Raw genomic sequence first — 72,089 nt, forward strand, 5'->3', positions numbered from 1 at the left:
TTAGTCAAATCTATAATGCATTAAGAAATAACCTAAAAAACAAAATTGTGAATAAAGGCATATTTAATAAATTAGGGAACATCTGAACTACTAATAGACTGGGAGAGAATCTGAACTTTCATATGTACATAAAGGCTGTTAAAACAAATGAAGAAAACAAATCACTACACATTGTTGCAGCACAGAAAAGATTGGGTGTATTTTATTAACAATTACATCCTCTTTCCTGTAGCTTGGCACAGGAACAATTTCAGTATCTGATGTGAGTCTCCAACAGCAAGCAGATACTGCAATATGTCACTAAGCAACTTACTGTGATTTCACATCATTTGTGGCAGTAAGAAATTTTTTAAAATTAAAAGGCACACGTAAACTGATTTCAAATATTTTAAGTCCAGGCTACTCTTAGATACAATGATTAAACACTTGTATAGCAAAACAATTTTTAAATAAACATTTCCCAAAACTTGAATACACAACCTAGGAACAATGGATCTGTACTAACAAAAAAAAAAACAACAAAAAAAAAAACTGTTAGAAATCATGAAATAATTAGAGCTAACCTATATTTAGAAGTTAAAAAGTAACTTGTAAGCAACCTATATTCTTTAGGTAAAGTGAATGTTTTAGAATAATAAGTATCATGTTTATTAAGTCAGTTCTCACTCCAGTTCATGCCTATTTAAAATTCTATCTTTAAAGATGTGTAAAAACTGATTTTATTGTTCCTTACCACAATTAAGACTTACTGAAGAGCTCAAACTAAAGCAACAGCATTTTTCTTAGCATGCACACACAAAGAATCTACTATTTAGTCATTTCATTAACTTATGTTTTCACTTTTAAAGACTGATCAAACTGTCTCAAAAATATTGGAGAACATTTCTTCTACTTTGATGACATGTTTATGCATCTCAGGTAACATTTTTATATTCATATCCTTTTCTTTAATAAATGTTTTAATACCAGTACACTTAAAAGAACATATGTAAAGATAAATGAGGCAGATTTTACTTTGAAGAGTCATCCATATCACATGCAAAAACAAAACAAAATCTTGTTAAGTTTAAATGTGTTTGTCCCCAAAATAAACGTGCAAGTACCCTACATTGATTTGACTATGTTAGCCTTTTGTGAAAGTACAAAGCTAAGTTCTTTCTGATGGCCCACTTTGAAAATAATCTAAGATTGTATATATTTTAGAAGCATTTTTCTATAGTCTTTACTAAGTATAATTTATTGTGATAATATTTATATCCTAAAACAGAGGTACAGGATTGGGAATTTAAATCTTTTTCTGGGTGCTTAGTCTTTCTTAAAAGTAATACTGATATCATAATTGCTGTATCAGCATAAATGAGATATTTGTAAAAAGCCATTAAACACTAATTCACAAGTATATTTAATACACATATAAATTCTATGTTAAAAGTATAAATGAGAGGAAATATAGCATAGTTCTAAGATTTCTAAATTGCTGACCATCAAAAAGTAAACCACCCTCTTTAAGACTTAGCAGAACTTTAAAAAAAATTGCTTCAACATATGAATTTAAGACTTTACTTTATTCAGCAAAATCATTTATTTACACAATGGGGAATGCTGGTTTGATTTTGTCAATGAAATAAAAACAAATTGAACAGAGACAATACTGAACTGTATATATTTTGTATTAGAGCTGACCAACTGTTTCCTTACCTGTATCAGGAACATCAAGAGCAACAGTATCATGAGGACACTGGTTTAACAATATACCACACAGGTCCAATAACATCCTGGGAGCTTCCAATTCAATTACCAACTTTTTCTTTTTTTATAAATATATAAAAAAACAAAAAGTCAGCAAAACCAGTCTTATGATGTCCAAAGTCTGTGGGTCAGTAAAAACCTTATCAGACCATCCATAGTTTATAAGGTGATCTGCTCTTCTTCAGACCACTAACAGAATCCAAACAGGTGAAAAATATATCACTTTTTAGAAGACAACAATGATCTGATAAGGATTTGACTTAATAGAAGTTAAGGGGGAAGAAAAGGAATTGCAGAGCATAGCCCCTATTAGTACAAGCTAACTTTCCAGATTTTCCAATTTAAAAAAACAAAAACAAAACAAAAAAACCACTTCAACATGAAGCTACAATACAAAGTTTTTCCATTTTTCTTTGTAAAAAGTTCAGAGTTTGCAATTTAATCCTGGGGTTTTAATGAGAAGGACAGTTTGGGCCTGGACTTCCCCTTGCCCAGAATAATTTTTTGTTCTTCTTTTTGTTGACGTTGTCGCTCTTGTTCTAGTTTCATCCTTTCCTCATGAATCTTTCTTTGTTCTTCAACAATTCTCAACTGTTCTTCAGCCTAGAAGTTAGAATTAAAAATTAGAAATTTCTATGAATGCCATGGCTTTCAATAGTAGTAGTTGCAAAATTAGGTGAGAATTTATAATCAACAGGAGCATACAATAGCATGTTTAATAAAACTTGACCTAAGGTTACACAAAAAGTGAGAAGAAACATCGATAAATTAGAAAAGGACTTCTCATTAATTACTCCACATTTTTCGACTGCAGAAAAGCACTTACACATTTTAAAAATGGAAAGAAATTTCTACAAATCATATCTTGAGATCAGCACACATTTAGTCCTGTTACATATTTTTATAGATACCTTCAGTACCACCGGATTAACAGATTGCCAATTAGAAACCAAGGCATGGATTCATTCAGAATATTTTATCTACCAATTACGATAGCTAGATTTATAAATAGCAAGGCATACTAAAGATGATAGGAAAATCCCCACTGGGACTTCATTATATTGTTAATATACAAACAAGAAATACTAAAGACTTTTGTCTTTGAAGAGAAAATTTAAAAACTTGTTTGACCTGGCTGACTATAAAATGCTATGAAATTTCAAATGAACATCTGTATAATTAACTCCTGCAGTGTGTTCAACTTTTTTAGTCTCAAGCAACCAACTTCCTATAGCATTCTCCATAGAAGAGCGCCCCCCCCAACCCCCAAGAAGAAAATGCAGGCCCATTCTCATGATCTTTCTTCCTCATCAATCTTTCCTTGCCTCCCAAAGATACCATGCCCACATTCCTTAATTCACAACCATGTGCAACTTGACTCCTCTCTCCCAAGGGACATTAGGCAAATGTATAGTGGTGATTTTGGTTGTTCCAACTGGGGGAATGGCTCCTGGCATCTAGCAGATAGAGGACAGGCATGCTGCTAGACATCCTACAATAATGCATGAGATAGCACCCCACAACAAAAAATTATCTAACCCCAAATGTTAATATTACAAAGTTGAGAAATCTATTCTAACCCTTGAATTTTTAATCTCAATTATCAATAAGTTGTCCTCTTTTTCCATATTTGATCTTGTATTTAAAACATTCACTGCATCCTTTGAATGCCTTCCTACTCACAAACACAAATATTAAAGTCATTACTTCTACCTCCATTAATTCTGAAATATTTTTCACATGGTCAAAGACTAGCAAGTTTAGTGACCTTTCTCTCTATTCACTTGAACTTGTCTCCTGTCTGTCTCCACTAATAGGTAATGGACTCAGTATGCAACATAAAATGTTGAAATTTTATCTTGTAGGTAGGAAAAAGCCCAACTTTTAAATACACAATTAACACAAAGAGGTTTACTTTACTTTTTGTTTTTAGACAGAATGATGTGGTGACAGAGTAAACTGTGAAAGATAAGGCAGTGGTGGGCAGTGGGGAGTGCAAATCCATTGTAACCAAGTAAGGTCAGAGATGAGAAAAATTAGAATTATAAATAGTGGGAATGTGGCAAGTAGGCAAAACGGGAAAGGAGTAAATTTTCATGTATTTCTAGGTTTTTTCTAGTTTCATAAGGTGAAAAATCCAGCACCTAGGAAAGCTCTGGGTACCTTCAAAATTTAACATGAACTTTCAAGATATTCTTCTAGCCTAACCCTAAAATGTATCAGTACCTTCTACTTTCCCTATTGCCATTCACATTCTATAGCTTTCTGTCTCCTTTTTCCCTGACACCACCAAATAGTCACCAAGTTTGTTCATTCTTCCATTATGTTCTTTCATCTAGAGTTTCTTTTCCATTTCCATTGCTACCATATCAGTTCAGGACACCTCTTACAAACCTAAAATGGTTTCCCTGTCTGCAGTCTCTGCCCTTTGATCCATCCTACACAATGCTGCAAGACTCACCCTTCTTAAGCAATGTTCCGTCCCGCCCTCAAACTTCCAATGATTTTTAATGTGAACAGAATATGGCTTAATTTCCTAAATTAGCATACAGTTTAGGACTTTATATAATCCAGCCCCAACTTTGTTTCTACTATTCTCTCTTAAATTATCCTTTCTATCTTGCCTCTTGTCTTCCTTTGCTCATGACATTTTTCCTCCTACTGAAATCCTACCTGTAAACTAAAATCCATTTCAAATCACCGCTATCTTGCTTAGATTTTCACTGATAATTACCAAAAAATTATCTGCTTCTGATTGTCTTTAGTAAAAACATATGTCAATGACTTTACCCAGTTTTAATAAATCACCACACATTTGATGTAAGAGCTGGCATGTGTACTGAATCAAAGTAAAGACTCTTAGTGTGTGTGCATGTGCTTGGGAAACCCTTACCACACTCACTTTTCCCCAAGGTTCTAATTCAGACCCTACGAAAGATCAGAACCCTTGGGGAGTGAACAGTTTGAACAGCACAACCTCAACCCACAAGAGAAATCTAATTACAAATAGCATTTTTACCTTATCATATTGCTAGAAATTGAAAGGTATAGTGCCAAATGCTAGTTTATGAAGAGTATATTGGCAGTATCTACTAAAATTCCATCCTCATAATACTTTTATCCAGCTATTTAATTTTCTGGAATTCATTTTATAAGTGAACTTGCACATGTGCAAAATTGTACAAGGTTCCTTACTGCAAACGTAGTTTGTAAAAGACTGAAAAACACAAATATTCACTGATATGGAACTATACCAATAAATTACAGATCTATAAAACAAAATACTGTGTAGCTATTAAAAAACAACAACAAAGTAATCCTCTATATACTAAAATAGAAAAAAATCAAGTTATACTATTAACAGAAAAGCAAAATACTAAATACTATGTATCATATGCCACTTTTGTGCAAAAAGGGGAAAATAAGTGTATTTGTATCTGTCTAAAAATGCATTGGAAACTGGAAAAACAAACAAAAACTAACTGAATATACTGAATATACCTTTTAAGAATGGAAATGGAAAGTGGGTGGACAGGGGAAATAGTAGAGAATTTCACTGCTTATTTTTCTAAAAAAATTTTGAATCACACAATCACATTACCTAATCAAAAAAACTAAACAAGACTTTTTAAAGTAAAGTAACTTCTTTTATAGACCAAAAATACTAATTCTACTACACTGAAATTACCTTTAGATTGGATAAAAAAAAGTTTGTTTCATTTCAGTTTAAAAATATAGGAGCTAAAAGGATGTTTGTAGTGGAGGAGCTGTAATTTCTCTAGAATTACAGGTAATAGTGGGTACCCCCAATGTTAAGCATATAGTATCTTATTAGAAGTACTTAATAATGAAATTAACTTTTATAAATAAAATGAAGAGGTGACTATCCTGTCTTTACATATAAATATTTGTATTTTGTTCTATTATAGCTTTAAATTAAGCATAAATGTTATTCAATTTATACCTTGGCAAAAACAAAAAAGAAAAAGAAAAAGTAGACTAGTCTAGTAAAAACCAAACCAATCTCTCATCTCACTATAGTGGCTCTAAAGTAATGAAAAACTGGTTTCCTGCCTATCCATCTGTATAGTCTGACCCTACCCTCCCTCTGCAGTAACTAGCCTGACTTGCTGTTTCCTTCCTGATGATTCCACTTGCTGGAGAAAATACCTTGTTCCTTCCCCTTCTTGTTTCATATTTATGCAAACGGCATTATTCTCAATACTAAGCTCTCCTATAAGGATTATGAGTTGGCATCACAGAGGCCAAAGAGAAAGCTAACACCCACAATAGAGTCGCTATACCCAGGACCCTGTTGTCTCACAAATGTGGTTTTCAATCCTGTACTGGACTCCAAAAATCGGTGAGATGAAATACACAAAAGCAAAACACACCACTATAAAAGTTCTTAATTACCCCTCCTAGTATCTTCTATCTCAACCTCCTTTATTTACCTAGAGGTCTTGCCTTAAATATATATATATATTCTAAGCATTCTTCTACCTACTTTTAGATCAAGGCAGTCCTTTGCAGCAGTCTCTTGAGCAAATAAGGATATTGAAATCTACTACTCTCTACTTGAAACATATATAAAATTTTACAAAAGAAAAATCCAGATAGAAATATCTGACATAAGAAATTATAATAGGAAAGAATAAAAGATATTGTAATTAGAAATCATGCCACTACTCAGAAATATGAAATTCTGCATTTTAACCTTCTGAACAACATCCTATTCCACTCTGCCAGTTGTAATTGTAATTTTATTTACCTTCCCCTCCATAACAAGTATAATGCATGGCACACTTTCAACAAATAAAAATATAATGAAATTTGATGTAATTAGCCTGACTCTTAGTAAACTATATATTGAAAAAATTCTAAAGTTATTCATGTACAAGGTTAAAAAAAAAACAAAAACAATCCCCCACCACCCAAGGACCTATGGAAATAAATTATTATTAGCTATTACCTAAGAGAAAACTTACCGGCACCTAACCAACTCCTTCTTAGCCCCTTTTCTTCTCATTTTAACCCCCCTTTTGTTACACCTTTATAATCTTTAACATATTTTTGAAGCTAAACATTAGATAACATTTCCTGAGATTCTATATTACTTAAGGTGGAAATTGCTTCAAGAAGGAACTAAACTGATGATGGCTGAGCTCAGTGTGGAATATTAGGCACAAAAATCACTGTCTCTCCAGAACTCTGGAGAGAAATCTGATACCTTCAGGATTTTTTCATGTGCTAAATGATACCTTCAGGATTTTTTCATGTGCTAAAATTTCACAAAAAACTGTACTCTCTAGACATGGATCTTCTGTACCCTAACTTCTCTCAGTTCTTTTGGGTCAGTTCTTTTGTCTTGGCCATCCATTACCCTTAGTGGAAGTTTTCCTTAAATATCTGGTGATCCTTGGCTGTTCGCTTAATTACCTCAGGAGGTCTTTTCTGGTTCCAACAACAGACTTACTTTCTTTTTCTTTTTCCTTCTCTTCTTCTCTCTGTATACCCTTATCACTCAACAAATTTATCTTTTCTCTACCATTTCTACTGCCACCTTACCAATTCAAGCCCCTATCTTTTCACTGGCCTCAGTGACTTTGTTTCCAGTCTCTGTCTCTCAAGCCACCCTACAAAATGTTAACACATTAATGCCCAGAAAAAGTTTTAAGTAATTGCCCAAAATACATTAATATAATCTTAAATCAGCCTTATATCCTAGCAACTGGGAATAAGCCTCTCAATGATTAAAAATCCTTACCTAACTTTCTCGCCATCTCATTTCAAATTAAAATATTTACCTAACATTTACATTTGGTGCCATACCACTAAAATGTGTAAATATTTTACTATTAGCTATCCTAAGTATTATGCTGTTTCAACTGATACACGTTCCCTCTGTTATAGATATCCCATTCTCTTTCTAACTATGTTAGTTTCCTGTAACTGCTTTAACAAATTACTACAAACTGGATAGCTTAAAAGAGCAAAAATTTATCATGGAGGCAAGAAATCTGAAATCAGTATCACTGGAACAAAATCAAGATGATTACGAAGCCACATTCCTTCTGAAGGCTCTAGGAGGGGATCTGTTCCTTGCCTCTTCCAGCTTCTGATGGCTGCCAGGGTTCCTTGGCTTGTAGAAACATCACTCAAACCTTCAAAGCCAGTATCTTCAAATCTCTCTGTTCTGGCTACACATCACCTTTCCTATGTAAGTGGGAGTCTTGACGGCCTTTCATCATTATGTCCCCTTTCTGTTCCTTTCAGTCCAAGTTGGCAGTGTTTCTACTGATATAACGAATTCAAAAACATAGTGGAACTATGTGCATCAAGCCATTAGACAATAGGCTCCTCCAGACCTTTTCTGGATAATCTCACCTAATCCTGGCTTTGGCTAAAATGGTTGAAGGAACCTATGAATCACATGCATAATCTCTTCAGCAGCCGCAAAATGCTGTCCTGCCACACCATCGGTCTTCTTTCCAGAGAAAGTTTTTTTAACATCGAATGTCCTAATTTAGCATCTTCTGTAATCTAGAGAGGCTGAAAATTTCCTCAAACATTAAGAGCTCATTCCTTGTTACTTACCAGTTCTTCCCTCAATTTATCCCTTATCAAATTTACTATAAATAGCAAGTACCAACCAGACTTCACCTTCAACACTTTAGAAATATCTTCAGCTAAATACGCAATTTCATCACTTATAAGTTCTTGCTTCTAGATTAACTGTAGGACACAATTCCACTTGGTTTTCTACCACTATATAACACGAACCTCCTTCCCTCCACTTTCCAGTAACATATTCTTCATCAGCTTCTGAGTCCTAACTAGAATAGGAGTGCCTTTGAAGTCCTTTCTTTTTTTTAACCAATGGGCCTTTTAAAGCAGTCTAGGCATTTTCTAGCATATGACTTAAAATTCTTCCAGATTCTATCAACTGTCCAATTCAAAACAACTTCCACATTTTTATGTAACAAATTATCACAAACCATGTAGCTCAAAACAGTACAAAACTATTCTGGAGGACAGAAGTCTGAAATCAGTTATCATTGAATCAAAATCAAAGTGTCAGCTCCCTCTGGAGGTTCTAGAGTCTGTTCCTTGCCCCTTCTGGTGGCTGCCAGGACTCCCTGACTTCTGACTATATCACTCTAATCTTCAAGGCCAGAATCTTCGAATCTCTCTGCTGTCTTCAGCTTTTCTTGTGTTGTATGGTAACATTTCCTTCTGCCTCCCTCTTATAAAGATACATGTAATGGCATTTAGGGCACAGTAGAAAATCCAAGGTAACCCCCATCTCAATATCCTTAATTTAATCACATATGCAAAGACCCTTTATGGGGGGGGGGGGCATAGAAGGTAACATTCACAGGTTCCAGGGATTAGGAGACAGGGTACTGAGGGATAGCACTTTTTAGCTTACTGCACAAACTCATTAAAAAAAATCCTTGCAGAAATTGGGACTTCACACAGAAAATAAATTAAAAAATCCTTGCTTACATTTTTCTAAGAACTCTTTTCAGAGGTATCTCCTTAACTGCAAAGTGTTACCTGGTTTACTTTAAACTCCCAATATATGGTACTACTTTTTTATCTCTCAAACTAGTGAGGTACAAAGTAAAGCACAACAAACAATAGTTAATCTCCCTATTTGGTAAGGGGAAAACTATTTAAATATTAGAAGGAGCAGTCTACAAATCTAGAACTTATAATTTGCATATATTTTAAAACTTAAAGAATGTCCCCCCAGTGATTTTTCCTTCTTATCAGCATGTTTACAATTCTATTAAAACTTGGCAGCCTGACTTACTATAGTTTAAGTGTTTACATGCGGAATAACTAACCAGGTTCCACTTTCCTGCCATCTTGACCAGGTGATAGTTTAATGGTTGTTTTTGCTACTGACATAACTTCCTGGAAGAACATTTTATTCCACATAAATATCTATTGCCCTTATTAGTTTTCTCCTTTTCTGAATAAAATAAAAATCCTACACATTTCAGAATATCTGGGCTTTTGCTAGGTATATCACAAACTGTAAAGAGAACTTAAAAATTTGAAGTACAATTTTTAATATTTTAAAGAAAATAAAAAATTCTCCATTATATTAAAAACAGCCATCTAGCCCTGTCCGGTTTTGCTCAGTGGTTAGAGCATCAGCCTCAAACGAAGAGTCATGGGTTCGATTCCAGTCAAAGCCATTTGCTTCGGTTGCAGTCTCCAGCCCTGGTCGGGGCCCTGTGGGAGGCAGCCAGTTGATGTCTCTCTCATGTCAATGTTTATTTATTTATTTCTCTCTCTCTCTCTTTCCCTCCTCCCTCCGACTCTGTCAGAAGATAAGTGGAAAAAATATCCTCAGGTGAGGATTTAAATAAACAAAAAAACAAACAGCCTTCTAAGATACTTGTGCATTGCCAGTACTGACCCAAGAAATAGGATGCAATCTACCAAAAAGCCAAGTCAAACCAAACCACATTTGGATTAATTTTTATTTGATTTTGTGTATCAAGTATATCTGTTAATAGTTTTTTGCTTCCTTATGGACAGGTAATCTCAAATATCTTGATAAACAATTTGGAATTGAAATGAGCACAACTGACCCTTAGCTTAGAGCATTTAACATGATTTTCATACAAGAAGAGAGCCCATGTGGCTAAGCTAATGCATTCCTTATTAGTCATGACTGGGACCAATCTTTGAATTTTTGTCACAAGAACCTACTAAAAAAGTTAGAGTGTGGCTTAAATTTACTTTCTTAACTAATTTATTTTTACTTAACAAAAATGTACAAACTAGAGAAAAGTACAAAGTTATATATAATTCTATCAATTAGAAATAATTATTCTCATAGCACTTTGGCATATATTCCTGTCTATAAAATGTGCAAATATATTTTTGGAATTAGGATAATACTGTACACTTAGCTATTTTTCTTCTGTTATTATCAAATATTTTTTGACTATAGAAAATCTACTGTATGTGGATGATGTAATTTATCCAAAAACTTGGGCAATTTTCAAAATTCTAAATAATATGTGGGAGAACATCTTTGTAAACTTATTTGTACCTGATTCAGTTTCCACAAGAAAAATTTTTGAAAGAATTAATTTAAGGTTCCTGATATTAACTGTCATTTTCTAAAATGGTCACATCCATTTAAACTATCAGGATCACCACATCCTTGCCAACACCTGGTACTAATTAAAAAAACAAAAAAACTTTTCTAATTTGGTATCTAGTAATAGAGGGAAAAAAAGGGGGAGGCATCTGTTTGCTTTTCTATTGAGATATATTTTCAGGAAATTATTATAGCTATTTTTCATTCTTACTTGTGTATACTTCTTTGACATCTCTCAGTCTCTCTCCCAACCCCGCCCCCCTTAGGGAGATGGTCGCTTTTTTAAGAAATCTCCTCCAGGGTATTTCTCTTTCCAACCTGTCTTTAGTCTCCTTTCAAAACCTCATCTCCTTTTACTTATCACACAAACTTCTTACTATACATAAAGTTGGTTTACTACTACAACTGCTAATACTTTTCCCACTAGCCTGAGAGATCCCACACACTCTTGCCTTTATTTTAATTCTACTTCCCTAAAGGCCCTTGACCTGCTTAATATTCTGACACTTTTGTCCCCACCTTAAATTCAATTTCTATCTATCAAGACCCAGCTCAGGTGTCTGGTTTCAGGACAATTATTTCAATTATCTCACATTGTCCATAGACTTACAAACTATTTCTATATCATTAGTTAACTGTTCTTGGAGTTGTCCTTGTTTCCACAATTTATACATTAAATGTTTTAAGAGAGCTTAATGCCTCATCTATGTGTATCTCCAAATTGTTTTCTAAACATGTTAGTTTCACAATATAGATTATGTGAACAGTTAAGGTTGGTCAATCTGTCTTCCTTTCTCACTTTCTAAAAGCTAAAAAACTCCCCATTCTTTTTGTTTTATATGGAACCAACAGCTCTACATTTCTAGCATATTTATTATGGCATGAAGCAAACACAAGTGTTGGTTCAACAAGATAAACTAGTACTACTGACATACCCAGGAAAGTCCCATGCTGCCCACACTATGATAATCCCCTTCCTTTCTTAAATATCTATGATTTTAATGGGACTTTCAACATGTTCCATGTAATATTCCTTAATAAACATGTAGTATAAAGATTACAAAGAACTGTGCTCAAAAACCTGACAAGAGTAAAGAAAAACAGAAATGTAGGAAACCTCAGTATGTGTCATCTTTATATAGTAACATTTTTTTGTCTCCTCCTACACAAAGGATACTCTACTTTCCTTGAAAGTATATAGAACCCAAAATTTTCAACATCAACAATAATTTCTTATGCTTACTTACAACTTTAGTGAACACACGAAGCAAAGTGGTTAATTATGTCCAAATTCTTAACAAAATTTTTCAAACTCAAACTTCTTTTTCCTAAAGGTATCTCCTCACCGAAATTTTATTGATAACATGAAGTTAGAATCGTGTCAACAGTCTATTAGGTCAAACTTATATGTTCTAGAAGCACTAGTGCTAGTCTAAAGGCCCATGGATCAGTGTCAGTCTGCAAACTAATAGATCCACAGGTATACAAGTGTTATAGAAGCATTTATAGCAATTACTTTTCTAATAATTCATCTTAATAGTATTTTGCAAAAGTAGAAGTCTGAGACAAATTGAAATAATAATACAAAACAAAAAACTGAACAATTACGACCTGTAAAGCACTGTTCTGTAATATACTTGCTGCTAATCTTTTCCCAGTAATAACACACAGAAAAAATTGTATTTTTATGGTTTATGAGAGTAAAGAAAAAGGCTACTAGAGGACTACAAAGAGGCCAAACTCTCCCTAGGCACCCAGACACTGACCCCAGGGTAGAAGGAATCAAAATCTTGGCAGGGCATACCAAGTTAAGAAGCTTTGCTCTAGAAGTCACAATCTGGCATTCCAGGCCACCCCAAACTGAACTCACTACACTATCCAATATCTTATGTTCTAAGAGAAATTCTATCCTATCTGCTTGGAAATTCAATATTTTAAATACCAAGTATAGGGACTTCCGTTCAAGATGGCAGCATAGGTAAATACGGTACTCGCCTCCTCCCACAGCCACATCAGAATTACAACTCAACTACAGAACAAACATCCTTCAGAATCGCCTGAAATCAAACTGAATGGAAGCCCTACAACTACGAAATTAAAGATTAAGAAGCCACAGAGACTGGTAGGAGGGGCGGAGGCACGGATGGGCTGGTCCCACACCCATGGTTGGCAGATAAAAATCAGGAAGGATACCTCGGCTGTGAAGGTCCTCCCTGAGGAGTGAGGGGTCACTGCCGCACACCAGGTGCCCAGCTCAGGGTTCCAGTGCAAGGAAGAGAAGTCTCCATAACTTCTGGCTATACAAACCAGCTAGAACTGAGGCTGAGGGAGGCTAAAGCTGCTGGAACCCCAAACAGTCCCTCTTAAAGCGCCCCCACAAGGACTTACTTTGATGAGCTCCAGCCTGGAGGGGAGGCAGCTTGAAAAACACCAGAGACATATGGGAAGAACTGAGTTGTTTGGCACTGGGGTGAGAGCTGGAGAGGCAGATTTCTCCCAGATAGATGTGCTGGTGGAAGCCTTTGTTCCTTTGGTGAGCCCTTCTCCCATGAGACCAGCAGACTTGCACCATATCTGGGGCTCTGCCCCACCCAACTTTTGGGCCCACCCAACCTGTTTCCAGTGGCTTTACCATAGGATTGGCCTATTTTGGCTCCTGCTTCAGATTTTCCTAAATTCTCTCAATTAAGCAGCGTCTGGCCATAGCAAGCCCCATACCTCTCATCAAGTGGCCCCAGAAGCCTTGGTTCACAGCTTGGCTTTGCCTGGGTACCTCCAAGCCCAGCACAAGAAGCAGCCATCATCAGATCTCTTTGTAGCTTATGCCTGGAGGCCCTGGTTAGAATACAGGCAGTGGCTGACCTTGCCCCAGAGCCAGCACACCCAGTGGACAGCTTTAGACCATGTCGAAACACCACCACCTAACCACTCCACAAGTGACACAATCAAGGAGTGGACTCAGTGGGTACTAGAGCCTTGCTGAAGTAAGTCTTGCTCTGTGTGGTGGCCTCTTCACAGCTGACCATTCAAGGTAGTCAGAGGTCAGTGGTTAGTGGGCACAACTAGTCCTTGCAGCTGATCAACCTGAGTAAAACTCTCTCATTGATGTGCTAACAGCAATCAAGACTCAGTACAACAGAAGAATATAAAGTCCACATGAGGGGTGCACCTCGAGGGCCCAGCTGGGTGACCAGGGAGGCTGTGTCACTGGACCCTACAGGACACCTACTACAACAGGCCACCCTACGAAGCCTAGGAGACATGGCAACTCTACCTGATACATAGAAACAAACACAGGGAGGCAGCCAAAATGAGGATACAAAGGAACATATCCCAAATGAAAGAACAGAACTCCAGGAAAAGAGCTAAAGAAAATGGAATTAAGCAATCGAACAGATGTAGAATTCAAAACACTGCTTATAAGGATGAGTAATAACTCAGTGAGAATTTCAAGGAACTTCGTGAGGACATCAAGAGCATAATAAATGACCAGTCAGAAATGAAGGATGCACTAACTGAAATAAAGGATAATTTACAGGGAATCAATAGTAGAGGAGGTGAAGCCAAGAAACAAACCATGGATTTGGAATATAAGGAAGCAAAACATACACAATTAGAACAGCAAAAAAAAATAAGAATCCCCCCAAAATGAGGACAGTTTAAGGGACAACTTAAAGCATACCAACATTTGCATCATGGGGGTGCCAGAAGGAGAGAGCAAGAAACTGAAAACCAATTTGAAAAAATAATGACAGAAAACTTCCCTAACTTGGTGAAGGAAGCACACACAAAAGTCCCAAACAAGATGAATCCAAAGAGATCAACACCAAGACAACAATCATCATCAAAATTCCAAAGGATAAAGACAAAGAGAATCTTAAAAGCAGCAAGAAAAGCACTACCTACAATGGAACTCCCATAAGACTGTCAGCCGATTTCTCAAAAACAAACTTTGTAGGCCAGAAGGGAGTGGCAAGAAATATTTCAAGTGATGAAAAGCAAGGACCTACAACCAAGATTACTACTGTATCCTGCAAAGCCGTCATTTAGAATTGATGGCCATATAGTTTCCCAGACAAGAAAAAGCTAAAGGATTTCATCACCACCAAACCAGTATTATATGAAATGTTGATAGGTCTTCTTGATGAAGATAAAAAAATATGAACAATCAAATGGCAATAAACACATATCTATCAACAATTGAATCTACACATAAAATGAGCAAGCAGAACAGAAACAAACTCACAGATACAGAGAGCTTTCTGTTGGTTGCCCGATGGGAGGGGGATTGGATGAACAAGATAAAGGGGTTAAGAAGTACAAATTGGTTGTTAGACTGAAGAGTCTCAAAGGGAAGCGGGGAGGTAGAGCGGGAAGAGGGGAGGTAGAGCGGGAAGAGAGAAACCAAAGAACTTATATGCATAACAAATAGACACAGACAATAGTGTGGGGAAGGTAGGAGGGGGAGGGAGTGGGGACAAGGGGGTCAAGGGGGGAAAAAAGGAGAAACGTGTAATACATTAAACAATAAAGGTAAGTTTAAAAAGGAAAAAATAAATACCAATTATTTTTCTTTCAAAGCTCAACTTTCAAAGCGCAAATTACTTCCTCCTAACTGTGCTGAGATTTGCTCCTTACGTGTAATCACTAAAAAAACATCACATACAGGGTGGTGCAAAAGAAAATTTACAGTGTGAACTAAAAATAATTATGGAGCCCAAAATGGTTCCACAAAATTTAGAAAAAACAAAGTACTATTTATGCTTTATACATACCAGTTTGGCTTGTGCTTCTGCAATTTTTCGGTTATTCTCTTCCAGTATTCGCTCTAGTTCCTCACGTTTTGCACGTTCTTCCTCCTAAAGGGGAGGACATGTTACAATGTTAGAAAAATAAAATGTTTAATTTTATTGATAAATATTTACTAATCTTCCTCTGAACTTTTTTGATCTGACTTACAGGGTAGCTTTATAGCTACCTTCTGTCTGACAAATCATAAACTGTGCAGCCACTAAAATTTGTTTCTAACCCTAAATTTCAATTAACCCTCCCAGTCCAAACAGCAACCGACTAAACCCTCCCTAATTGATAGTTTCCTGGCAATTATTACTAATACTTTAATATCACACAAATCAACAAGGACAACTACAAAACTGGAATAGTATTTACCAAATTAAAAAAATAATATAAAATATAAATAAAGTGAATATTTGTCTCACCAATTATGTATACCTACGTATTCTTTACCTATACTCCTTTAATCAGCATTAAAAGTTGAATATTTACTGTCTTGTCCAGTGTCCTGCAGAGTGTGCTCCTCGGCTGCCATACGCGCCAGCTTCCTCTTTAAAATGATTTGTACTGTTAGCTTGGCAATACCTGCATCAGCAGCTCAACCATTTATAAACAACATACAAGGAAGGCTGAGCTGAGGAATGCAGATGTTTATGGTAAGAAGGAACAAAAAATGTAATTCATCATTCCTAAGGCAAACAATTAATAAGAAAAATACATTTACTGTTAGTGAAAAATACAAATGGTAATCCATACTTCATGGAACTAAGGGCTTCTTCCATGGGGTAAATGGACTTAACATTCAGATGTGACAATTTCTAAAGGCAGCTTATCTTGTCATCTACAGTCTGAACTGAAATTCAGGAATCCAGGGGGTGCATAGTCAGGAAATAAAATTCTGTAATTTATTTTTTCTTGGAAAATTTAATGAGATTTTTATAATGCAAACTATATGAAGATTGCTTGATGGTTTGGGCAGTGTTAAGATCACAGCATACATATTCAAATGATTTTAATATTTGGAAAGACTGTCAGAGGGTTGTGTCCGTGTAAAAAAAAATATTGTTAATATAAAACAAAAAGCACATGAAGAGAAAAAAATCTTTCTATGATTTAATAACTCGCTACAAGACAGCACCATTACTCCAAAAAATAACTTGATAATTTAAAGCACTGATAAAAAAAATTTCATATATTCAATTGCATCGAGTCTGTGACATTCACCAAGACAGTATATGTAGTTAAAGACAGCACAAGGAAAAATACATTTGAAAAGCTAAGCTTATTGGCAAACAGATTAATGTCAACTTGTCCACAATTTGTGCCAAGACTAAAAATGACAATGAGGCATATATTTTGAATCAAATATTTAAATTCAAGAAAATATAACTACAGGATTTCCTGTGGCACACACCAAATTGAATTCATATTCACTACGCAAACTATGTTGAGGGACACTCAATGCTATAAAGTAATTTGCCTTGAGTGTTTCAGTGACTTTCTGCAAGTTTTAGGATCCTGGAGTAATCAGTGCAAATAAGCCATAAAGCTTCAGTAGCAAATTACTGTCTCACAGAAAGACATTTTCAACTTCTGCTCCAGCTGCTGATAAAACAAATCATGTGTTTAGCTTGACTCCAGACAAGGACAACCTGTTCCTTCATAACTCTCTAGAGAAAAAAAGGAGTTGTTAGTAGATACTAAAAAGTGGATGAATAATATGGACATTTTTCCTAAAAAGATTTTTTCAAACACATTAGGAAAATGGAGGGCCTTATGATCAGAACACTAGAATTAGTCCATTGTGTTGAAGCAGAATTTGGGGCAGGAGGTGAGGGATAAAAGGAGGAAAAAAAAGAGCAAGAAAACCTATTTATCAAAAGCAGGTGCTTTTGTCACCCAACGTTAGGCCCTGCTCTTTTTAATCTGACTGAAGGCAAAAAGCCTCTCACAGTCTACGTAATAAGAATGACAAACAGAAAAGAATACATAACCACAGGTGGATTTTTAACCTTTTCCCTTTTACAACTCCCTGTGTCCCCCCACCCTCCCAAAAAAGAATGTAAGTCCTGCAGCCATGGCAAAAGTTTCAAACACTTCTCAAATATGTAAGCCAGTTCCATTAAATCAAAAAGTTTCCTTGAATACGTTTTATGAAAATAACTTTTAAATATCAGTCAGCACTTCTGAATAGGCTAAAAAATTAACTTGCGCAGCAATGTTAAGTTTAGATGAGAAAGGAATTAGTCTGTATTCCATCTCTTTCTGAACTGAGCAGGAGGCACACCAGACACTGAAAGTTTTGCCATGGACTGTCTCTACTTTCCAAACGACCGAGCGTTACCTCTCTGGCTTTTTGTGCTGCAAGCTCAGCTTGTCTCTGTCGCTCGAGTTCTTCGAGCAACTGCTTTTCCATGATGCGTTTGGCTTCCTCCACCCTTCTGAGAACTTCTCGCTCAATTTCATCCTTCCTTTTCTCCAATTCTTCCTCTACCCTTTTTGCTACCAATTCTTCCACTCTTCGTGCTGTTTCTTCTTCGATGAGTTTTTCTTCTATTTCCTGTTGCCGGCTAGCAAACAAAGTGGAAAATATGACTTAGATAATATAAGAAATAAACCTAAAAATTAAAACTAGTTATAAATCTGTAAAACACTGAGACTGATTATAGGTTTCTATGATTTTACAATTCACATTTCATGCAACATTCAAGGAAATAATAGATACTATGATGTTAAGTGATGCAGAAATTCAAATGAATATAAAATCATGGTTTTTCCCCCTCTATCACTTTCTGAATAAAATTAAAAACAAAAAAAACCTGAGTATATACAAGAGCTTAATTCATTAGTTTTTATTAAGACAAACTAAATATATGGATTTGCTCACTCGCCAATCCACCCAGTCTAAGGAGTGAGCTACAGAGAAGTCAGGAACAACCATTATGTAACAAGCAATTCAGACCAGACCAGCAAAATTTATTCTCCTTTTCCTTCCCCACAATCCAAGACCGAATAAATACAGACTCAGAGATTCAAACTGCTAAGGCAATAGTTGTGTAGCTTTTAGTGAAAATAAACCATCTTACTCAGGTTCTAAACTTTATACATTTTACTGTACCTTTTCTTTTGTTAATTGATTTTCAATTAAAAGCTCTTCTAGAGATGGCAAATTGGTTAAAATATATATTTATCAGTTCTATTAAAAAGCTCAATGAAGCATAATACTGTTTTTTTAAATATGTTTTTATTGATTTTTATTTTTAGAGAGAGGAAGGAAGAAAGAGATAGAAACATCAATCTGAGAGAGAAACATCGATTAGCTGCCTCCGGCACGCCCCCTACCAGGAATTGAGCCTGCAACCCAGGCATGTGCCCTGACTGGGAATCAAACCTGGACCTCAGTCTAGGGACAACGCTCAATCCACTGAGCCACACCAGCCGGGCCATAATACTGTTTTAATTAAATTATTTTAACCCCATTTAGATACTATGAATCAACTTATTTACTCAAAATAAAATTCCGCACTAAAAATATTGTAATTTAACATGTCATTATAGTGGAAACTTTTCCAGTTTTATACTACTGATATCCAGTATGACAGCCTCGTATGTGTCTAATCTGAACTAAAAATCAAAATATAAATGTTCTCATATTTTGATTTGATTACAATAAATGACAATATTTTGAGATAGAGTGGAAATAAAAGTGAATTTCACTGCTTTCTTTCTGTTTAATAAAAAGTTTATAGTTTCTAAGTGACCGTTAAACACCTAATACACTTCAACTGTATTTTGGGGGGTGATTCAATTCCCACTTTAGTGCTTTCATTTTCAACTCCTATTTACTTACAGTGATGGCATCTTACCTATGTTATCTTTTACATTGATTCATGTCAATTTCGACATTTAAAATCTCTACATTTTTTCTGTCAAGGAGATAGTAGCTACTTGAGAAAGCGTTAACTTCTTTTAGTTTCTTGATATCTGGAGTACCTATTGTGAAGACCGTATCTTGTTTTTTTTTAAACTTTATTTTTATTGTTGACACTATTACAGATGTTCCCATTTTGTCGACCTTTGCTCCACCTCCACCCAGCCCCCTTTCCTCCAGCCATCACCACACGATTGTGTTGCTTGTTTCTTAAATCACTACTACATTAGTGATTTTTATTCTAAAAAGACACAAAAGTCGAACATGCTCTATGTTTTTCTTTTATTCCTTTTCTATTTCCAATAAAACACAGCATTAAGGTAGTTTCAATAAGCCATTAAAGCAGCTCAGTAAGAGAACAGATACCTACCCCAACACTAAAAATAAATAGTTAGGAATATCTAAAGGAAATCAAGTAGCAATTTCAGTGGAAGTTAAACTACATTTCAAATAGAAAATTTTGTTTACCTACTTCTTCCAGAGAAAAAGAGAAATAAAAAATAAAACAGTAAGACTGACAACTGCTGAACCTGGGTGATGGGTATATTAGGATTATAATATTCTCTACTTTTACATTAAGTTGGAAAGTTTTTATAACACAAAGTTTTAAAAGTATGCATACCCCCAAACACATACTTGCTAGTTGATTCTTATGCAATTTAGTAAATGTAGAGAAACCTAAGAAGAAACTTTATAATGGTACAATTTATCTCTAAAAAGAAGAACAATGTAAAAGTTCCAATTAAAACTTTCCATATAAAGTAAAAAAGAGGGAAAAGAACAGGATAAGGCTTTAGGTTAGCTCATCAGTAGAAAAGTTGCCAAATTAAATTAGAAATTTGGTGGTCAGAAAGACCAGATACATATTTAGGGTTTTTTTGTCAACTAGTTCCTAAGTAATAGCAACAGCACAAGAGCTAATAGGGCCATATTTCCATAGAGAAGTATGTAAGCAAGGAGAAAAGGAGCCTAAATAAATTCAGTTTATCACTTACAGCAAAAGCCAGATCAGCATGGTATTAACTCCCCAAGTCTCTGCTCCCACTGATGGACACCAAACTATAGGGGCTGGGTGACAGACAGCACAAGCACAGGTAGTAGGGTTGCTCTCCTGCTAAGAAGTCAATTCAAACTACAGCTGAGTAGTTTTATAGCCCTGAAGGGGAGGGCAAGTGGAAAGTCCCAAGCTCAACTGAAACAGGGAGGATGAGAAATGGTCTAGTGGAGTTTCTCACAAGACTGCTTATCTCCCTTTGTTCCTAAAGGAACCACAGGGCAGTCCACCATGGCTATAATTAAGCCTGCTGCTGTGTCCTACTCTGAGTCAGGAAAGGAAGGTCAGGGTCCCTCCTCTACAACTATTATCAAGAACATAATTTTTGTTCTTGCTGTTATTCTTGGTAAGGTTAAAATTGCTACTCCAGTAAACCAGAAAAAAATTTTAAGTCAATTTTTTGATCTAGTGCTGAAAAAGTTAAAGTTCAACATTGCTTTAATTCCCCTCCCCGTACACTCTGAAATCAAAGGGCACTTAAGCATGAGTTAATATTCAGATGACAAATATATCAATATATGAAATCAATGATAAAGCAGTTATTGGGTTAACTTTCATAAGAGGCACCTGAAACTTTCCTAAAAAAGAAACACATAAAACCACTTTTGGTATCTTACAAAAGATGTATAATCTAGTATCACTGCCTATCCACTCCCTAAATCTTTGGACATAGGAGATGTGCTTCTTGATCTTCTCTCTCTCTAATCTCTTCCTCAGGTTCTTCTGCTGAATTCATTCCCTCACCAAGATTTTGTGGCACTGATGGAAGGGATGATTACAATCTTCCAAGTTTTTCAATGGAAATGGCGTAACATTTTCTCCATGCTCAGGTGTCTTAAAAACACTGGTCACAATCAATTTTAAAATGGCAACTATTAAAAATAAAACAGCAAGAGCCCAGCAAAAGAGCAGTTAAAGGAGATCATGAATTTATACAGAGCAGCTTGCAACATGATTTTAAAATGTCTTTAAAATGTATGAACATGCCCTGGCCAGTTTGGCTTAGCAGTTGGAGCATCAGCCTGCAGATCAGAGAGCCCTGGGTTCGGTTCCCACTCGGGGCACGTACCAAAAAAAAAAAAAAAAAAAAAGTATGAACACCTTCGGAGCTTACTTCTAGTGATTCCTTCATAATATTACAGAATGGCATTTATTAAGTATTGAATAGGTACCAAATACTCTGCCAACAGCTTTATACACCATGTCATCATTTACTTTTTTGATGGTTCCTGAGGCTAAGCTAAGCAGTTCACTGGGCTCTACCTCTTTGTACATTGTTTCTACAGGACAAATGTAAGAGGCAAAGGCACAAAGATTTGATACCTGGGAGCACTCAGGCTGCCAAGTGAGTCAGGTTGAGGGGGGCGGGGCCAAGATACGCCCTGAGGACTGTGGCCACTGGGGAGCCTGGGTCCAGCCTTGCAGACCATTTGGGTGGCTAGTTGGGCTTGCATAGAAACTGAATGTGATTTAAACTTCAGTTTTCTGTACTTGAGTTTGGGCGGCCAGGTGTTCACAGATGAGGTGGGATCTGAGCTGCACTCCCCCCCCAAAAAATCTAAATAACAATCAATTTTTAAATTCATAAAAATCTTATCAATACCAGCTAAATGATATGTCCTAATGCACTCACCTCCCCAAAATATATAGTTCCATCTACTAAATTTGCTCATAAATGCTGCTCTTTGTTTTCACAACAATCTCTTCATATAGATTCCAGGTTCAGTTTAGAAGTTTCTTTATCTGTCATGCAGTTATACACTAAGCATATTCAAACCTAGATATCACAGGCTATAATAAATTACTATGCCAATGAACATTTTCATGATCTGCTGAAAGTAATTTTCATCGGTCCACTTTCCAACAGTTAATACAAATGCATACTGCATCTCAGAAGATTACATATGAAAACGATAATAAGTGTGAAGAGGAAGGGAGAGAGGGAACCATACTAGATGGCTGGGACATGGAGAAGAGACAGAGTTGGATTTTTGTTTGTTTGTTCTGTGTTTTTTATGGGTAGTTTATTGATTTTTAGAAAGAGAGGGAAAAGGAGAGGGAGAAACAATGATGTGAGAGTACATAAATGGGGGAATCCAGCAGCAACCCAGACAGGTGTCCTTGACAGGGAGTTGGACCAGGCAACCTCCTAGGCAACCTCCTGGTGCACAGGACAATGCTCAATCAACTGAGCTACACCAATCAGGGTAAGAGAAAGAGCTTTTGAACCATGTGAATTAGCTATGCAAAAACAAGCAAAAAAAAGTCTTTAAAATGTTAAAGTCTGCCTTTCACTGCATTAATACAGCAACTTGCAAGATCATTTTTTAAATTCACCAGGCTAAATCTAGCTGCATTTACATAAGTTACATTAAACAGCATTATTGCCCAGCTGGTGTGGCTCAGTGGTTGAGCGCAGACCCATGCACCAAGAAGTCGCTGGGGTTCGATTCCTGGTCAGAGCACATGCGTGGTTGTGGGCCCAGTACCCAGTGAGGAACATGCAGGAGGCAGCCAATCGATGTTCTCTCTCATCAATGTTTCCATCTCTCTCCCTTCCTTTCTAAAATCAATAAGGGAGGGAAAAAGCAGTATTTACCGAGGCTCATTATACGCCAACCATTATCTTGATACTTTATTTTATTTACTGATTTTTAGAGAGAGAGGAGGGGAGAGGAAGAGAGAGATAGAAACATCAATTGGCCGCCTCCTGCATGCCCCCATTGGGGATCGCGCCCACAATCTGGGCATGTACCCTGACTGAGAATTGAACTGGCGACCTCTTGGTGCATGGGTCGATGCTCAACCACTGAGCCATACTGGCCAGGCTGTCTTGATACGTTATATGCACCATTTCTAATCTTCACCATAAGTGAGACAGGAATCTTCATTTCAGATAAGAAATAAAGCTCACATGTAGGTGATTTATTCAAGACCTCAGAAATGTTAAACGGCAAAGCAATCTGGTTTCCAATATTACCAGACTTTATAATTACTTAAGCCCAACAGAAGATTCTAATTTTGCTGTCTCTCTCCATCTCACATTGGACCTCCTGAAGGTACATCTGACACTAGGCGTACTTCCGGTACCTTTTCTCAGCCTCCCCCATGTGCTTGTCTTCCTCCACCCAATTGTAAATACAAACATTCCCTAAGGTTCTTTCAGTCCCAGAAACCTACTGCTCTTCTCCACCCACTCTCCCTGGGTCATTCTACTCTCAAGGTTTCCCCCAGGTATGTCCCCTATATCAACCTTGTGTCAAACCGCTGTATCAAAAAATTAGTGCCCACAGTGGAAGTGCCAAATGAAAACTCCCTTTCATTTTTCCCTCTCCCGTCTCCACTGGGTTTCTGACATTTTAACCAGTGTCTGAGCCACATTTGGTGGCTGAGATGTAATAGCCACAATATAAACATGAAAGCCAACATTATTAATGCTTTCTTTCCCTAATTTTATTTGGTCTAAATATTTCTTAAATCTGTCCCTCTTGCATTCTATCAACTGCTCCCACACTACTCCTGTGTTGACTTACTATAACTAGTTTCTGTCACATAGAGCAGCCAGGGGTCTGTTTTTATAAAAGGTCCCATGCCATTTACCTCTTAAAACCTTTCCTGTTTCTAGGATGAAATCCAAGTTCCTTGATATAGCATAGAAGACCCTTCCAATGATTTCCAGCCTCTACTAGACCTTTCCAGTAACTCCATGAGTTTAAAATTTATAGAAATTCATGTTCCAATTAACATTCCCCTTTTCACTCCACAAGTATCCTCCTAGGCCTAGCCTGACAGTCTCTATTTTTATCTACCACTTCTTTCTTGGAAGTAAAGTGTTTACCCACCCAAGGTGCTTCCTTTCAACAGTCACATCACCATAATTCAATTCACCACACTGTATCTGTACCTACCTACACGTCTTCAAGCTAGATCAAGATGTTGGCAAGGGACCAATCATCTTTATATTAACAGGTTGAAAACCTAGGTATTTTCCTTTTCTTTTGTATTATTTCAAAGACATTAGACTATATTCAGTAGTGTCCACAGCATGGCAAACACGAATTCAATGTACAGGTGGTTACTAGCTCTGTCCACTCCTTCCTTCATAAATACTAATGGTAGTTTGCCTTTACTATCAACTTGGAACTACTTCTATTTTCTAATTTTCATTCCTGAATTTCTTCTCTGCTATTTATGTATGGCTCACTAAATGGTTCTAATTATACTCAGCATACCATATTTCCTTTCACTTTTCCTACAAGTCTTAGTTTTCTAGTAAATCGTCTTCTTTGGAGGTCTCCTTTGTTTTCTCATATAAAAGTTGAGATATCTTAAGTAATTTTTAAAAAATATTCATCTGTTGATAGTTATTTGAGAGTTCTAGCTTCACAGCTAATCTTATTCCAGACCAAAAAACTGATTCTATATAATCAAAGTTTGTTGTGAAACAATTACTTGTATTTGGTTTTCATACATATGTTTGACAGTTCTAAAAAGTAAATGAAAGATGAAAGCACTGCAAATATTTTAAAGGAATGCAGCAAAATATCTCTCCAGGTAGATATTAGTAGTATTAGTTAGTGTTCCTGTACCCCACCTCTTAATAACTTTTCTCTTAGAAACAAGCTCTGCTGAAAAATCTACGTAATATAAATCCAATTGCATAAAAATTGAAAACTCCCAGACAATTCAATACACATAAACTTGTCTCAGAAAAATTTTAAATTCACTAACTTTCTGGCCTCATGAGCACTTTCTAAACATGCACTGCTGAAAAGCTGAGGAAAATAGCTGGTTAAACAGGGGAAGTGAGCACATCTGTCTAACTCTACCTTTCAAGTAACTGTAGGAAAAGAATATCCAGAGCAGAGTACTATAGTCTGAAAACAAAACTAAATGCTACATTTTAAAAGCAAAAGCTCATTACTTTGGGATTTTACACCTGCTCTTGAATCAAAAGATACTTGAGAAATGTACTTTACCCAAACATTTTCCTCAAATAAAAGTTTTGTATGTAAGCAATGTCTAAAAAGCAAGTATACTACAAGGGGAAACGAATATCAAGATTGCACTGAAGTCTGCTACAGAAGAATATAAATCGAAGTTAATAAAAAGGAGTTAACAAAAGGAGTAGACTTTGTTTGGAATGGTGGTCACTCAGATGAATTTAGCATCAAAACTCACCGTACTGGCCACTTAAGTTGTGTGCATTTTGTTTTTTACACCTCAAAAAACAAAACCAAAATTGAGAAGCAACCCCGACATTTTAAACAATAGGAATACACTGCAGCAATATGTATTTTGAGGGGTGTACTGTTGGACCTAGACCTAAGTGTCTTATTTCGGAGAAGTCCAGTCCCAAGTTTAAGCTGCAATACAAGAATGCTCTGGGCAGCTGCGATTTGCATCCCACGGGTTAATTCCTTTCTGCTCTTCCCCGGCGGGTCTGCAAAAGCTCTCCCAACACGTCTTCAGGCAGGCTTACGGAGTCCGCACGGCCAATGCAGCTCTCCAACCCCACTCTGAACTCCACCCCCTACTTCCGGCACTCTCCACCCCTCTCGCGCCAAAATCGCTTTCTCTCCTCTAAGTCTTTCCTGCTCCAGTCCCACTATTTCCTCCACACCCGACTCGTGGGTTTGTCTTGCCCCCGACTTTCCACGCTGCCGTGCTGCAGCCTCTCCGGCGGGTTCCCGCGACCCTCCACCTCCCTCTCCACCCGCTCCAGCCCGGGCCCCCCGTTCCCACTCTCCCCGCCCCCCGGCTCACTCCTCGGCTCCCGCCCCTCCCCCGCGGGCCCTCACATTTTTCGCTGCCTCTCGAACTCCGCTTTCTTCTCCTCCTCCTCTCGTTTCTGCTTCTCGTCCAGGCTGCTGCGCTTGCTCACCGTGCGCCCGAAGATGTCGATGCGGTCGGGTGGGGACGAGGCGCGCTCCCGGTCCCGCTCGCGCCGGGATACGGCCGTGTTGGTGGAGCGCGAGCGGGACCGAGACTCCCGCCGCCGGTTCCGTTTACTTTCCCGGGATTTGGAGCGCTTCCGTACACGCTCCTTGTCTCGGGACCGCGACCGGGACCGGCTTCGCTTCTTGTTGTGTTTGCTGCTCTTGGTGTGTTTGGAGCGGGACGAGCTCCGGCTCCGAGACCGGCCCATCCTTCCGGGCGACGCTGTGACTAACCGCTGGCCTCGAGCCCCGCACGCGCCTGGACGCTCTCGCCTACGCCTCCAGACGCAGGCTGGCCGTCTTGTGGAAGCCGGGGGAAGGAAAACTGTCAGCCAGTTGACTTTCTGTCACTCCCTGAGGTGGACAGCCGCCACGAAGGCCACCTCCAAAGACAAGGCCGCAACACCAGGAGTTGCTAAGATGGCAGCCGCTGCTGCACTGGCCGTCCTTCCCACAATGCCCCGCGTGGGACGCGCCGTCGCGCGAGCCCCGCCCCCTGACGATTGTCGCCGAAGGCGAGGCGAGCATTTCCGAGTTCACGGGCTCTTTCCGCCAGTCCCTGCGCCCCTCCTGATGCGCAGGAGCCGCAGCCCCTTGCTTCCGCTAAAGTGCACTTTTGCTTTCTGGTAAGATGCCAACACCTTAAGAATGAACCTATTACGTTGGGTGCGAAAGAAATCATGTCTCGGCATGAACTTGCTGCTTTATTTTCTAGGAGCTGTTTTTGTTGGGCAGTTCCAAGTTACAGCAGAGACCCTAGGGTCACTTGCCTCTCTGAGCTTAGCTTCCTCATTTGTACAGTGGAGATAACCACACTTTATAAAGTGGTTGTGAGGCGTACAAGAAGAGATAAATTAGGCTTTGATAAGTGGAAACCTATGCTTAATATAGGCCTTCATGTGCCAGGCGTTTTAAATGCGTTACATTTGTTAACAGATGTTACTTTTCATTTTAGGGATGAGTACGCTAACGTCCAGAGGGTAAAATTGCCCAGGTCACACAGCTAGCAGGTGGCAGAGCAGGAGTGTGCAGAATCCTCGCACATAACCAGTAAGCCCACGAAACCCTAGTAGGGAAAGCTGTCGCCCTATATGGTACAACAAACTGTCGCTGCCCTTTTGAACAAGCAATAACCTATGAAAAGTGAAATAAAAACATTTTCTCCACAATGGTGACAAAAACTATAAAATATTTGGGAATCAAATTTAACAAGTTGCAAGATCCTTATAATGAAATCCCTCAACCTTTGGTGAAAGGTAGAAACAAGAGCTGTGTAAATAAAAAATGCATGTCCTTTTTTTGAGTGAAAAATCAGTGTAAAAAATATGCCAATTCTTCCCAACTCAAAGTACAGAATAAGCACACTTTCCATCAGAGTCCCAAATTCACTTGAGGATGAGTTACAATTAGCTAAATATTTTTCAATGTTATGCGAAAGATCACATAATTTTGAATTATCAAGAAAACCTTGAAAGAGAGTAGTAGTAAGCATTTGTCCTTTAAAATAATAAAAACAAACAAAGGTATTAGCACAGAAATAGGAAATTTATCAGTTTAATAGAAGGATGATCTCTTCTTTTACTTCAGATACATTTGAGTAACATAGCATTTAATAATTTAGAATGAATAAAATTACTCCATTATAGTAGAAATACTTTTGTCATTCTATTATCTATATTATACACATTCATACATACACACACACACTCATTTGGAATGATGCCCATCCAATGTTAAAGATAGTTTTTCCCAATTAGTTGGTATATTGGTTTCCTAGAGCACCACACACTGGTGGTATAAAATAACAGAAACTTGCCTGGCCGGTGTAGCTCAGTGGCTGAGCATCGACCCATGCACCAAGAGGTCACCAGTTTGATTCCTGGTCAGGGAGGGCACATGCAGGAGGTAGCCACTCCATGTTCTCTCTCTTCGATGTTTCTATCTCTATCTCTCTCTCCCTCTGCCTTCCTCTCTCTCTAAAATCAATAAAGAAAAATAAAATAACAGAAATTTACTCACAATTCTGAGGTCCAGAAGTCCAAAATCAAGATGGCAGCAAGGTTGGTTCTTTAGGAGGGTTTGAGAGAGGATCTCTTTAGCGCCTCTCTCTTAGCTTCTGGTGGTTGCTGACCATCCTTGGCATTCCTGGACATTCCGTGGCTTCCACTCTAGTCTCTGTCTTCACATGTTATTTTCTATGTGTGTGCCCTATTATAAGGATGCCAATGATCAAATTAGGACACATCGTAATCCAGTATGACCTCATGTTAGCCTAATTACATATGCAAAGACCCTCTTTCCAAATAAGGTCACATGCCCGGGTCACATGAATTTTGGGGGGTGATACTATTCAATCGTCTACAGTTGAATTAAAAAAAGTTTTTTTTCTTTATTGATTTTAGAGAGAGGAAGGGAGAGGGAGAGAGAGCTAGAGACATTGATGAGCGAGAACATTGGCCACCTCCTGCATGCCCCCTACTGGGGATTGGGCCCACAACCTAGACATGTGCCCTGACCAGGAATTGAACTAGTGATTGCTTGGTGCATGGGTTGATGCTCAACCACTGAGCCACACCAGCCTGGCTACAGTTGAATTTTTTAAAACTTTTTTCTTGGTATTATTTTTTATGTCATTAATTCATTATAATAAGTATATGATATTTTATGAAAAGAATAAAGGGATGTTTCTTTTAAACAGTGCAAGAATGTGAAAAATGTCACAATCTTATAATAAGGATATGCTTTAATTTAGTAGGGGAAGTATGGTATATTAATAAATGCTGGAATAATTACAATACAGATATTAAAAATAAGATGCAATTAATTTAGTTTTTGCATCATAACAGGAAATAAACTAAAATAAATTGAAATCTAAATATATGTAAAAACTTAAAGTATCATTTTTAAATATAATCATGTAAGACATAAAAATATGAAGCAGTGGTTCTGCCTCTTGGAGATTTGTTTTAAATACAAAATCCTATTCCCAGAGGTTCTCATATATAGTGCTTGGGCCCCAGAATCTCCATTTAACAAGCACTCCATGTAATTTATCTTGTAGACATTCCACCAACCATAGTTTGCAAAATACTGGTGTAAATGAATACATTAATACATTTATCTACATAAATAAAAGAAGACTTTCGATTCCAGGTCAGGGGCACGTACCTGAGTTGCAAGTTGGATCCCTGGCCCTGGTTGGGGTTATTCAGGAGACAACCAGTCAATGTTTCTCTCTGTCATCCATGTTTCACTCTCCCTCCCTCCACTCCTTTCTAGATTAAAAAAAATGAACAACAATGGAAAAATATCCTCCAGTGAGAATTAACAACAACAAAACAAAACAAAAACATACAACCTAGTAAAACAATTTAAACGTTGCTAATTCCCAGGGAAATACAAGTTTAAGTAACAATGTGTTTTCCTGTAATTAACAATTATTTAAAAATTAATAATAAAGTGTCAATAAGGTGAAGGGGAAAGGCCTTGAAGACAAACATCCATATATACTGTTAGTAGGAGTTTAACACAACCTTTTTAGGGTGCAATTGTACATGTCTATCAGCATTTTTAAGTATAAGAATAGAAAAAACATAATTTGAATGAGTAAACATGGAATCGGTTACCTATTTTTCTTTAGGAACCTTAAAACATTGCTTCTTTTAAAACTGCTTTAGACAATTCAAAATTACAGAATATTACATCGTTTGAACATAGAAAAACTGATTGTCATTGCAGCTTTGGCAATAAAATCAGCAAAACTCTAATTTCCAAAAAGCTATCTTTTGATTCAATTCAGAATGTTTGGTTCTACACAAAACATACAGCTTTTCCCCCTAAAACAAATGTTACTCTAATTCTTCATCTAAAACTATTGTTATGAGGTCCTATGTTAGGCAAGGTTAATTGTAAGATTGTGTATGTGTGCCTCTATGCAACTATTAAAGGAAAAAATAAATCTAAATTTGTCTAAGTAACAGAAAGGGAATGCTTTACTCAGAAAGCAGAAAAAAAATATTTCAGATGGAGAGAAACACATCCAGATAGTCCCCATAGCAACAAATGCAGAGATCTACGTCTCTTCTGCTCAGATGCCTGAAGAAGCAGCAAAAAGGCAAAGGAAGCCCTTCTGGAAACATGCTGAGACTAGAGGGTGACAAGAGTTGACCTCTGAGATGGGAGTGTGAGCTTGGCAGGCTCTGACTTGGAACCAGTCCTAGGCGGGAGGCCAAATTTGATGTCAAATAAGAAACAAATCCTGTCTTAGTAAGGAGAGACATTCAAAAGGATTATTGCAAGGGGTAGGGTAGGGTTTGGACGACTATCATAAAAGGGGTGGGGGACCTATGGAAATAGGAAGAATGTCCTGATGATAAGATCTGTAAGTGTCTCCAGAGTTAGGCACAAAGGAGTTTTCTTTTACAAAAAAGAGGGAATGAGGCTAGAAAGACCCAGATACTAGGGAGTGGGGTAAAAGTTGGGGGCCACAATGATCTGAAAGTAGATCAGAGAATGTTTTACTCTGAGGCCAGCCTGTTCTCTGGAGAGACTCTCTTCTGGCTCAGGCTGAGGGTGGGCCAAACTTCGGGTACCTGGGGGCAGGGAAGAAGCTTAACGAAGGTTTGACTAACAAGCATTTTGTTCCCATTGATCAGTGGAGATGAAATAGTTTAACCCATTTATGAGGCAAAGAATGGGGATTTGGAAGGTCTGCATCTAGTCTTGCCATAGGTATCATGGGGGAAGGAGGGGTCCTGTGAGTATTATGTAGCCCTATGGGAAGGAGGGGTTCCTTGCAGTGTGCCATTTTCCAGAAATCAAAAGGTAGGCATACTCTTAATCTTCCCTGCTTTCCAGGAGCATGCGGTTCAGGTAACATTCAATAAAGTTGACATTCAGGGCTTCAAATGACAACCTAAGAACCTTCTCTGACTTCCTTTCTTTGTGTAGATCTGAGGTTCTGACCTTTATTATTTTCCTTCTCTCTGAAGAACTTCACAGAAGTTTCTCAGCTTTTTTTCTTTCCCTTTAGGTTAGAGGCTAGAGGGCAGCTGGAGTTGGCCAATGTCTCTTACCTCAAGTTGGATAAGATTCTGTTGAAGTCTTTTTTACTTAATGGGTAGGCATTTGTTGTGAGGTATTAAAAATGGCTATTCCCATGGCCCTGGTGGGTAGATCAGTTGGTTAGAGCATCGTCTTGATACAGTAAGGGCAAGTAGAAGAATCAACCAATGAGTGCATAGATAAGTGGAAACACAAAGCCATCTCTCTCTCTCTCTCTCTCTCTCTCTCTCTCTCTCTCTCTCTCATCTCTGTCTCTCTCTCATCTCTCTCTCTCTCTCATCTCTCTCTCTCAATCAATCAATAAAATTAAAAAAAAAAAATTAAAACAGCTACTCCCCTCCATCCCAGCCAAACACAAGGGGATTTTTATCCTATCTTCACCATGAAAATCTGGTAGGAAACTGGAGATAAAGCTCCATGAATATGTGGGGAGTCCTTGCTTCAACTGGACCTCCAGGAGTCTTTTCTACTCTCAAATTAGTCTGTCCTCAGCTGTCAGCAGTTTGTTGAAGGTACCACTAAAGTGTTCCTACCTGGTCCTGGCTCCAGTGGCTTCTGCTTGAGAGAAGCTGGTCTGTATTGTCTATATTCACCTGTCTCTCCAGTTTTCAGGGCTTTGGTTTATCCTGTGACCTCCGTTCTCTAATGGATCTAACAAATGCCATTGATTTTCAGTTTGTTCAACTTCCTTTGTTCTGAGAGGTGGAGATGACTTCCAAGCTTCTTGTTTTGTTTTTACACTTAAATAATTATTTTAATTCCCCCAAAATGACACACCAGTAATCTATGAATTCACCTGTTTCTTTCAGGGAACACCATCTTTAAAAAAAAAAAAAAAATGTCTGAGCTATGTCCCCTGTCTGGATTCCTTTTTCCCATTTAGTATGAGCAATCTTTACTAAAAAAAAAAAAAAAAAAAAAAAAGGTTGAGATATTCAAATGAGCCCAAGTTAGTGTCTCAGTACCTGTTTCTAGAGAACCAATTTCTTTTTGAAAGAGGTAGTTTAAAAATGATCTACACTCTCCCCCTCTTTCTTTCATTTTAATCTACAGTTATTAAATTAAAAGTAAACTCAGTTTTATTTAAGTGACTTTGTGGTGTTTATAAGTAGGGGAGTTAACATTTATTGGCAAATCATTATTCTTAAAATTTAATGTGCATCTGAATTATCTAGAGATCTGTCTTCAATGCAGTTTCTTACTCTGTTTGGGTAAGGGGTGCTGAATTTCATCATTTCTCACAGGTGATGCCCTGGTCTGTGGCTACACTTGTCTCAATTAATCCCCACTTATAAATAAGTACTCTGAGATGAAATGGCTTTCATGCAGCTTCACAGCTAGTCAGTATTTAAATCCAGGTTCTTCAGGCTATGGAAGAAGGGACAAAGAGATACCCTGCAAGTTAATTTTTCTATCTTCCCCACAATAGCCCTTTACTTAGATCTCTGTTTAGGACACTGTTGTGAGCTTAATTGTGTCCCCCAAAAGTTCAAATCCCAACTTTGTTTGGAAATAGGATCCTTGTGGATGTAATCCAGTTAATATGAGGTCATGCTGGAGTAGAGGGGCTATAAATCTAATAGGAATGTTGTCCTCATAAGAGGAGGAGAGTCTCATAGACACACACACACACACACACACACACACACACACACACACACACAAGCACGCACATACGCACACATGCACGCATGCACGACAAAGATAGATGTATAGAGAGAAGACCATATGCAGACTGAGCAGAGATTGGAGTAATGCAGCTACAAGCCAAGGAATGCCAAAGATTGCCTGCCATTACCAGAAGCTGCGAAAGGCAGGGATGGATCCCCCCTAGAGTTTTCAGAGAAAACATGACTCTGCCAACAACACCTTGATGTAGGACTTTTAGCTCTCATAACTGTGAGACCATAAAACTCTGTTGTTTTAAGCCTCCAATTTTGACATATTTTGTTATAGCAGCCTTGGGAAACTAACAGAATCTCTTAAAACCTTGGTTTCTCCCATGTTTCTAAGTATATCTGTCTGGCCTGCTGAATTGTCATCAGACATATTCAGTGGTTGCTGAGAACACTTCACACCAACACAAGCTCTCATCCCATTTTTCTGCTTATTTAGCTTAATAAAATTAGAAAGAAAATAACATTTACATTATAAAGTAGATCAGCAATATGATATAATACTTTAGAGAAGCCTCTCATTTGCTCTTTTTTTTTTTAATACTTTAGAAAATAAAGCTGTATTTTTCAACAAAATTTTTTTCTCCACAGGAAAACGTCTTGTATTTGTGTGATTAATTGCCTAGATATTTGCTTGGGAACTATACTGCTAAGCAAGTGTTTATCATCTGAAAATCTCGTGACATTTAAAAAATAAAAACCTCTTGGGATTGCCTTATATTTGTTCCTCAAAGAATCTGTTCTTTCTTACAGAAAGTTAAAATTCCGAACCAGGTTTTAATTCATTTTTCCTCTCAAATCAAAAACAGTATTTTGGCTTTAGTTGTCCTCAAGTGAAATAAAATAGACTAGGAATGATTTTTTTCTCTTCACTCCCATTAAATAGCCCTATTAGTAGGGGGAAATAGTGTTTATATTTCAGCTGCTACATAACAAACCACCCCCAAACTTAGTGGCATAAAACAACCATTTAATTATGGTACAAGATTCTATGGGTCAGAAATTCAGACACAGTACAATGGGAATGACTTGTCTTTGCTCCACAATGTCTGGGGGCTCATCTAGGAAGACTCGATGGCAGAAGGCAGAAGGGGGAGCATGAGTCAATGACCAGGGGTTTCATGGACTCACATATCTGACAGTTGATGCTGGCCACTGCCTGGAACGTCAGCTGAGGCTATCAGCTGTATCACCTACATGTGGCCTCTTCATGTGGCTGGGCTTCCTCACAATATGGTAGCCTTGTAGCACGCTTCAAATGTGAGTGACCTAAGTTAGAGAACAAGTGAGACAGAAGCGATCTAGCCTTTTCTCATGCTCCTTCAGAAGCTGTGTTGCTCATTTCTGCTACATTCTATTGGTTATAAGTAAATCTCTAAGGTTGACCCAGATTTATGTGGAGGAGACTTAAACACCACCTCTTGATGCGAATTCAAAGAATATGCAGGTGTGTCAAAAGTAATCACAATAACCTTTGCAAGTCATTGTTTCAAGTAACATGTATTGAAAATGGTTATGAATTCTAATTGGAAGATACTGTTGAGTTCCTATTTGATTTTGGGTAAGATATTGCACCTCTCTAGCCTCCTACTTTTCTCAATTACAAGATGAAGGGCTGCACTAGGTGGGCTCCCCAGCTCTTTACAGAGCTATGATTTTATGACTCTTCCTATAATTGTACCAACCAAAACCTTAAAGGGTCTAGCTTGAATTACATATCTGACCTTTATTTGAAAAGAAGCTATAATGCCACTTAGGGCAGAATGAAGCAGAAACACACCTGATTGCCATCCTTCAATTCTAGTGCTTCCTGTTGTGATGACTGGTAAATGCAGCATCCATCTGTTGCCAAGTGCTAGATGCTGTTTCTTGGCCTGATTTGCCTTATTTGCTCTCCATCCTTACAGCAACCCTAACCTTGGTATTTCTTAAGATACCTTTTGAAAGATCTGCTCAGGCCCACCCCCTCATGTGGAGATTGCTTCTGAGCTTCCATTAGAATAGCCCAGAGTCAAGGCTATTGAGCTTCAAAGGCAAAGTTGGTGTGGTTATCAAAATAGAAAGTGGTTAGGAGTAGGAGGGGTGGAGGGTAAGTATATCCTATGTGCAGTATATCGCCACCAAACTCTAACCAGATGTATTGGTATTGCATTGAAGATACTTATTACATGGGACATACTTATATTAAAAAATACATTGTTTATCTGAAACTTAACTGGGTGACCTATATTTTTGTTTGTTAAATCTCACAACATGAACAGGATTTTTAGATGATAAACACTTGCTTAGCAGTTCAGTTGCATATTCAGTCCAGATGATATTAGAAACTTTTCTCTCTCAAGGCTGCATCCTTGAAATGACTGCTGGTGTGAGAACAGTGGGCTCAACCTACATATTTTTGTAGTTGTTTGTTTTTTTATCCTCACCCGAGGACATTTTTCCATTTTTGTTCAGTGGGAGGGAGGGAGGGGGAGAGAGAGAGAGAGAGAGAGAGAGAGAGAGAGAGAGAGAGAGAGAAACATTGGTATGAGAGAGACACATCAAGTGGCTGCCTGCCGCTCAACCCCAACCAGGGCTGGGGACAAACTGCAACCTAGGTATATGCCCTTAGCGGGAACCATACCCGAGTCTCTCTAGACCACAGGCCGACACTCTAACTGCTGAGCCAAACCAGCCAGGGCTCAACTTATATTTTAAGGACAGAGAAGGAGGTGGGGGCTTCTGATTGCACTGGGTCCAATTCCAAGGTCCATTGGTGGTTACATCCTCTAGATTACCTCTTTGTACAGAGGGATTCTCTTACTTCAGAGGATGAACCAAAAGATTGCTTAATAGGAAGGAGCCCGCCTTGGCAAATCTGAAGGTTTTGGGAGTTGAGGTTAAGACCTCTAGCCTCTATATAAATTGTAAGATTTCGAGAGGTGGGTCTTGTGACACCTAGGACAAGCACATTATATAAGTTTCCTGCCACTTACCAATCTGGAATGGTGGGCTTTTCTCCAGTCTCTTCCTGCGCTCCATATATAGGGGCCAATTTGAAAACCTATAGCCTCTCCTTCACTACATGATGTAAAAGCTGGGGATTTTTGCTTGTCTGTTTGGTGAGAAAGCATGCACCTCAATGTAGTTTTAATAAATATTTTTCTTATGGGTGGACTTTGAATATTTTTTTATATGTTTAAGGGTTACTCACATTGGTTTTTCTGTGAGTAGCCTGTATTTTTTGCATGTATTTTCTTTCTTTCTTTCTTTCTTTCTTTTTTTCATTAAGTTCTGATTTCCCCCCTCAATTTCTAAGAACTCTTTTATATCAAGAAGGTCAGTTCTTTGTCATGGACATGACTGAAAATATTTTCCCCCAGTTTACTGATATTACCATGTCTTTTCACTATTGATATTTACTTATTTTTGGCTTTTGAATTTGTCATATGCTTACAAGAAAATTAAAATCTCTTCTCACTAGTGGGCTGTGTCTGTTTTTCCTTGTGTATTCTAGTTTGTGAATACTGCTATTGGGTATTTAGTGCATTGCAAAGTGCTCTTCATGTCATTTGTAATTATTTGGGACTAGAATTCTACTCTGATTTTAATATCAGGATCAAAGCTTTCTTTTTGTTTGTATTTGCTTAGTTGTACTTTGCTGATCTTTTCATTTTCATCTGGACTGAATCATTTTTATAGGATGTATCTCTTGTGCATGGCATAGTATTAGATTTTGCTTTGTGATAAAATCTGAAGATCTTTTTCTTTTAATAGGTGATTTAATCCTATTTTCATTTAACGATTAACAAATATGTTTGGTATTAGCTCTGTCATAATTTATGTTGTATGTCAGTATTTAGGGTATTTTTAAAAAGTCTTCCATGATATAATTTGCGTTCTTTGCTTTGTGTACAGATTTCTTATAGTTAAGGTTGTATTCTCATTTTATTGGCTACTTTTATATACATAATTTACACTTACTTTTTACTTATTTATTTTTTAGACAGCATTGATGACATTAGAATCATCCCCCTTTCTCTTTTTCTTTTATAACTTGATTTTAATTTATAATAATATGTTTCTTAGTATTTATATTCGATCAGTGTAATCTACCTACACTTCTCTTACCTGGTGAGTCAGCTTTTAATCACTTCCTCCCACTCTCACGGATCAGCAGATTGACTCTATCTTCCATTTTCTTCCCCTCCTGTTCGTTAATTGTGTAATCGCTACTTGATCAGCACAGGTGGCATTTGCATTTTTCTCCTTCCCTTTCACCACCAAAGCACCTTTAGAGCCTGTCCTTCTGTGATGGTTTTGGTTGACTGAAGTTCATTCTCTGAGAGGTCCTCAGAGATGTCTCATGAGAGTCATGGTCACTGAGTTCGTGCAACTTCAAAACTCTCTGTCACCTTTGTATTTGAAGGATACCTTCATTTGATGTAAAAAAAACTTGTGGTCATGGGTTTTTTTTTTGTTTGTTATTGTTGTTTGTTTTTAATCTTAGAGTTACTACTCTGTTGTCTTCTGGTGTTGACCATTGCTCTGAGGAAATCAGAAGCTAAACTGGTCTTTTTGTCTACCTGCCTGAAGGAGTCTTTCTTTAAGGTTGGATAACTTTACTAGGATGTGTATTTTCATTGATAAAGCTGGTAACAGTTTCTCAAACACTGTGTGCTTTTCTCATTTAGAAACATGTTTGCTTTTATTTTTAATTCTGTGTTTAAATATGCTTTATTGTCTTCTTCTTATTATTGTTATTGTCATAGGTGGTGGGATTCTAACCATGTGCACATCGTAGTCTTTAGTAGCTTTCATCTTCCCTCAAATCCTTTAAATTATTTAAATTTCTATTGTTCACTTTTCTTATTTGTATCTCCTGTTTTTCACGGTTTTTAATAGTATCTCACATCCCTTATTAGCCTTCCAATTTATCTTCATTTCTGTATGATTTTTTTCTCTTCTTTTTGTTTTATCTTGACATTTCTTACTTGTGTTCTCATGTTCTCTTATGGGGTCTTAATAAAGACTTTTTCCTTATTAGATTTCATTTTTTAGGAATGACAGTGTTCCTTGGTTATTGATATCAAATAATCTCTGATAGAGTTTAAGTGAATAAAGCAACAGACAGAGTCATGTGTCACTAATTTCATAAAAAGGAGAAAAGAAAGAAATCGAAATGTTTCTATATGCATAAAATATTTTTGAAAGAATAGTCAGGAAATGGTGACACTGTTGGCCTCCAGGTGGGACAATGCACGTTTGGGAGATACTAGCAAAGGGGAGATTTTTTTCGATGTATGCTTTTTGTAACTTTTGAATTTCAAACCATATTAAAGTATTATTACTTTAAATGAAATGAACTTGAAACAAAACTTAGGTCAGCTGGAAATACCTATATGCTGAAATACTCATGATACATTTACATTTAAAAAATAATGTCAGCAAGAGGTCCCTTACTTTATCAGAAATTAAGTTTGATACATTTCTAGATGTAAGTGGAAGGTTAGAGTTAACCTTAGGCTAAGGTTAGAGTCCCAGATTAATGGGTCAGAATAGAAATGGGAGAACTGTCCTTGCCCCAAACAAAGCTCTGCCTCTGAATTGGGTCCAGATCCTATTCTTGCTTATTCTCGCCTTTATCTCCGCTCATCTGCATGGTTGATTTTTTTTTCTTTCTCCTAAATTAGTTCATCAGTGTGCAGACATGCTGAATTAACTCTCGTTTTTAAAAAAGAAAAAAGCCCCTGCTTCTACACTTCTCCAAGCAGTTCTTCAAACACCTATTTCTGTTTTTACTGTTTCTGTCTTCACCACTATGTCATACCCTGTCCTGCCTCACTGGTCATTCCTCTGCATTCTCCTTCTCTTCCCCTGGGCCTTTTGATTATCTGATTTACACTGCCTCCCCAGAGGCTCCTCCTGGCATTGCAGTCCATCTAAATGCTAATGACTCTCCCAAACGAGTATTTCCAGCCCTGTTACCTGAGGTCCAGGCTTGTATATCCAACCACTCACTTAAATATCACCACTTGAATGGGTAGTAAGAATTTTAACCTTAATATATTCAAAGCAAAACTTTTGTTGTTCCTTATAGGAACTTTCCGCATCCCCAGTTTTTGCCACCTCAGTTCTTCAGGCCATCTCCAAATTCCATCCTTACCCTATGTGCAGTAAATTACCAAGTATGCTCTAACGTAGGCACATAGCTGGAGTCTGAGCTCTTCTCACCATCTTTGTAGAGCCCACCTTAGTCTCTCTTAGATGATCCCAACTTCTCCTTAACTGACCTCCCTAGTCCTGTTTCTGTCTCACTGTAAGCATTCTGGAGACAAAGCTACAAGGTGCTTATTTAAGTGATGTAAATTAGACTACATACACTCCCTTGCTAGAAAAATCTTCATTCATGGCCTGCAAAGAGCCCCGTCTAAATCTCTAAGGTTCTGCTTATTTATTTCAGCTCAGTTTCTTTGGCCTTTTTGCTCTTCCCCACAAATGCCAAACTTATCCCTGCCCCAGGGTCTTCGCACTTGCTGTTTCTCTACCCCTAGACTTTCACAAGTTTATTTCCTCACTACATTTGAGACTCTCTTGCATTATTCATCTTCCTTTTGCTTCTTTCATGTGTTTGCTCAAATACTATTCTTCACAGAAGCAGGCCTACTCTGACCACTTTTACTAAAACAGCTCTCCTGTGCTCCTTTCCACATTATCACCCTACTTCTTTACTTTGCATTGTTTCTCTTCCTGCTTATCACAAGTGTTCATTGTCTCTGCCTATGACTTGAACAAAAGCTACAAAAGAGAAATCTTATCCATCTCATTCATTGTTATATCCCTTATGTTTAAAATAGTGCCTAGAACATAGTATTTGCTCAATAAAGATTGGCTGAATGAGTAAAGGAATAAATGAATGAATCAAATAAATACTGCTTTAAAGATTCATCTGCATAGTATCTGAAGGCTGGAGCAAAACTAGATGCTATTCAGAAATTTAAGTCTATGATATTCTTAATTGTTGGGATGAGTAGGGACTCCAGCTCATTTTTAAATAACTGATTTTTCTTTCCATTGCCTAAGTTTGTTTCATAAAAGTTGGTTACACCCAATAGTGACAGGATTGAAATGCAAAGTCATGCATGCTTAGAGTCAATTTATATCTGTGGGGAAAGTTACTATTATTTTTGCCTAAAATGGCTATATATCATGCTGGGCACTCCTACCACCAAGAGTCTGAGATCATTTTATTTTAAATGTGGTGCTCCTTGATTGGTCTCAGACGTTCTGCAGTGTGTCGGGGTGGATATACATGTATGTGCTTTTATGTGCATTTATTTTGAAAAGCTTAGAGGTTGTATTAAAGCAAAACTTTATCTCATATGAGAGGGAATAGGTTTAACCATTACTATTATCCAGATACCTTTCTCATTTCCATGATTAGAACTTAATACAGGGACTTTTGTTTAAACACAGAGTGAAAACATACAATTAACAATCTCTATAACCTTCCCAAACCCTAATAGAATTACAGAGGTCATTTTAATACAAAGGTATAAACAACCAACATAATAACAAAAAGAATAGGGGAAGATACAATATCAGATACTGAATTCAGAGCATTTTGCAGGTTGGAAAGTGGAAGCAAAATGATAACTAGTTGAGTTAGGAGAGGAACAGAATCTAGAATCTAAGCATTCTGGAAGTCGGTATCAAGAACTGAGCCAATGGAAGCAGCGTTGTGGTAGCAGACAGGACAGGCCAGGGGAAAAGAGGAGGAATGATTGAAAGTCCATCTGCCACCAGGTTTCAGTTCCCCATGTGTCTACAGGGGACAAAGCCCATGGAAGAGATGGAAGGGTGATGGAGACATAGTTTATGACAGACATATTAATAAATTAAGTTATATTATAACCAAATGTAATTTTGTCCATAATGTAACTTATTTTAGATCAAGGAATTAGATGTTTACTCTCATTTTATGCACATGATCTGTGTCATGTGTTTTGTGTGTGGGATGTTTGTTGTATGCATGGTGTGTGTTTTCTTTGTGTTCTATATATGTGTGTTGTGTGTTGTGGTGTATTTGTGTATATATTATATATATTGTGTGTGGAAGAGTGGAGGGGGTATGTGTGTGTTGTGGTGTTTATGTGTGTGATGTGTGTGTGTGTGTGTGGTGTATATATTATGTGTGATGTGTGTTTTGTGTATATCTGTGTTGTGGTGTGTTTGTGTGTATGTGGTGTTTTGTGTGTGTGTGTTTGCATATGTTCTGTGTGGTGTGTATGTTGTGTGTGGGGTATGTCTTATATATGTTGTGTGTATGGGGTGTGCAAGTTTGAGTATATGTGTATTGTATATGTTGTGTGTGTGGTGTGTGTGTTGTGCATATTTGTGAGTGTGTGTTGTGTACATTGTGTGTTATATATGTTGAATGTAAAGTGTGTATGTTGTGTGTATGGGAGGGGGTGTAGCGTCCGATTCCTGCCACTGTTATCTTTTTCAGCTCTTCTACAAGAGTGTTCTTTTCATTTCAGTTGGTCCTTTCATTTTTCCTAAACACACTATCTACAGTTTCATTTCCTTAATATGTATCTTAATTGAAATACATTTTTCATTTTTCTTCCTCATTTTTACCTGCTATTTAAGTCAGGCTCAAGCTTTACCCCTTCTTGACCTCCTGTTTGACCTGATCAGTCCTTTGTCTTCCATTCCTTTAGCCTGTACTTTTCTGGCACTTAGCATATGTTGCCTCAGTGTGTTGTTTTACTTTAAGTAAATGTATTTTCTGTCCAACTGGAACTTGTGTCCTACTTCAAAATTTTTGTTTTATTTTATCTCATTTCTATGTAAAAATGTGAGACATATTTATTTTACCTGGTTAATAACTTGGCTGTAGAAAGAAAGCGGGAGGCAGTTTCTTGTGTGTTTTAGGAGGCAGTCACTGACCTCAAATCTTATAGGTACTGCAGTTTTCATTCATCCTACCCTTTATGGTCTCAAAGATTATGCCCGCACATTTATGTACTGATCTAAGGTTTGACTTAATGAAGTTCATATGCTTTTCTAGCAAACAGAAATCCTCAACAGATCAGTGATTTTATTTTGAAAAAATCTTATATTTAAATAAAAATTGCATAGGTAGTAGTACCTAGAATATCTTTTTCTGTTTATATAAATACATAAATATATTTTTAAAGTAAAATAGAAACAAGATGTATTGCTTTGCAATCTTTCTTTATGTCTAAAAATATATGTGGAAGGCCCTCGCTGAGTAGTTCAGTTAGTTAGAGCATCATCAGGATCCACCAAAGATACAGGTTCGATCACTGGTCAAGGCACATATAAGTCAACCAGTAAATGTATAAATAAGTGGAACAACAAATCCATGTTTCTCTCTCTATGTGTCCTTCTCTCTTCTTTTCTCTCTCTCTCCTTCCTCTCTCTCTAAAATCAATCAATTAAAAAATTTTTAAAAATACAAATAAAATATATGTGGATATCATTTGTGTCAATATATACATACCTACATAATCATTCTTAATGGCTTCAAATAAATTACAATGTACTATAATTCATTTAACAAATCCCTTATTTAGGCTGTTTGTGCAATTTATAATTTTTTACTATTTAAAAAAATGTAGTGAAGTTAAGGGTATTTAAATACTTATGTATTTTCCAGTTTATTTCCCTAAATGGTGTAGATTTCTAGACATGAAGTGACTGAGTTAAAGGAAATGCATTTATTAAGACTTCTGATGCACATGGTGAGACTCGCCTGCGCAGGCTTTACCTTCCCTCCAGGTGCACACAAAAGTGTTCATTTCATTTGATTCATAATTACATTGAGTATTATCTTTTTCATGTTTTCAAACAAGATGACAGATTTTTCCTTTTCTGTTGATTTGTATGTTTCTGATTACTAGTGAACACTTTTATAATGTTCAGTAATTGAATATCAGATGTCAAATAAGTGAAATTCTTAAACCTTGATGAGATAGGATGTTCAGTGTGGAAAGCAAATGGGGATGCCCTTCACGGGTTTAGGAACATTCAGAGCTCTGATAGCTGGGATTTCAAGGAACATTAATAGAAAAATGCATGAGGAGACTTGGGGAGAAATTCATAATGAAGAACCTCCTTTGGATCTGGGTATATTTGTGGTGCTCAGAGGACATTAAAATGGGGATTTTCAGTGGGCAGTTTAATACACGGCAGATTGGAACTCAGGAGTGAGTTTGAGGCTGGAGATAGGACATAGGTATTAGCAAAGATCAAAGTTTGGAGGTGACCAGCATGTGAAAGCCATGGAGTGGAGGAGCAGAGGATCGAGGAGAACAGTAAGAGCAGAGTGGAAGAAGACAGGCGAGGGAATCAGCCTTCAAAACCTTCAAATCTCATACATCAGAAGGTAAACAAGAAGGTACACAATCAGCCCGGGAGCATAAATGACTCTTAAACTGGCTTCTTGTTCGACTTACTCCATTAGGTTTGGGTCACGTAGATCAATTTCAGTGCCAAAAAAAAAGTGTTCCATGGCTTTAAAACTTTACTAAATTTTAAATATTAACTTCCTTTACTTTTTTATTAATCTGAAAAATAAGGAGAAAAAGTTAGGCTTACTTTCTTCTTTGCCATACATTCTCTCTGACTTTCACGAAACAGTATTTGTGAATCTTTCCCTCCTGCCTACTTTTGAACTACTGTTTGTTTTTTTTCCCCAAATGTTATTTTTTCCAGGTTACTTCTTAGTGTCTTGAGATTCCAATAAAGGTTACTTTGTGGGAAGCAGCTCTCATGCTGACCCTTTGCCTTGAACCTAGGATGGCACTTGCAGTGAGAGGCATCCGGCAACTTTTGCAAGAAGTTTTGGATTTCTTGTCCCATTGCCATCTTCCCTGAATGTCTGTTTCTTCCTTTGTGTGCTCAGCTCCTGTCCCTGTGGCTTCTTCTCCTGTTCCATTCCCCATCCCAGACATTGTTACTGCTCTGAACCTCAGTAGACTGCTCTGAACCTCAGTAGACTACTCTCTGACTCTCTCTGCTCAGAGATCCAGATAACTCCCTTTTCTGTTCACCTATGGCCCCTGAGCCCTACCTTTTGACTTAGCCCATTTGGAGTTCTCCTACTGAGCCTCTTTGGCCTCCCAGAAGCTTTTAGAAACATCGTCTCTAAGGATGCTCTCTCACCTGGTGGTCATAGGGCTCCTTGACATCCTCTTAGCAATGTACAAACTAGGCAACAGTTTGCAATGAGATCGTTCATTCTTTGTCATCTATGTGCCCTTTCTCTTTCTTCAGGAGCACCTGCTCTGGTGCCCTTCTCAACAACCAAACACAAATGCATTTGTTTGACTTGAATACTTCCTTATTACTCTGTGACAATGGAATCATTGCTCTGTTTTCAGTTTCTTCCTCCCTTGCTAACATTCTCAATCTTCTGGTCCTTTTCCCTATATTATAATTTATGGCAAAATCCTGACCCCAATTACAGCCATCTCCAAGCCTGGCTAACCCACAGACCCAACTCTCTAGCTCTTCTGTAACTTTACCTATTGGAAATTACAAATTGCCTGGAAAAATTATACACGGGTTCGAAGGGTTTCAGTGAAAATTCATGACCACAAAGCTCCATGAGGGAACACTCAACATTCCCTCATCATTCTGCTACATTCTTCAAAATATGTCCTACTTTTCAACTCTTTTTGAAACTCTTATATCCCCACCTCTCCACTTACTTCTCTGTAAGCTGTCAACCTCAACTTTCAAGCAACCAGGTAGGAAATCCCTTATGTTTCCTTCACCAAAGCTACATACTTATCTGTCCCTACATTCTGTCATAAGAGTGAGACACCACTGCTGTTTTTTTAAAGGCAAGCTCCTAAGCTCCTTCCCTTCTAAACTATGCCATTATCCTTCTCCTTCCTGCTCCAGGCTTTATTTCTAAAGTGTCCATGCCCCCTCTCCCCCCACCCCACCCCACTCTCTCTCTTGTCTATTTCTCCTTCTCTACTTGCTCATTCTCAGGGGCACTTTTGTTTTGTTTTCCATCTTTTAAAGAATCTTTCACTGACCTGTCATACTTCTCTACCTACAAGACCATTTCTCTACCCTGTTTCACAGCAAACCTTGAAAACATTGTGTATATTTGTTGCTGTAGTTTTCTCAATTACTCTGTATTTTTAATTTTTAAAATGTGAGATACATTGTGAAATATAGTGTGCATTCAAGAGTATGTAAAACATAAATGTATTTATTTTTATATATTTATGTTATATAACATTTATTTAGAGATCTCTGTTGTGTTCATGTGGGTAGCTGAATTATGTTCAATGTAGTATGGTATTGTATGAATCTATGAAGATAAATCATCTTTTCTACAGTTGAAGGATATTTATATTGTTTTCAGTTTTTTTCCCCTTTTTATTTGCTAATACGAATAATACTTCTATGAATATCATTGTATGTAGCTTACATGCAAGAGATTCTCTAGGAATTGAGTTGGCAGGTAATAAGATTGTACATTTTCAGACTATATCGCCACTTTTTCTTTAAGGTAGTTACACAAATTTACACTACTTAAAGCATTCCATAAGAGTTTCCATCACTCTGTACCCATTGACAACCTTGGTGTCATCAAACTTCTTAATTTTTTCAGCGGTCGTATATGAAATGCTGGTTCATTTAAGTTCTAATTTGCATTTCCCATATTGATTGCTATAAGGTTAATTATTTCTTTTCAAATGTTTTTGACCATTCGAGTTTCTTCTTTTGTAAAATTCCTGTTTACATCTTTTTTTTTTTTTTTATAATTGAGTAATGGGAATTCTTTTTTTTCTATGATACTCATGATATTATATGTATTGTAAAACTTTCAGGTACTTTATATCTTGTATTTTTACCTTTTTTAACACACCTTTTGATGAAAATGATCTTAATGTAAATGTAGTCCAATTTACCATTTTATAATAAATGATCTTTCTGTCTTGTTTTTAAGAATCCTTGCTTACCTTGAGGTCATAAACATCTTTCATACTTCTCTTAATGTTTCAGAATTTTGCCTTTCACGGCTAAGCTTTAATTTCTCAATCAAATGCAAACAAGACAAATGGTCCAGTTAAAATAAAAAGATTGGAATTTTATTTTATTTTTATCCTCACCCGAGGACATTTTTGCATTTATCTTCAAATAGAGAAGGAAGGAGAGTGGGAGGAAGAGAGAGAGAAACATTGGTGTGAGAGAGACACATCGGCTGTTTGCCACCCACACAACCCCAACCAGGGCCAGGGACAAACTGCAACTGAAGTATGTGCTCTTAGCGGGAACTGAACCCGGGTCTCTCTGGTCCGTGAGCTGACGCTCTAACTGCTGAGCCAAATCGGCCACGGCAAGACTGGAATTTTAGAAGTCCAATTAAATGCTTACATTGTCAAAGTCTAAAGTTAATCAATAACTGTATCCTACGTCTAGAAAATATAAGGACGTAGAAGACTCATTTGTTTTTAAAACTCTTTCCAATTGCACCACTAATGTTGTCCTACATTGCTAGCTTCTCTATTCACTTATTTACTACCATTTTGCTCTTCATTTCTTCTTCCATCCCATCTGGATCATTGTCTATTGCTTTTAGGCTTTCCTGTAATGAGGGACTGCCAGGGGCAAATTCTCAGTCTCTGAAAATGCTTTTACTTTACCTTGTTTTTAAAAGATATTTTTACTGGTCTACAGTTTCAGGGCAGTGATGGTAAATGTTTGATGGCATCATTCTTCTGTCTGCTGGCCTCCATTATTGCTACTGAGAAATCATCTGAAACTCTTAATTGCCACTCCATTAAATGTAATCTGTTTTTTTGTTGTTGTTATTGTTCTGGTTTCTATTTGTAATTCCATCTTTCTCTTTGTCTTTGGTGTTCTTCAGTTTTTCTATACTGTGTACAGGTATGGCTTTCTTTTTATTTATCATGGTTGGCATTTACTGAGTACTTGAGTATACATACTGGCATCTTTGTAGAAAGTTCTCAGTAAATACATCTCCAAATATTGCTTGTTCTTCACTTTCTCTATTACTCCTGAAACTCCAATTACACATATATTAATCTTCTCAATGTACCTTCCATTTTTCTTTACTTCTCTTTAATCTTTTAAAAGAAGTGAATGGTAAATAGGCATTAACCGAGCAAAGCTGAGAAGGTGTTAGAATATTTCAGAGGGAAGAGCATGTGGTTTCTTGAGAAGAAGCTGAGAGACGACTTGTGCAGCTGATGCTCACCAAGAGGGGAGAGGTTTGTGATGAAGCTGAGATGTACGCAGGAGCAGGCTGGTTAGGGTCTTTAGCCAAAAAGCAGTGAGAACCACTGCAGGAATTTAGAGTAATGATGACAGGGTCAGATTTGTATATTGAAAAACCTCACTCAGCCTTTGGAATAGAGAATGGACTGGAAGAGAGTCAGACAAGATTTCAAGAGACCTATTAAGAGGTTATCATAGTGTTTAGACAAGATGTTAGTGTGTCGCCCTGGCCAGTTTGGCTCAGCGGTTAGAGCATCGGCCTGCAGTCCAGAGAGACCCGGGTTCGGTTTCCGCTAAGGGCATGTACCTCGGTTGCAGTTTGTCCCCGGCCCTGGTTGGGTCGTGTGGGTGGCAGCCACTCGATGTGTCCCTTTCACGTCGATGTTTCTCTCTCTCTCTCTCCCTCCCGCTCTATCTGAACCAAAAAAAAAAAAAAAATGGAAAAATGTCCTCGGGTGAGGATTAAAAAAAAAAAAAAAAAGATGTTAGTGTGTCTTAAGGTGGTGAATAGTTGAGATGAAGAGAAAGGAGTAGAATGAGATATTTGAGACAAAAATCAGTGGAACTTTGTATTTTGGAAGTTCTGGCTAGTACAGTGAGAAGGAAACAGAAATAAAGGACATATTATGATGCAGAATGAATATGAGACGTCATTCTTTTCAGGCTATGTGCTTAGGGGATCTCAAACCATCAACTCAAAAGCTATTTGAATTAGTAAAGTTGTTGGGTAACCCTAATTTTTCCTATTCCATTTACTTTCTCACTTTCTAGGAGACTATTGCACCCTGTCTCCTCTCTCCTCAAGCCCACAACATCTTTTCTGTCTTCCTCAGTGTCCTTTCTTGCTCACTTTCCATTCCTTTTTCTGTTTCGAGAAAAACTAAACACAATCAGAAAAGAATTTCTACATGCTCCCGTCACCATACCTGCTCTTCTGTTTATATTCATATATCATACTCTGTCTTTTCTCATGTTCCCAGAGATGAATTATTCTCACTAAGGTCACACCCTCCACTTATTCACCGGCTTCTATTCCCTTTGCTCCCTTAAATCTCACCTTTCTCTTGGCATCATTATTTTGTCTATTAAATTATCACTCTCGGTGTAGAACTGTGATATAATTTTTTCTACTTAAAAAAACAAAACAGCCCTGGCCAGTTTGGCTCAGTAGTTGAGCGTCGACCTGTGGACTAGAGAGTCCTGGGTTCAGTTCCCGCTAGGGGCACGTACCACTAAAAAAAAAAAAAAAAAAAAAAATTAAAAAACAAAAAACCTTTTGACCCCATGTACCTATCCAGCCATGACACCATTTCTTTTTCTTTTTTAAAAAGTTAATTAATTAATTTATTTTTGTTACAGATGTTTCTCCTTTTCCCCCACTGATACCCCCCTCCTCCTCCCTCCCTACCCTGTCTCCAGCTTTGTTGTCCATGTCCATTGTTCATGCATACATGCATATAAGTTTTGTGGTTTATATCCCCCTCACACACCTCTTCTTCTGGGGAATGTCAGTCTGTACCCCACTTCCACATCTCTGGGACTACCTCGTTCCTCAGACTGTTATGTTCATTGTATTCCAAAAATAAGTGAGATCATGTGATATTTGTCTTTCTCTGCTTGGCTTGTTTCGCTTAAGATAATACTCTCCAGATCCCTCCATGTCGTTTCAAAGGATAAGAGATCTTTCTTTCTTACAGCTTTATAGTACTCTATTGTGGGTATATACCACAGCTTTTTTATCCATTTGTTTACTGATGGACACTTGGGCTGTTTCCAGATCTTAGCTATTGTAAATAGTGCTGCTATGAACATAGGGGTACATATATTCTTTCTGATTGGTGTTTCAGGCTTCTTAGGGTATATTCCTAGAAGTGGGATCACTGAGTCAAATGGCAGTTCAATTTTTAATTTTTTGAGGTAATACCATATTGTTTTCCATAGTGGCTGCACCAGTCTGCATTCCCACCAGCAGTGCACTCGAGTCCCCTTTTCTCCACACCCTCGCCAGCACTTGCTGTTTGATGATTTGTTGATGGTGGCCATTCTGATAGGTGTGAGGTGATACCTCACTGTTGTTTTAATTTGCTTCTCTCTGATGATTAGTGATGCTGAGCATTTCTTCATATGTAAGACACCATTTCTTTGCTTCCATTTGCATTAGTACTTCTCAAAAGAGATGTCTGTACCTACTATCTGCAATTTCTCCCTTCCCATTCTCTCTTGAACATACTCAATAGGTTTGTGCTCCTACCTCACCACTGGGCCTGCTTTCATTAAGGTCATGAGTCATAGTCATGTTGCTAAACACATGTGCCTGTGGCCAGTGACTGAATGACATGAGTGTGGCCACCTCTTGCCTCCAGGTAGGATGAACTCTGTGCAGTCATCCCTCCAGGTCTCTCTGTGAAATCAGACTGAAGCTTGTTTCTGGGGAAACTACATTCTTGCTTGGCTTTTCCTCCTGCTCTCTCATGCTTCCTGTGCTCTGCTTCTCCTAGATTACTCTTTAAGTAAACCTCTTGAGAATTTGGGCTCTGCCTCTATCAGCCCAGTGTAAGACAGTTCCTCTATGTTCATCACTGGATGTTCAGAGAAAAACTTTCCACATCTGTGTCAAATATTAGACGCTCCTAACTATCATAATTAACCTTCCCCAAGATGCCAGTCTATCACGTGTCTTAATTTTTTGGAGGCAGTTAAGTTCTGCGTAGGCCCTTTTCTCTCCTTGTCCTGGTTTCACTCAGCTGAGGATGTCTTGCTGTTAAAATTGTAACTGGCCTCTAGCAGAGCTCCCAGTAATGAACACAGAGCTGTCACATGGAATTTGTTCAATAAATATTTTTAAATGAGGGAATTATTTAATTTAACCCTCTGACGGACTTGATTCATTTGTCTTTACTGTCCTTGTTCTAATTTGTATCTTCTGCCCTTAGAATCTGAGTAGGTGCCGACTTCTCCTTCCACATAAGAAAGACATAAACTAAAAAGACAATGCTATTCTTCTAAAGACCAACTCCTCAAAAAGGGTCTGGTACAGGTGTGTTTCAGAACAGTTTCTTAGCAAATGTGAGTTCATTTGTCAGTTCATATTCTCCAAGAACATCGTGGTTAGGAGGGATTTTAATGACATTTATTCCAGCCATTTTTTTGTTCTAATATTTATATCATTTGATGAAGCAACATAAGCATGGATCCTATACAGGCATGCAGTAGGTTTGTTAAACCCATTTCCTGGCAGCCTTCTTTGAATAGCTCTCATCGGTAAAAATTTCTTCTTTCCTATTCATGCATCATCATGACTTCTAATTCTCATTTATTGATCTAATTCTACTGATTGGGGCAATATTGAGTATATATAACTTCTTTTCCACAAGATGGCCATTCAGATATTTGAAAATAATTATCCTATTTCCTGTGAGTTTCTTTATACACTGTTTTCTGACCTTATTGAAATTCAGCCCCTCTAATGTGCCAATTCTTATCTCTGGTTTCTCAAGGAATTATATTCCCTTTTTGTGTTCCATTGTCAATCTCTCTAATGCTTCGTTCCTGTTAGAACTGTATGCAATATGGGATAGTATTCCCAACTCTGTCAGACTCAGTGTCCTCCTTTTTTTATAACAAATACCTTGCAGTACTCTCTTTTCTCTTCTAAAATGAAATTCATTGACAATATAACTTACATCTAGTAAAATTTTTAATAAAATGCCTTAGCCCTAATAAAATGGAAAAATAAAAGAAATGCAATTTATAACATATTTGATACTGTATAAATATATTTTTAGTACACAAATGCTTGGGCTATGTGGTAAGAAGCTTTTTAAAAGGCTCCCAGTTAAATTATGCCTTTCTGTCATCCTTTTTCCTTGAGTATGGGTGGACCTCATGACTTTCTTCTAATGAACAGAATACAGCAAAATAGTTAGAAATCACTCCCAAGATTACTTGGTAAAAACTGTGACTTTCATCACCCCTCTAATCCCACCCCAACTCCCACTCTCACTCTTGCTTCTTCTGATGAAGCAAGCTATTGTATAGAGAGGCCCCTGTTAAAACAAACTATGCACACCCTCTACCCCATTGCCAGTAAAGAACCGAGGCTCTCACTTCAAGAGCCTTCGTGGAACTGAATCCTGGAAAACCCACATGAGTGAGCTGAGAAGTGGATCCTTCCCCAGTTAAACCTCGACATGAGTGCAGCTCCAGATGGTATCTCGGTTGCAGCCTTATCGGAGACCCTGAGCCAGAGAACCCAGCTGAGCTGCACCTAGAGTCTTGACCCAGCAAAACTGAGAGATAACTAATATTGTTGTTTTAACCCACTAAATTTTAGAGAAACGAGTTACTCAGCAGCAGAAACTAACACTCCACAATGAGATGCTTATGTCTGCTTCTTGGAATCATTTCTATTTAAGAGATGTAAGATAAAAAGTCATCCTAAAAAGAATGATTGGAAACATGAAAGAGTAGAGATCTGAGTGCACATTGATTGAAAACCAATGTTGGATTAGAAATTAGTTTTAGAAAAGTGAGAGTTACTCCAATGTTTAAAAAAATAAAAAAATCAACCCCTCTATAGACCAGTGATCTTTATACCATATATTCTACATTAAAAAACTTAAGCAACAGCCCTGGCTCAGTGGTTAGAGCATTGACCCTTGTACTGAAGAGTCATAGGTTCAATTCCCAGTCAAGGGCATGGTTTGCAGGTTCGATCCCTGGCCCTGTTAGGAGGCATTGCAGGAGGCAACCAATCAGTGTGTTTCTTTCACATCGATGTTTCTCTCTCTCTCTCTCTCTCTTTCCCTCCCTCCCTCCCTCCCTCCCTCCCTTTTATTCTCTAAAAATCAATGGAAAAAATATCTTTAGGTGAGGATTAACAACAACAAAACTTAACCAACAATGAATCCTTGATGTCTTACTCCTTGGACAAGTACTGTGCTTAGTTTTTAAGATCTAAATGTTTCCCTGGACAAATGCTATAATCTTTTAAAGATGCATATTATCAATAATCTTTGAACAAATTTTTCCCCTTAAGCATGTACTAACTTTTGACTATAGCTGCACTTTTTCCTCATCTGCTGAGCCTCAGGATGTCTCATTTTCCCTGTTTGATTCTGTGAGGTCCCTCCTTCCCTAATGACCATCAGGAAAGTCTCAGAGGAGCTTCACAATCTGGGGCGTTTTCCCAGGATATAAAATAAGAGGGTGAGTCTGGCCGGTGTGGCTCAGTGATTGAGCATCAACCCATGCATCAAGAGGTTGCCAGTTCGATTTCCAGTCGGGACACATGCCCAGGTTGTGGGCCTAATCCTCGGTGGGGGGCATGCAGAAGGCAGCAAATCAATGTTCTCTTTTATCAGTGTTTCTATCTCTCTCTCTCCCTGTCACTTCCTCTCCCTAAAATCAATAAAGGAAAAAATAAAATAAGAGGATGAGGGAACTATCCTTAATTAAAGTGGATAAGTTGATAATATGTCAAGGCAAGTTATAGACTGAGGCTGTTAAAAAAAAATAATGAGGAAGTATTGCCATCTTATAAATTAGCTCAGATTTACTTATTATCTGCAAATATGGAGACAAAAGTGATTTCCTTTGATATGATATGGGTCAGGAGTAGTGATAGTATTATAGAAAACAAATCTCCTCTTTGTAACCCACCTTGTTGTGGAGCAGACATTCAGGCTTAATTGTAGATAAGGTATATGAAAACTGCACAGAACTAAGGACTATCTGCTCTTTGTAAACTGCTCTGTATATTTTTTTCTTCCTCTGCTGAGCATCAGGGTGTCTCTAGACCTGCCTACTAAATGCCAGTAGTTCCCCTTCAATGATTGTGACAATCAAAAATACTCCCATAAATTTTTAAATCTCCTTTCTGAGTGGTGGTACTCCTATTGAAAATCACTGCTCTATTATTTCTTTAAAATTCATCATCAATTCCTGTTGACTACTGTCAAAACTAATCCTGCCATTTGTAATATGTGATTAGTCCTTGAGCAAGACTCTACCCTCAGCTCAGAAAAGGCACAGGAGATGTAGTCCTAAATCAATCGATGCATTACATTCATCTGGTGACAATTGTTGGTTCAGGGTTCATAATCCAATGACACATAATGGAGCTTTTACTTAATATCTTGGGAAAGAGACTCTGGTCTTTCCAGCCAACTTGAATGACAGAGGTTGTAGGGTGTAGAACTTTAGGGTGTAGACATTTTGCATCTCATGAAGCCCATAGTAAAAATCAACCTTGTGGAATGCATAGTTGACTCTGGGTTCTCAATAGGTGATTTTTTCCATGCTGCAAGCCCTGCTAGATTTGAGGAGGAGGAAACTATATTTCTACTTTATGGTTGGGTTAGGAAGCACATAAAAGTAGGGTCCAGGGAGAACTTGCATATGTCATCTGTGATCCTCGTACTTTCGTAGAATATTTTCATTGCTCTGCCTTCATCCCTGAACCAGGTATGTATTCCCAAGGCTATTTCTTATACTCTCAGGGAAGGGAAGAAAAAGCAGGGTCAGCACACAGCTGCACAAAAACACTTTTCTAGTCTTAATTATTTTGTTTATTGTCTGTCTCCCTGCACTAGAAATTAATCTTCATAAAGACAAAATTTTTTGCCTGTTTTGTTTACTGCTATATCCCTAGTGCCTATAACAGTGCTGCAGAGATGAAGGAAAGGGAAGACTTGGTTTTCTGTATTTGCCACCTAACCAGTATTTGTTGACCTGCACTACTTTTCTGTTTTTTTAATTTAACTTTTGATTATGAAAAATTTCAAATGTATACAAAGTAGAGAAAATAGAAATGATCTTTCTTCTTTATTGATTTTAAAGAGAGAGGAAGGGAGAGAGGGAGAGAGATAGAAACATAGATCGGCAAGAACATTGGCCACCTCCTGCATGCCCCCCACTGGGGATTTGGCCCACAACCTGGGCATGTGCTCTGACCCGGAATCGAACCAGCGACCTCCTGGTGCATGAGTTGGTGCTCAACCACTGAGCCACACTGGCTGTGCTAAATGATCTTTCTTGTACTTATTACCCAGCTTTGCAATTCAGCTTCATGTATGTCTGTCTCCACTCCCCCTTTTTAACCCTGTAATGAGATTATACTAAAGAAAATTTCAGAAGACTTCCATACACTCTCCTTTTAGGAACTTCTCTCTAGTTTCTGGGATACGACTTTCTTTCTTTTCTTTTCTTTTTTTTTATCTACTTTCTTTCTAGCCATTCCTTCTTAGTCTCTGATCTTACAGGGAGCTCTGGAGTTGGGATGAATCCTTTGGAGTTGTCCCACCTTGGGGTCAGGGCAATGGGTCTTTGTTATACCTCTCCACTTGTGGGCCAGTCAGGGCTGCTTCCCCCGGAGGGGGCATGAACTTGGGCAAAGCTATCTTCAGCAGATGCAGGGTGGATCTGAGTAGCTCATCACAGCATCCTTGAGAGACCTCATGCTGTCATATTTATTACCTTCAAGGAATAGTTCTGGGTATGGCTTCCATGAGACTGCTTGGTCTCTTTCCCTTGGATGTTACAAGAGGAAAGTTAATGGGATGTGTTTTAGTCCATTCAGGCTGCTACAATATATTACCACAGACAGGGTGGCTTATAAATAACCAAAATCTATTTTCTACAGTTCTGAAAGCTGAAGTCCAAGATCAAGGAGCCATCAGATCTGTTGAAAGCCTGCTTCCTGGACCAGAGAGAGCCGTCTTCTCTCTGTGTCCTCACGTGGTAGAAGGGGGGGGGGCGCAGAGGGGTCTCTTTTATAAGGGCACTAACCCCATTCATGAGGTCTTTCCCTACAGGACCTTTCTTTCTACGTCCCAAATCTTCCACTTTCTTTTTTTTTTTATTAATTAATTTTTTTACAGATGTTTCTCCTTTTCCCCCCACTGATTCCCCCCTCCCCTTCCCTCCCTGCCCTTTCCCCAGTTTGTTGTTCATGTCCATTGTTCATGCACACATGCATATAAATTCTGTGGTTTATCTCTCCCCCACCACCCCCTCTTCTGGGGATTGTCCGTCTGTACCCCACTTCCACGTCTCTGGGACTACCCCATTCCTCAGACTATTATGTTCATTATATTCCACAAATAAGTGAGATCATATGAAACTTGTCTTTTTCTGTTTGGCTTGTTTCACTTAGGATGATACTTTCCAGGTCCCTCCATGTAGTCTCAAAGGTAAGAGATCTTTTTTTCTTACAGCTGCGTAGTACTCCATTGTGTATATGTACCACTGCTTTTTTATCCATTTGTCTACTGATGGACACTTGGGCTGTTTCCAGATCTTAGCTATTGTAAATAGTGCTGCTACAAACATGGGGGTACATATATTCTTTCTGATTGGTGTTTCAGGCTTCTTAGGGTATATTCTTAGAAGTGGGATCAAATGGCAGTTCAATTTTTAATTTTTTGAGGTAACTCCATATTGTTTTCCATAGTGGCTGCACCAGTCTGCATTCCCACCAGCAGTGTACTAGAGTCCCCTTTTCTCCACACCCTCGCCAACACTTGTTTGATGATTTGTTGATGGCGGCCATTCTGACAGGTGTGAGGTGATACCTCATTGTTGTTTTAATTTGCATCTCTCTGATGATTAGTGTTGATGAGCATTTCTTCATATGTCTCTTAGCCATTTGTATGTCCTGTTTGGAGAGGTGTCTATTTAGTTCCTCTGCCCATTTTTTAATTGGGTTCTTTGTCTTCCTTTTGTGGAGTTGTATGAGCACTCTCTATATATTGGAAATTAACCCCTTATCTGATATATCATTGGCAGTTATGCAAATCTTCCACTTTCTAATACAATCACAATGAGGGTCAAGTTTCAACATATGAATTTGAGGGGACACAGACCTTCAATCCACAGCCACAGCAAGATGAAATACAGACTCTGCAGCTGATCTTGAGACCACAAGTGACAGTCATTTTCTCCTCCCTCTAATGCCAATTTCAGAGTGCCTGTTCCCTCCGCTGGCACCTCTGCTGGTACAGATAGCACACCTGGAAATTACTTTCGTTTCCAAGATGGGTAAGCCGATAGCCTCAATGCCTTTCTTAGGCTACAGGTAATGCATTTGTCCCTTACCTTTAATATTGGTCATAAACATATTTTTCTTTGCCCCCATTGTGTCAAATTAAGGGCATCTTGTCATGAGGTTCAAGGTCAATTCCTCTGCTAGTATGATCAATCCTTTTCTTGCCTGATGTACCTACGGCATGAAGAGATTAAAGTGCCCAGGTACTTTCATTCTTTAATATTCTACTTTGTCAGTGTATGGCTTTCTCAACAAATGATGGTAGATTCCTTTGGCAAAGGACTAGGAATCATTATTGTGTGCACTTGCCATAGGGACTCCTGAAGACTTGGTCTCTATTTAGTGAGGTCTGGGTCAGAAAATTGGCTCAGGGATTGAGATTTGTTTTTATCACTTTTTTCATATGTGACATCCATTCTGGCATATCAGTTTTACTTACTCTGGACCATATTTTTTTTCAAAGTTCCAAGAGTCATCCTAGCAGCATTTTGAAACCATCTCTCAGAATTCTTGTCAGGATTCAAATTATATAATGCAGTAGACTGCACTCCTATAAGTAAACTCACCCTTATCCAACTTTATCTTTTGCCACCCTTGATCCATTATCTTTAAGACCCAGTCCTATATAAACAATCTCTGTTTTGCTCAGTACACATGGGCTGGACCCTGCAGCCCCCTTGGGTGCTGTCTCTTGGCTTGCCGGGATCGGTGCAACACAATGAATCTACAACCACATGCTGTTTGGAGTGAGAGGGAGCTTTGCAAGACAGCAAATGCTCCAGATCTCTGGACGCAGTCCCATTTATTTGCAGATTGGTACTCCCAGGTTAAAATTATGTTCTTGAAGCCAAAAGAAAACAAACCCTTATTCACATGCAAATGAAGCACCCAATACACATGGGCAGGCCAGGTCCCTCCCCACCCCCCCATCCCCCCAGCCAGTGAGAGTGCTTAACATAAGGTTACAAAAGGTCCATCTTCCAACCCCCCAACCCGACACTTGGGGTTTAGTTCCCTTTTCCCCCCAGCACTTTCCTGCCATGTGCTATTTGTACCAAACTAGTTATTGATCTGATGGGATTGGGAGTAGGGATAGATTGTATATTGTCTTACAATGCAGAGACTTCTGCTTCATGTTCAAACAAAGCACAAACACAGCCTCATCAGGTTGGAGAGGGCCCTTCGGCAGGTTCATATGGCTCCAAGTGGAGTTTTAACATTTCAACCATCAGCATTGACTCTGATTGTCTCCATTCAGGTCCTAGGGTTCCAATCATACCAAAGAAGCCACCGACATTGTCATAGCAGCTTTGCCAGTGATGAAGAGTCAAATTCTTTGAAGTGCTGCCATTCTCATAAATGAAGTCATGGGCATTATCCTTAGCTTGTTCTGCCCTCCATCCATAGGAAATGAAAGTCTTAGGTGCAGCCAATGAGGCTTTCACACTTCACTTTCAATTGCTGAATCACAGCCCCAAGCCTCACACTGTCTTTCTTTAATGATCAGTGACTCAGCAAGAGTCACCAGATCCCATTGTTCTCAGAAGAGGTACCTTTTCTGAATCTCTCCAAAGCCTAGATAATTGCACCTACTAAGGCATTCTCTTCCACACATATCCCATCCCAGTTTATTACCAATAAAAGTTTTAACAATTGTGCTTTTCCAGCAAGCTGGGGATTGTCAGGGCCTCACCTCCCACCAGGGCTGAGTTGTGCTTTCTAGCTGGAATGTGGATTATCCAGCTCTGTAATTCCATTTTAGAATCTATTTCATTGGATCACTTCTGGCACCATCTTGCTCAGGTCAGATTTTCTGGGAAACGTGGGGATAAAGATTTGTGTGAAACAAGTTAATTGAGGAGTGACCTTGATATCTATACCTATAAAGAAATAGCAGAAGTAACCCTGGGCACAGGGAGAATTTGAAATTTGTTGTTGAGTTGGAAGGGCCTCAGTCAGTCCCCCTGGGAGTCTCAGCTGGGATGACCTTTCAGAGTTGCCCTACCATAAGGGAAGGGCCAGGCCTGCATATACCTCCCTTCACCCACCCTCTGGGGAGATGTCATGAACTTGGATAGTGGCTTTCTGCACTTAGGGCACTTCCCAGAGAGGGACCCAGCGGAGAGCCAGGAGCCAACAACACTCCCAGCAGCTGGGTGATGGTGTAGGGGTCCTGGGAGTCACTCCAGCCACTACTGTTCCTTTTTAAACTCTTGACCCATCTGTACCTTAGTCAGGGTTAATTCTACCCAGGTTCCATTCTCAGGCTTTTTCTTTGATGCACATTTCTTTGGGGGTGGAGGAACGTATCACATCTCCCACAGCTTCAACTACGCCTTGCACCTGGATCTCCATGGTTTCCTGCCGGCTAGTTCACACTTTTGACTGCCTACCTTTTTCATAGCTCCCCCAACTTCTGATTCACCCCCTAAACACTGCTTCTGTCCTTGTACTCTGACTGCCTTCCTACTCCGCCCACTGTGGACTCGGGCTTTGGTTCTCCTGTCCCCAGCGCTGATAGCACAGCCTGGCTGGAAGTGGAAACGGGATGGATGCCTCACTGCATATTTCCTAGTTATTGTCTTGGCACACAGTGTGCTATCTCCTTCCACCCCGAACCACAGTCCATCATCCACCCGGCTGCTGGAGGACACTTTCTGAAATACAAATCTTTATCCATGCAATAATAGTTATTGAACATGTGCCATGTCCTGCCTGGATTATTTTCTGGGCATGCCATGGAAAATGACAGGAAAGTCCTTGCTCTAATGGAGCTTACATTTCAGTGGAGAGAGACAGGAAATTACAATAAAGAAATGAATAAATAGAGGAATGAATAGATAGATAAATATTAGATAGTGATAGTGCTATGCCAAGAATTAGAATATGATAGAGTGATGGAATGACTCTCAAAGGCTTCCCCTTGTCTTGTGGGTACAGTGCAGATTCTAGCTTGGCACAAAAGGCTGCCATGGAGACAAATTCTAGGCTCCTGGTGAGAACTGGATGGGGATTCCTATGGCCCCCTGGATTTGGTCATTTGGGTGGTAGGCTTTTCCCAGAGGGCCAGACCGTCTGCTCTGGACACTCCCTTCTCCTTCTCCTCTTCCTTCCCTTAACCTCCCAGGATCCCCAGTGCTGGAACAATAGCATCATGAGCCACAGTGACAAAAGACCAGCTGGCCGTAGCAGGTTTACTCTTATCAGTGACTGAAGCCAGACAATTAACAATCCATTTCAGTGGTGACTTTTGCCATTATTTTTAGAAATGCTGAATGAAACATGACTTTTGTGACGAGAGAGTGTTTTTTAAACCTGGAAGCACAGTGCTCATTTCTACTGAGCTTGTCGCTGGTCCTTGATCTGCAGCCCCCACACTTAGCATTGCCCCCCTCTAGCCCATCTCCCCCACCCCAGTCTACTTCACCAAGGTTCTGGAAGGAGCTTGCTGTTAAGTAGGAAAACGAAACAAAAGCAAAACAGAACCAAGCATACTATCAGTTGGTTTCCTGTTGCGGCTGATGATTCCCAAACATGCTGGTTCTCATCAGAAACCATGACTTCGTTTCCCTGCACAGATGAAAGGGGAGCAGACACTCCCCTTCTCTCTCAAATGGAAGCTCCGGCACGCCTGCTTTGGCAGGCCTTACCTTTGCAAACTAACTTATCAGGGCACCTAATCATTCATCCGAAGACACTGATGACTGATTCCCTAAATACTCCTGGTGCCCAGCCGGAGCTCCTCTCCCTCCGCCCCTCCTTTTCCCCTTTATTTGGGCGTGGTCTTCATTACCTTGTCTCCACTTCTCTCCCTTCTTTGCAGACCCGAGTCACTATCTTAGCTTCACTTCCCCCTAGCGGCAATTATGGCAAATTACCCGTGGGAGTGTGGCTCACAACAGCTCCAGCTTACCTGCTACAGCCGACTGAAAAGATATTAAAACGAGAGAAGACAAACATGTATCACCAAGGGGAGTTTCAACTTTTATTTTAAGCACAACAGATGGTCCCATAAAAAAATCGCAAGATATTTATCTTTTATAACTTGATTACACAAAATTACAACTGTGTAAATCAGAATTTATAACGTATACAATCAAGCCTTTTAGATATTTTCTATTATACAGTAAAATATAATTTATGAAAAATAAAGATTTTTGTTTCCATGTTTATGTCTGAATTGCAATGTAAGTGAAATTAGTTATGTAAGGTCAGATCGATTGACCTTTTGAGTGGACTCAACATGCTTTACTGAAAAAAAAACTGTGTAACACTAGGGTTATCCCAGTGTTTCTGAGGCTGACAATAGTGTTAAGAAGAGTGAACTGATCTGTATGGTATGAAAAAGGGTAGAAGATCCTTCTGCAACTAAAAATGTTACCCTGTGTCCCATGGCCTGAAATGATACAATTACCTTGGGCTGAAACCAGATGTTCATGTTGATAGGCATATGTCATTTAAGCCAATTAATTATCAGGTCTTTCTTCTTTCCATGAGTAAACCTCAAAAAGCCTAACTCTGAGCCAGGAAGCTAAAGAACAGATGAGAAGTGGGATAAGAAGAGGCGAGAGGAGCATTCTAGGAGGTGGAAAAGGAGTGAATACAAGCTCACAGCTTCACCTCCAGCTCTCCTCGCGCGCAGCTTTATAAAATTAGACTTCATGAGTCCGTACGAAAATTTCTTTCCCCAAATTCTCAGTGGTGCAGGTCAGGAGCTTAAAGGAAGACTTTCATCCTTTATTTTCCTGGTGTTAACTCATTCAATCCTCCCAACAACATTAAGAGGTAGGTGCTGTTATAATGTTCCCTGCTCAGGCAAACTGGGCAGAGAGAAGTTAAGTGACTTGTCTAAAGTCACTTAGCAAGTAAGTGAGGAGGCAGATTCCAGCCCGCAATCTGGCCAGCACACACACGCTGGAGCTGCCATTCCAGCTGGTGGAGTGTTTGGCTCGGGTTCGGGAGCGTGAGCTTTTCTGATTATAGGACATTAAGCCAGATGACTTGTTGCAGTGGATCTACCAAGATCTTTTAGCCAGAACTGTCTGATTATCAGTGCTACTATGTTTGAAAGAAGATACCCTTGTGCTGAAGCTTAATTTAGCATGCAGAATTCTATCTTATTCTTCTGGAGTCTAAACTGAATTCTGCACCGATGAGTTGAAATCCGGTAGCCTCAACTTCTGTGTGTTTGCATGGTAGAAATGAGAATACTCTTTTCCTCAAAAAGGACCCCAGTTTCATTAATTGCTTTTTGTAAAGCAAAGACAATAACATTTCTTTAAGAAAGTCTTGTAATGGTGGTTTAAGTGTTTCAAAAAGAATCCATTAAAAATGTTCACAGCAGCAGATGCTTAGAGAACTCATCGTCTGTGGCCTTGACCATATTTGTCAGTGTACAGCATATTGTTCTGGTGGGGCCAAAGGTAGAGGGAAGAAAAAAAAAAAAAAAAGCAAATCTATGACTGAATCCCAAACTTACTTTGCAAATGCCATCAACTCATTGAATTAAAAGGTCAAAGTCAGATCAAAGTCACTCTTCTTACAGTGATTGTTTATGCTCCCCCCCCCCCCAACTGTGATTTTATCTAGTATTTTAGCATAAACTTGTGTGGTTAGATTTATTACAAGGATAGGAAATCTAATTCCAGATCAACCAGTGAAAGTTGGCCAGTTTTAACCACCAACATCTGCAACAGCTAAATGAGACCTGTGCCGCTTCTGTTATGCAGTGTTTCCTACTGTATTTCTGAAAATGTGCTCAATTGTCACATAGTAAAAAGTAAACATTGGGCTGGTTCCCAGGTATGGCGGTACTCTTAAAAAAGGGATTCTACTTTCTATGTTCTTTAAGAACAACTGGAGTAAACATATGAAATAAGATTCCAGTCCTTTCACCTCTGATCACTGGTCCATCTAAAATTCTATTCCTTTGGAATGGAGATGGACAATATCCTTGGAAAGATTGTAAGTCTAGACTACAAGGCAGGTCAGTTTTATATTTTCGCATAGAAAAAACTTTTTGCTCACAGAGCCAGATGGTAGACAGAATTGCTCTACTTAATTCTGGAAACTGTTCATGAAAGAGCGTGCTCTGTATACATTGACAGAGATGAATGGTTTGAAAGGACTTCCACCGAAAACAGAAACTTGATTTGCAATTGAGGAGGGTTTGTCTGTTTCCTAAGAGACTGAGCTTCAAGAATAGCTTTAAGAAAGGTGTGAATTGAAATTAAATCTGAAATCACGAGATAAGTAACATCTTCCTGTATACTTACATGTTTGGGCGCATGATTCATTTCTGGTCATTTGGCAGGACTGCTAAAACAAGTCACAATCAGAAATAAACTTCTTATACTCGATTTGTGTGCAAAATGCATTTGCTTAGTACTCAAGGATTAGATTTTTGCCAGGGTTTGTAACAAAGAATGACTAAGATTTGTGTTGCAAAGAGAAAATTAAGGGAGCTGATATATCATCTTTGTGAACAATCCAGAATAATATTGTACTTAAAAACTAACCAGTGTAGGATTAGCATTTTGCATTATGTGTTCACATACAGAATTTCGTGTATATTGCATTTCTCTTTCCAGAAGTAATTAGGGGATTCAGGTAAAACCAATTATTTGCGAATGCTTTGTTATATAAAAGAGGTCCCTGTGCTGAACCACACACTGGGAGATGGTAAATCAGTGGTTCCTTCCAGGGTCTGTTTTGTTTGATTACACTTCTATTCCATAATATTTTACCCTTTTCATTTTGTGCTCATATTTTCAGTGGTTTATGAAGTAACAATCTCTAGATTTCGTTCCAAATGGAAAGTTGGCATGAAAACTCTCAATCCAATTATTCCTGTACACATTTTGAAACAAATCATTTTGGCTTTTTTGAAAAATTTACAGGAGGTGATAAAAATAGGAAATTTCAGGTTTCAGATATTTTATTGCATTCTTGTAGCATAATAACAGCTTCATTAAAAATAATTTCGCAATACAATGTGAACTTTGTGAGATGTCTAAAACACGTTTTCTGGCTTTCTCTTTAAAAGCTTTGTATGAAAGAAAGTTGTGTTATTTTATATTTTCTGTTTCACTTTATTTTGCTAAGGTTTTTGTGAGATATTGAATAACTACTCCCAAATGCATGATTATAAGGATTAAAGAGCCTGAAACGTGGCACCACTCTTGAGGGTGAGGACTCAGGACACTTCCAAGTTAAGATCATACACAGGCAAAGATGCTGCAAATGATTTCAGGGCTTCTTCCAAACTCCTAAACTAATAGCCTTTATGGGATGAGCTGGAGGTGGACATACACACGGGGTGCTCTTCTCTGGAGCACTTGAACATTATAGAGCTTTTTGCTCAGTCCTTAGAGGGAAACATAAAGGGGAAAGCAAAAGTGTCCCCCTCTCCTCCATATCTGGGAACGAGTGTTTCACAGACCAAACAAATGTTACGAGAGTGGAAAGGGATCCTGAAAATCATCTAAGGCAGCACTGGCCAATGTGGCTCGGTTGGTGGGGTGTCGGCCCCGTGCAGGGAAAGGTTGCCAGTTCGATTCCCGGTCAGGGCACAGACTTGGGATGCGGGCTGGAGGCAGCCGCTCACATCGATGTTTCTCTCTCTCCTCCTTTCCTCTCTCTCTAAAAACCAATAAAAGTCTTTTAAAAACCATCTAATGAAGATGTACTTTTGCTATTCGATTGTCCTCTTCAAAATCTCCCCTCCAAGCAATGCTCAGATATTTCCAGCGATGGGAAATTTAGTCTCCAAAGGCAGTGCCTTCCCTCTGTGAACAACTCCAGAGTTCTTCCTGCTATCAAACTGAAATCTGTCTTCCTGTAATTTCCACCCATTGTTTCCAGTTATATATCTCAGACCCAGAAAGAAACAGGCCTGTTTTCCATTCTGTGACAACCATTCCGCTCTCAGAAGGGAGGCAGTGGGTAGGGTGAGAAAGATTTGGGGGCAGACAAGGTCCTATTCTCTCTGACCCGAGGTATCCTCTTCTGTGAAATGGTGATTATGAAACCAGACATACGAGGCACTTACGAAGATTCGAGAAAATATATATAAGGCACTTAGTGCAGTTCCTGGTCTATAGTAGCTGCTCAGTAACAGATTGTCATTATTATTACTACTGGAGGTGCCTGGTAATTTCCCCTGGAGTTTTCTTTAAGGTTAATTTGTCTCCACTTTTTATGTTTTTCCTGTTTTGTAGTTTATAGGGCCCCTATATCTTCCTGGTCATTCTAGCTTTGCCCAGTACATTTCTATCACTTTCTAACATGGTGCTTGCCGGAGAGCAGACTGGAACCCTCTCCAGGAGCCCTGGCACTGATGACTGAAACTGTGCGGGTGTCCACACAGGGTGCTCTGTTCTAGCCCTTTCACTCGGAGACCTACCACCAGCAAACGTGTGTTGAGGCAGTAGTAGGCATTTCATGGAAGAACATTTACATTGCTCTAAGTAGATGTTTTTAAATGATTTAACAAATGTTAAAATTAAAAAATGCAATAGAACCTCAGTCTAGGGTTAAATGCTTACTAATAAATAAAAAGCAAGTGGTTATAAATGAAAAAAAATATGCCTATAGTCAATGGTCCTTGTAAAATAGACTCTAAAGCAAGAAGTCCTTAACAGTAGCCTAGAAAGGCCGGTATGGAGGTGTTCATCTCATAATAAAATCCCTCTTCTATGTTGTTTCTTTTTCAGGTCATGGGATAACAAGCATAATCATATATTTTGCCTATAGGTGCCAATTTGCACTGTTCACTCTCAGACACTTTTCTTAATTGTGTTTGGGAACAAAAGCTTGACTATAGCTCAAGGAAGGGAGGGTTGGATAGAGATAGAAGAAGAAAGAACTGGACCCAGGACACTACCATGCAGTCTCTTAAAACATTCCTTAGTTTCAGAAACTACCAGAAGATCTTCCCGTGTTCTAATATGGGCTGTGTTGTCCAACTCTTTCAGTCATGCAGCTCTATTCCTGGCAGAGCCCTTGTATCAGTCAGCATCCCACCAGGAAACTGCTGGCATTTCAAATTAGGGTGATTCAGGAGGGTGAATAAAGGGACTATTTACAAAGGTGTGGGCAGGCTGTTGGGGACTCCCAAATAATAATGCAATAACCAGTGCTAATAAAACAGAGCTGTTACCACCCCTGGTCCCAGAGGTACAAGGGGAGGAGGGACCTATTGGGACCTGGGAGAATCATGCAGAAAGACCACCTTAGGAGATGGAGGGACCCCACAGGGAAGGAGCAGGAGGAATAAAGTTTCTAACTCTCTTCTCAGTCTTCTGTCAGGACTCCTCATTGGCCAAGCCTAACTGGAATTCAGAGGGCAAGGGAACCCATGGTATCCCACACAGGTCAGCGTCCCTTAGCAGAGAGCCTGGTGGGTGGGGAAGGGCAAATGGGAGCAATCTGGCACAGCCCTGAATACCAGGGAATAATGTAAAGGCAGATGTGTCACTCTGGGCTGATCAGTGTTTTGTTGAGTAATGTAAATTGTAGGCTTTACCAAGGTTGCGGTCCTGCATTATCTTACACAGTGTTCTTTCTCTTTCTCGAATCATGATTTAAAGTGCTCCGTGTCTGAAAATTATTGTTTGTTCTTAGAGGATGTGTGTGTGTGAATTCTTGCCTACACCCTTAGATCCAAGTTTGAGAACTGGACCATGACATGAGGGACAAGCAAGCCTGATGTTTTCTTTCTTTGTGTGGATGGAAGACAGTGAAACTGGGCTTGGAGCAGAGTTTTTGGAATTGGGCTGCTGGATTCCCACACATGGTGTTATTTAAAATTAAATAAGCCAGATTTGGGGTATTGCTCTGTGAGTTATTGTCATTGTTTGTGTCATGCCTTCTCAGTTAGATGCTAGAGGGTGTGACCTGGGATCCACCCTGAAGGAAATAGCTGTGGCCACTCTCATTGAGGTGAGCCTGGGATTGGGGAGAAGGGACTGCCTCTGGAACTGGGAGAAAGTTCAGTCTGGAGTCAGAGGTTTGGAGTCAGCAAGATTCCCACCGATAGTGATAGATATGGCTTCCCTGGGTGGGAGCCCTGGGCTGGAAGGCTGACAGTCCCTGCATTCTTGTAAAAGGTCACACCGTTGCTGTCATTTGAGGGAGATGATGAGCTCAGGGAAATTAGGACAGCAGAATTCCGTGTACAGGATGGGACAGGGTATCAGGAAATGTTCATCTTTGGCAGATGCTGTGTCTGGAAGAACAGAGGCAACAGCATGGCTGCAGGAAAACGTCAGATGCAGGAACCATACTCAGGTGGGCATGTAGACCCGGGACCTTTGCCATAAATACTTAGGTAATAAAAATAAGTGTATTCTCATTTCATAGTCAGAAGCTAGTGAAGCCAGCTAGATAGGCAAAATATATTAGCAAATCACAACTTCTTCAGTCTCAAGGACTTGTTGCGTTAACCAGTTATTTGCTCTACTTAATAAATATTCTTCACTCAGCTTAGTGCAAAAAATACATTAGCAGACAAACTCTTATTTAATTGGGGTAATAGTAGGACGTTCCAGGCTGGTATACTCAAAGTCTAGAAACCTGGAAAGATGTATAGGGCTGAGTGGCAGTTCTGACATGGACACGTAGACTTGAAGCCACGGTTTCATTGAAAGTGTGGGCATTCAGAGACATGAGTGTAAACAGGGAGCAATTATTGCCCAGGGAAATCATTGGCTTAATGGTCTGGGCAGAGTGGGGATTAAGTCTACCTTGACAGGTGACTATCAAGCTTGGTGGCCGTGCATAAATTATTTAATCTCTCTATAGTTTTTCATCTGAAAACAGGCATAGCAATAGTTGTCACCTTATAAGGTGGTTGTCAGGATGAAATGAATTGTTACATGTGAGGTACCTAGAAAATTGTCTAGAACTTAGTAACTTTTCAGGTCATTCACTCATTCATTCGTCATTCAGGAAATATTTATGTGCCAGGGATGGCTTTAGCTATAGATAACACAGGTGGAAATATTTGCCTGCATGGAGCTTATTGATAGGGCCATAGAACCCTAAAGATCTTTATAGTTTTATCCTTTTCTTCACATCACACACTTCTCATATGTTGAAAAGATGTGCAGGTTACAGGCTGCATGGGCCTCACTGACTTTGCTGATGTTAGGTATTTCTGATTCCTAGCTACAACGGAAGTAAGAAATGCTTTCCTATTGAAATCGCTCATTCTTTCTGTATTGCCAGTGCTCCTCGAGGATTTATGGGTTCAACACTGCTGAACTGAGGTGTTGGAAGTTGAACTCAATGGCTGACATATTTAGCCACTGTCCTGGAAAGAAAAGCCCAGCTTACGGCGGAATTGAGTTTTGGAAGTTAAGCAAGAGGAACTTCCAACTTTTGAACTTTGCAGTAGAAATGGGTGAAAGTTGAGTTGATTCAAGCATGGAAGTTTTCTAGAGGTTTAATTTTTTTAAGGGGGAGGGTCTTCCAGAAAGGACCTCCAACCCCCAATTTAATTAGAACCCACAAAGAAGCTCCCCACAGCTCCATGCCACATGGCTATAATCCACTTCAACATATGCTTTTTGGCAGAGTGTCCTGGGTTAAATGTTTACAAATACTGCACTTTGTTTAGGGCTGAATCTCAGAGTTCAGCTCTCTTATGCTTTAGTTGTATTAACTGATTCCAGGAAGAAAAACTGGGAAGAACACTTGAAAAATAGCAAAGAAAGGAAACCAGCATTTTCACATTTTTGAATCATAGAATTTGGCATGGGAGAATCTCAGCTTTTTCATGATTATCATAAAAAAGTTTATTCATTCATTTATTCAACAAATGCTTTTTGAGGGTCTGCTTTGTGCCAAGAATTGCACTGCCTGTTAGAGAGAATACAGTACGCAAAATGGCAATAGCAGTACCAAGGAGTCATGGCTCTGGCCCTTGTGGAGCTTACAATTTTGTAGAAGAGACACATATTAATAAAATTTATTGTAATGATAAGTGTAAAAGTAACAACTGGGGTGTTTCTTAGAAGAGGTAAAAGATATTGTAACAATAACAGGAGAAATTACTTTATTAGGGCAGTCAGGGTAAGCTTTCTCAAGGGAGGGTAATTGAAGCTGAGCTCTGAAGGAAGAGTGAAGGTTAACTTAACGAACAGGAAATGACAAGAAGCAGAGGATTCCAGGAGAGGGAGCAGCCTGTGCAGAGACTGAGTAGGGCATACAACATCACGGGAGGCTGGTGTGGCTGGAGCAGGGAGACAGAGATGGGGAGGGAGGGAGAGGACCGGCCAGTGTGGTTGGCGATGAGGCTGGAAGGGAAGGAATGTCAGACTCTGCCATGCTTTATGGAACATATTGAGGATTTTGGTCATCATCCTAATAGAAAGCTGCTGAAATGTTTTAAGGGATGGTCTGAGAAGTATGGTTAGGTTTATTGTGCAGTACTGGACAGGGAAACCTCTAGATTGCGATGCAGATCAGTTACCTGTACAGGAAAGGGGAGCAAACAGGACTGGGCAGGAAGAGCCTCAGGCCATGAGGAAGATGAGACAAATTTGAGACCACTTAGGAGGAGCTGTCTTAGTCCCTTCGGGCAACTATAATGGACAACCATAGACTGGGTGGCTTAAACAACAGAAATATATTCCTCATAGTTCTGGAGGCTGGAGGTTCGAGATCAAGGTGCTAGCATGTTTGGGTCTGGTGAGAGCTCTCTTCCTGGTTACATCCTCCCATAGCCTCTCCTTGGTGCGAGCAACAGAAGGGGTGGCAGGGAGGGAGAAGAGAGATGGATATATTGTATCTCTTCCACTTTTTAAAAAAATATGGTATTATTGATTTTTTTTTTTTTTTTTTAGAGAGAGAGAGAGGAAGGGAGAGAGAGATAGGAACATCGATGTGAGAAAGACACATCGATCAGCTACCTCCTGCATACACACCGAACTTTGAGCCTGGAACCCAGGCATGTGCCCTGACTGGGAATCAAACCAGGACCTCTCAGTCCATGGAATGACACTCCACCCACTGAGCCACACCAGCTGGGCATCTTCCTCTTTTTATAAGGACATTAATCCCACTATGGGGGCCCACCCTCATGACCTCATGGAAACCTAGTTAACCCCCAAAGTCCTCACCTGTATATTCCATGTACCATTACATTGGGGGTTTAGGCTTCAGCATATGAAATTTGGGAGGTCATAAACATTCAGTGCATAACAGAAATCATAATGTGCTTACTGAAATCATTTTAAATTAGTTTATAGATAAAAATTATTAATAAAACAATAAAATACAAATTTTACATTTCCCACTGTGGTGCTTAAAGTAGATGACCTAGTTTATCCCTTCAGATAAAGCCTGGAGGCATAGAACAGACCACACTGTAGGTATTTAAAAGTCATTAATAAATAATATTTTAAGAAGGTGATTGTCAAATTAATGCAAAATTTAGAGTATCTTATTTTTCACGTTTGTGGAATCATTATGAACAGTTGGCATTTAAAACACACACTAAGAGGTATTGGTACTTTATCATATGATTCTAAAACAATAACATAGATTGAAATTTTCAAATCAGTTACCTGACTGATCAAATAAATGCTACAAAAATGAGGCACTAAGATGGTTATAAAACCAAGCTACCCTCCAGTAGAGACCCCTTCCTTGAGCTCCAAATCAGCTTCATCATTTCTATGAAAGACATTTGTAACCCAAGATACGTGAAGGCTGTCATGGTTTCACCCTTTTGGCTTTTCAGACCCTTCTTCCCCACCACCCACCATCACGTGTTTGCCCAGTCTACCCAGTCACACAAGCCAGAAACCTAGGGGACACCGTGCTCTCTCCCTGTCATCATATTCCACTGGTTACCAGACTCTACTATCTAAGGTTGCTCAGACCCAGATTTGCCTCTGCGCCCCACAGACACTCCCTTACCTTATTGCCCTCTCAGCCTCCTCAAGCAGAATGACCATTTCATGCGGTGGCTTTCAAAGCAAGATTATTGGACCAGGAGCAGCGGCTGGAAACTAGTTAGAAATGCAGATTCAGGGGCCCTACACCAGACCTACAGAATCAGAAACTTTGGGTGTGGGCCTGCAATCGGTGTTGGAATGAGTCCTCTAGATAATTCTGGTAATAGTAAAGACTGAGAACCACTACTCTGGTCCACCCTCTGCTGTGAGTTACTCTTCACACCCAATGCTGGTTTTTGTCTCTTCTCTGTTCAAAACACTTCAACGCCTCCTGTGACTCTCAAGGTAACGTTCACATCGAGCATGAAATAGTTCCAAGCCCTTTGTCACCTGGCCCCTGTCTCCATATACAGCTTGGGTTCTACTCCCATACTCCCTGCCCACATTTGTCCTCCAGTAAGTAGAAAGGAATGGTTCCCGCGTATGTATCTTCAAGCTTCTGTGGCTTTTTCCTCTACCTACAAGGGCTGACCACACCATTGTCTCCATTTCCCTCTTTCACATCCTGCTTCATGTCCTGTCTGGAAATTTCTCATTCTTTGCATTTTATCACCTTGCCAATTATTCTGTGAAGTTTCCCTGAAGACCTTGCTTGGGTTGGTCACTCCCCTCACAAGCCTTCCACTTAACTGTGTACATACTTCTTTCCTGTAATATCCACCCTGCGCCCCTCCTCTTGGGAATATTGGAGAGCAAGGAAAGGCACATCTCTGTTTCTGCTTCCCTGCCCTTATTTCTTGGCACTGGGTCTAATAATGACTTGGTTCTTAATAAATGTTTGTGGAACCAGTTGAACTGAGCTAAATGATGCTCCACTCCTCTGGCATTTGCACGGTCATTGACTTTAGCCAATGCATTGGGTCTGGCTCTGAACAAGTCATTCATATATTCTCTCCAAGTTCAAAATGACACTATCTAGTTTGTCCACCTCATAGGGTTTTTGAGGATTAAATTGGGGAGCCCAGAAAGGTTAGCGGAATTTTATGCCTTTGGTAAGACACTGGCTTGAGTGAAGTCTTTGTTTCGTCTGCCTTTCTGGACCCTGTAATTTGAATACCTTGCAGCCTGACAGCGGGCCCTCTGTCACTCAGCGTTGGCCAGGCCCAGACCTGTTGTCACCCTGCTCCACCAAGACCAGTTTCTGGGAAAGTCCTAATTCCGCTGATGGTGAAGAGGGAGGGATAGGACGTTGAGGAAATGCTGTAGGAAAGCCAGGCTTGGCATGCTGGGGAGGGCCCCTGTCCGGTGGCGGGCTGTGGCACTGCCTAGGGGAGCGGTGAGCAAGGGGGCAGAGTGTGCCACGGAGGGACGAGGGAGGCAGCAGTGGCCAAGGACAGGGCCAGCCCCCGTGGAGACCTCAGGGAGCCTTGCTTTACTTGGGCTCCCTCACTTCATTCTCCCACTCCCTTATGAAGTAGGGACTCTATATTTTTCTCATCCAAACAAAAAAAAAAAAACGAAGGCTCAACTCAAA

At 39.0% G+C, this 72,089-nt stretch overlaps 1 protein-coding gene across 5 annotated transcripts; it reads right to left on the reverse strand.

Annotated features, from left to right (window-relative positions):
- Positions 1–1,546: 1,546 nt before the first annotated feature.
- On the reverse strand, positions 1,547–27,052 carry ARGLU1 (arginine and glutamate rich 1). Of its 5 annotated transcripts, none has more exons than XM_036250123.1 (4): positions 26,457–27,052; positions 18,015–18,240; positions 15,652–15,735; positions 1,547–2,352 (listed from the first exon to the last, which is right to left on the reverse strand). In XM_036250123.1, the coding sequence occupies exons 1-4, from the start codon at positions 26,801–26,803 to the stop codon at positions 2,188–2,190; spliced, it is 822 nt and encodes a 273-aa protein (XP_036106016.1). In that variant the 5' UTR covers positions 26,804–27,052; the 3' UTR covers positions 1,547–2,187. The 5 variants fall into 5 exon arrangements, with proteins under 5 accessions (XP_036106016.1, XP_036106020.1, XP_036106017.1 ...); XM_036250127.1 differs by lacking the exon at positions 1,547–2,352 and adding an exon at positions 16,124–16,220 and having other exon boundaries at positions 26,457–27,028; XM_036250124.1 differs by lacking the exon at positions 1,547–2,352 and adding an exon at positions 16,113–16,220 and having other exon boundaries at positions 26,457–27,028.
- Positions 27,053–72,089: the final 45,037 nt, after the last annotated feature.

The sequence above is a fragment of the Molossus molossus genome, unplaced genomic scaffold, assembly GCF_014108415.1.
Source record: "Molossus molossus isolate mMolMol1 unplaced genomic scaffold, mMolMol1.p scaffold_m16_p_9, whole genome shotgun sequence".
Taxonomy (NCBI): Eukaryota; Metazoa; Chordata; class Mammalia; order Chiroptera; family Molossidae; genus Molossus; species Molossus molossus.

What these genes read in the sequence shown, in the direction of transcription:
- ARGLU1 (XM_036250123.1), bottom strand. Translation starts at nt 26,803, where the DNA reads ATGGGCCGGTCTCGGAGCCGGAGCTCGTCCCGCTCCAAACACACCAAG. An exon ending in TTCGAGAGGCAGCGAAAAAT is followed by an intron (nt 18,241 to 26,456) that starts GTGAGGGCCCGC and finishes TTTGTTTGCTAG; the next exon opens with CCGGCAACAGGAAATAGAAG. An exon ending in CAGCACAAAAAGCCAGAGAG is followed by an intron (nt 15,736 to 18,014) that starts GTAACGCTCGGT and finishes CCTCCCCTTTAG; the next exon opens with GAGGAAGAACGTGCAAAACG.